The 72089-nt window shown below is 40.3% G+C and overlaps 1 protein-coding gene across 1 annotated transcript; it reads left to right on the top strand.

Moving 5' to 3' along the window:
- The first annotated feature begins 13239 nt into the window (after window positions 1-13239).
- Window positions 13240-69767, top strand: VAT1L (vesicle amine transport 1 like). The gene is made up of 9 exons (XM_032230278.1): window positions 13240-13493; window positions 22059-22188; window positions 29458-29673; window positions 38711-38853; window positions 45664-45767; window positions 49459-49514; window positions 51854-52048; window positions 68857-68940; window positions 69666-69767. Exons 1-9 carry the CDS (start codon window positions 13240-13242, stop codon window positions 69765-69767), a joined length of 1284 nt encoding a protein of 427 aa, XP_032086169.1.
- Window positions 69768-72089: the final 2322 nt, after the last annotated feature.

Below are 72089 nucleotides of genomic sequence, written 5' to 3'. Positions count from 1 at the left end.
CCAGGAATTGAATTATATGCTTTTGAACTTGGCTTGGTCTAGAAGCTCACAGTCTCTCAGTTAAACTTATTGTGAAGACTCTCCATGTATTATGCATTTAAGACTCCTTTCATCATATCTTCTGCTAATTGGTATTGGACATGTAGAAGACATTGACTAAATAAATAAATGCCCCTTGTACATATTTCTCTTCTAGAACTGAGCTATAGGTTTGTTCGTGGAATCCTGCTGTTCTTAAATACAGTGAAGGACTCTATTTCATCCCATTGATAAAATAAGAGTAAGTTACATGACATGATTGACCTATTGCTACATTGAACTAAGTGTAGCGCTGTCTTGAGTCCTTAGTAGAAAAAATGGCTATGCTTATATTGTGCCTTAAGCGATAATGTACGTTTCTTGGTCTTGGCATGTCAACCCAGGCCCTGTATTTTTAAAACCATGATTTAGGGCTTGATGTATAGGTGCAACTAGCTTTACCTTATACCCCGCTTACAATAAAAGTAAGAAGATATACTGATTTTGGGAATGTTCTCCCAACATGACATATATGTTTTAAGTTCTTCTTAGCTAAGCTTATAAGAAAACTGAAGTGGTGTAGGGTTTCTTGCCTAGTCCAAGTGGTTGGACTAGAAGACCTTCAAGGTTCCTTCCAACTCTATTCTATTCTATTCTATTCTATTCTATTCTATTCTAGTGAAGATAAGAGAAGGACCAGGTGAGACATGATAGCATGTTCTAGTATTTGAGGGGCTGTCACAGAGAGGAAGGGGTCAAGCTATTTTCCAAAGCATCTGAAGGCTAGACAAGGAATAATGGATGGAAACTGAACAAGGAGAGATTCAACCTAGAAATAAGGAGAAGTAAGGAGAACAACAACCAATCCATGGAACAGAAGTTGCCTTCAGAAGTTATGGGAGCTTCATTCCTGGAAGCTTTCAAGAAAAGACTGGACTGCCATCTATCAGAAATATTGTAGGGTCTCCTGCTTAGGTGGGGGTGGGGGTTGGACTAGATGACCTGCAAGCTCCCTTCCAACTCTGTTAATCTGTTAATCCTCTGTTAGATGTCTTAGAGAATATTGGTAATTAGACCTAAGTTTGAAAGGACACAACTCTTCACTAACTTTAGCCAGAAACAGAAGAACCCAAAGTGGTGAACTCAAATTATGAGTTTGAGGCAAGAGGTGACCTTAAAAAAATATGGTAGCCCTTCTTTCAATATTCATAAAATGCTATTTTGATTATTCACCCAGTAGTGAAAGTCTCTTGATATTCTAATTGGCCAAACAGCATGGACTGGTTTGACTTCTTTTCTTCAAATGCCTACCACAGCTCTTGGAAAATGCTCACCATTTCTGTCAGCCCTTTTTCATTCTCTGGCTTCCTCCTGCCCATCCAAATGAACATGGATTTGAATTTAGCTTTGTGACAATTGCACTGTTAAAAGATTAACACTGTGTTTCAGTGGTCCCCTTCAGAATTCAGCAGTAGGAATCCAGCCATCCGTGATTCAGTCTGAAGCTTGCTCAGTTTTCCCTAATCTGTTTTGATAGCTATGCCTGAAGACTCTTGGTGATGTTTAAAGGATTCTGTTGAAAACCAAACTACATGCAATTGGGAAGTCATCCAGCAATTTCATTGAACCCAGGAAGTGCAAACAATTCTAATTTCAAGCCATACATTGAAATAATTGGTGGATATTCAATAAATATTGAAGAAGCAAATTCATTCCAGCTTGTGCCTTTTCCCCCCCTCATGGAACATTGAAAACCTATTTGAAACACATTTATTTAGATCCCAGTGGACATAACCAGTTAGGAGATTATAATCTCCAAATGTAATTTTATTAAACTAAAGGTGCCCATTGAAGAATTATCTGAGCTTTTTAAAGTAATTTCATAGGTACTAAAATGCAGCAGTACATTGTAAGCAGGTTTGTTTGAGGCTGAAAAAAAGAAATTTGGCTTTTAATAATCAACTACAAGCTTAAATTCTTTCCAGTAAGTTTAGCACCTCTCAATTATCAACTCAGTCAATGTAGAAATGCAAAATTTGAACAGAATTTGCACATTCATTCCTTTTATATACTGTATATTATCCCATCTCATATGACTCTGAGTGGCTTATAAAGTTAAAAAGCCCCAAAACAATACAGAAATAAACCAAAAACATACATATGTAATATTAAAAACAATTACAACATAAAGATATAGTCAGCAGGAGAGTATATGGCAAATTATCTCTGAATTTTAAAACAGTAGGCAAAGTGTTTTATTTGAAACTGCCAAGTGGAATTGTCTGAATTAAATATCACATATCCTGGTGAATTTTTTATTCTTTCCCAACTGTTTTTTTTTTTTGCCTATTTAACTACTCTTGGTTAGAGTAATGAACTTTAAAGTTTTATCATCCATAGTCTTAGAAAGTAGCGTAATGTTCCATAGGACTGGAAGTCTGGACTTGTATATTTGGTAAAGTATAAATTGAGATGTAATACTACTTTATTGCATAGTTTTATTTTCCCAAGACATTTTTGCCACCTCTATTTCAGTGTTATGAGCTAGTAGAACTGACCCATTATCTCTCTTTTATTTTGGCAGTTACATGTTTCAAGGCGGTGAAGATACCCAACACACCTTCCTCTTCCTATCTTACCCCAACAACAGATCTGTTACGTGGGTTGAGAAGTAAGGGACTGGCCCCATGTTTATGCCTAAGGATGGACTAGAACTCACTGACTCCTGGTGTTTGAGCCAAATTCACCCAGCAGATTTTGATGCCTAAGGCGAGACTAGAACTCATAATGTCCTGTTGACTTGCCCAAAGTCACCTGGCTGGCTTTCATGGCTAAAGTGGGGCTAGATTTCACCGTCTCCTGCTTTCTAGACTGGTGCCTGCACCACTAAACTAATCTGATTCTTTTTTAAAAATTCTGGCCTATTTTAGTTTAGTTTTTAGTTTATCCTGGGCATAGAGATGTCTCAAGCAAACCACAATTTTGTCAGAGTGAGGAAATCTGCATTATGATACCATGATATAAAGTCTACTCACTACATATTTGTGTGCAACATTGTGATCCCTGGAAGAAATGTTCATTATTTGTCCCCTATAGATACAACATAGAAGCCCATGATTTCCCCAAAACTATAATAAAACGTGTATGTGGGTTTGTGTAAGTATATACACATTTGCACACATACCTATTTATTTGATATGCATATGTTTTCCATGCATAATATCCATAGTCACAGTCTTCCTGTAATTCCGCCTTCCTTCAGATCTGACATATTCCATTAAAACTCTGAAATGCCACCTAAGTGATAATGGCACAAAATCTCTTACATTAAACTCTACATGGTTTTCTTTTTTTTAACTGCAAAAAGAAGAAAATGTAATGACATTAGATGATTAAAGACAACCAAGGGAAGGAAACATGCTAATAAAGGACAAAGCAAATTCAAGTAATTGCTTTGAAGCCTGGCTGTTTCACTAATAGGCTGAATCTTTTACGAGCAAAATTCTATCCTGATCTAGAAAACGAAAAATAATATCTAGTCTCTGGAGTTTATATAAGCCATTCCAATCTGTTTTCTCATGCTGAGGAGCACATTCTTTTAATGGGCACTAGCAATTGAGTCCTGGATATTGAATTCCTACTCTTCTGTAGGATTAATGGGTTTTTACTTCACCAATAATATAGACAACATATATCCACAAACATATATACAGAGAGAGAGAGGGAGGGAGGGTGGGAGGCACCCCCTAAACACAAAGCTCTGTTTAAGTAATGCCAGCATGACTTTCAGAGATGGCATTGATTTGTAATGTCAAGTGAGAGTTTAAATTTCCCAGACACTAAATTTATATAGGCACAGAAGAAACAAATAATTTACCCCCAATAAACTTGCCATATTTTCTGCATGAGTGCTAAGGATCACAACAAGTGTCTTGGTATGTTTCAGGAATACTAAACAAGGCAAAAACACTTCAGAAGTGACAGAATACAAGGAATAAAACCATATATTTCTCAAGGGAAGTTGCACCAGGGACTCCGGTAGATAAAATTTTGGTTTAGAGTCAATTACTTCCCGCTGTTTAGTGAACAGAAATGTTTCTCTTATGTTTATTATCTTCATATCTTTTACAAGCAACCTTACAATCTCTCTAGAATCTTAAATATAATACCAAGGTGGGAAAAACTGGATAATTCCAAAATTAGAGTTAAGAATTCAATGAGTGAAATCTCCAAGAAGTATATCACTTTGTCCCTGTTATATTACACTCCCAGTAAGACAATGATATGATCCACATTTTTATTGTTGTTATTTATAAAAGAGATGTGGTGGCTCAGTGGGTAAGATGCTGAGCTTGTTGATCAGAAAGGTCGGCAGTTCAGTGGTTCGAATCCCTAGTGCCGCGTAACTGAGTGAGCTCCCGTTACTTGTCTCAGATTCTGCCAACCTAACAGTTCGAAAGCACGTAAAAATGCAAGTAGAAAAATAGGAACCACCTTTGGTGGGAAGGTAACAGCGTTCCCTGTGCCTTTAGCATTTAGTCATGCCGGCCAGATGACCATGGAGATGTCTTCGGACAACGCTGGCTCTTCGGTTTTGAAACGGAGATGAGCACCGCCCCCTAGAGTCAGGAACGATTAGCACATATATGTGAGGGGAACTTTTACCTTACTTTATGATTTATTGCTGACTGAGCATTGGTCTCTGCTTGGGGATTTCTTATCCACTAAGAATTTCTACTAGGAACAAAAGTACTTTTGTAATACAGGGAGCTTCTTGGCTGATATCAAAGACTCAAGCAGGTTGGACTTTGTTGATCATTACATGGAAGACGAAGAAGGTGACCCAAGAATTTAAGCAATACTACAGATTAAGATGGATGTTGAAATAAAGCTAAAGTCCTAGAATTAAACTATTTCTGTGCAATCACCAAAAAAGCTGGTATATGGTTGCATCTCTGTGTCCATTTCAACTCAGAGCTGATTTTATCTATACTATTATTAACACTGTCCTCTTGTATAGAGGCCTGTTTTGTTAGCTTTTATGATGACTGAGGCTTTTCCCCCCCAATATCAATTGGATGACACATAAATAATGTATAAACCTAATCTTCCTATGCACTCGGTGCACAATCTGCACCATCATGGTTAGACCTCAGGCAATTGCAGAAAAACAGCAACGCCTTTTAGTTTGATAAGATAATGTCTTCTGTGTTTTGAAATGTGGGATGCAAAATCATTTGAAATATTTTTTTAAATCCAATACCTGGCAACGATTCCTGAGTGGAATAATGATCTTTAAATCTACCTCACACAAGCAGAATTTATCTACTTTCTAAATACACTACACATTTATCCCTGAGGATTGTTTACTTAAGGGGGCGCATATTTGCTAAGCATTTTCATTACCTACAGGATTTCTCTTTCCATTATGAGGCTGCTGATATAATTGAGGGAGCCAGTTTAATGTAGTGATTAAGGTGCTGGATGAAAAGAAAGGAGATGCTATGTTTTAGTTCGGCCTTAGGCAGAAAAGCCAGTAGAAGTCTTTCTTTTCTTAGCCATAGGAAGAAGACTAATCATTTCTAAAATGGTGCCTAGAACCAGCAGTGACAACAACAACTTTTCATTTGCAAATAGTGGGACATCCATTGGTGTCCTCGTTCCTCCACCTTATATTTTTAAAAATCTGAAAGTTTAAAAGACTATTGCAATATCTACAGGGGTGAGCTTCAAAAATTATAGCTAGGGGTTCTCTGCCCGGTTGCTGGGTCGGCCTCCTCCACCATGGCAGGGGGGCATTTTTCCAATTCCCACATGCCCTACACTTACCTGCATCCAAAATGGGCTGTGTGGGCACTCCTGGGAGGGCGTGGTGGGGTGGGAGGGGCCAGCCAGGAGTGGAATTTGGGGATTCTCCAAATTGCACAGAATCTTATCTAGGGGTTCTCCCAAACCCCTGCGAACTCCCAGCAGCCCGTATGTATGTATGTATGTATGTATGTATGTATGTATGTATGTATGTATGTATGTTTTCATAGATTTTCACAGGTACAGGTATGCAGGTCTTGGCATATTCGGGTCTTTTCCCGTGTAAGATTGAGAGTATCTTGGCGACATTTCGACAAGGTGCCACTCGCCATCTTCAGGCTGGTGCCTTCAGCTTCGTGCTTGTAGAAGCACGAAGCAGCATATAAATAAACTTCTAAATCTAAATCTAAAATCTAGCTGCAGCGGCAGCCAAAAAAGCCAATGCAATCCTATGTTGCATTAACAAAGGGATGCAATCAAGATAAAGTACTAATACCACTCTATATAAAGCCCTAGTAAGACTGCATCTAGAGTACTGCATCCAGTTTTGGTCACCACATTATGTCGAGACTCTAGAAAGAGTGCAGAGAAGAGCAGCCAGGATGATTAGGGAACTGGAGACTAAAACATATGAAGAACGGTTACAGGAATGGGGCATGCCTAGTCTAGTGAAGAGAAGGGCCAGGGGAGACAGGATAGCAGTCTTCCAATATTTGAGGGGCTGTCACAAAGATGAGGGGGGGATCAAGCCATTTTCCAAAGCAACTGAAGGCCAGATAAGTAACAATGGGTGGAAACTGACCAAGGAGAGATTCAGCCTAAAAATAAGGAGGGACTTTCTGACAGTGAGAACAATCAACCAATGGAACAGAAGTTGCCTTCGGAAGTTGTTGGAGCTTCATCACTTGAGACTTTCAAGAAGAGATTGGACTGCCATTTGTCAGAAATGGTGTAGGGTCTCCTGCTTGAGTGGGGCGTTGGATCTATAAAATCCCTTCCAACTCTGTTAATCTGTTAAAATGATTTGGGAGATGGGTGGGAATCCTGTAAGAAGGCAAATCAGAAAAAAATAACCAGCTAAGGGATGGAGGGAAGATGGGTCGAATGTATCTCTTAAACATCATGTGGGAGACTGTACTGATGAAGATACTATTGTAGGAAGTTAGCACCCAACCCTCTCCTAGAAGAATGAAATATTTTAGGAAATATTAAAAGAGCAGAATATTTCCCCTAAAAGGGAGGCAGAAACTCATCCCCCCATTTTTTTTAATGGACCATTAAGGCCTGGCCCAGTCTATTCTATATAATAAAGATCTACCTCCTTCAGGCAGAGCCATTTAATTGCCCTCCATTGCATCACCCAGCAAGATTCAACCAAAGGTAACACAGAGACAACCTACAAAGTTACCTCTGCATGGCCCTATGGGTGTTTGACAACCAATCAGAATCTAAGATCAATTTTTTTGCCCAGGATTTCAAACCATGTAGTCCTTGTCCACCATTAAAACCATCTTTTCAAGCAGTCTCCGTGTTTCCATGTCTTTCTCCCCACTGGGAACTGAACCCATATGGATATTTCTTCCAACACTATCAAAGCACATTAGAAACCATCTTGCTATTATGGGAGTCTCTTGTCTGAGCTTTTAATCTTCCCTCCTCAACAGTTCTGGCAAAACCCCACCAAAATTACACTCAGGAACAAAATCAAGGATATATTTTGCCCTATCCAGATTGTGGCACTAAAGCTGAACACAGCTGGGCACAGTTGGTAGGCAGAGAAATTATATTATCCTGAGGGAAGGAGAGATTCTCTCAGTTTTTCTAGGATAAAACTCTCCCTTAAAAGTAACAGAAGCAGCACCATTCCTGGGAAGAATTCTCACCTGAAAATGGGAGAGAATGAAGATGTAAGAAGACCAGGATACTGCAGGCAGATGGAGAATCATGTCTGCTGAAAGACGAGATAACTCACTAAGCACAAAAATGGTATCTATTCTCCCACCCCCAAACCCACTTTAAAAGAATTTCTAAAGCAAATTCTCCTTCATCAAATGGAGTGAGAGCAAATAGAAAACAACCCAGAGAATGTAAGTAAATGCATTGTATATCTCTTCCACTGAAAGCAGAAGCCATTTTCACTTCCATGTACATTATTATGTTTTGTATGTGTGTGTGTGTGTGTGTGTGTGTGATGGAAAAAAAATACAACTCTCAGTAGAATCTCTAAACAGAAAATTGCTTCATTACAGCCATGATTCATACTGACTTCTGGAGAGAAGGGGGAAAAAAGCTTTGAGTGAAGTTGGCCAGGAAGAGGGAGGAAGGAAAACAATGATCTTAGATTGTGAATAAGCTTTTTGAAGGACAAGATTGCTTGGCACAGAAAATTGGCATAGAGAAGTTTTCATGCCTCTCCTCTACTGAATCGTTTTCAGTAATGAAGACAAGCCATTGGGAAGCAGTTCTCTTAAATGAACAAAAAGGGATTATAATTGCAATAGTAGAAATAAAAAAAAATTGTCAAGTGTGAAAAAGTCAACACTGGGACCACCATGTACCTCGCAAGGCAATGGGTTATCCTTGGTTAGATGGGCTCAAAGGGATGCTTGCTAGGTAGACATATTCCCTGGATTCTTTCAATTGGATTCCAGCAGTGACAACAGAATGACGGCTTAAATAATCCTTTTTCCAGCAATACAATTCCACAATTGTATAAACAGGCAAATTCTACAACAGAGAAAAATAGCACTGATGGTGCTCACAATGAAGCTTTGAGAGCATCAAGCACTCCACAGACAAAAATACTTCAGGTGTAAACCATTCCATACATTATATGCTTATTTTGCCTGGCATTATGCATATTTTTATGATATAAAAAGGAATTGCTGGACTATGTAATCAACACAATGTACAGAAAGAATCCAGACTTCTGTTTGTGGGATGCTTGGCGACCTCTGAGCTTGGTTGTTTTCTTGCAGATGTTTCATCACCCAACTAGGTAACATTATCAGTGCTGGAAAGCAGTGGAGTTTGCTCTCTGTTTACATAAAATGGTTTGCCCTGTCAATGTGGGTAGAAAACTGGTTCATTGATTCCTGAATAGAGAGCAGATCACATTCCTTTCCAGCACTGATGATGTTACCTGGTTGGGTAAAGAAGCGTCTGCCAGTTGGATAAGAAGCAAAACATCTTCAAAGAAAAAAAACAAGAAAGTCCAATTGCCTCCTGAGAAAGCACCTTTGGGACATACCACTAAGGACTTCACAGTTCAATCCTGAGCTACCAATATTCTCTTTTGTTAGATTCTTCTTTATTTCTAAGCCTTAAGCATACTTATTTCAAGACTGCATCGAAGCCAAATACATTCATATTGCTGTGTTTTTCCCATTTTCACAAAAAACCTTGAGTTGTTGATGTGTCCACTCTTCCCTGCATTTTCAATTCGCCCTTCCTCACCTGCCTTTGTGATGTCACAATGCAGCGAACTAATTAGCTTTCTAGCAGCATTGTGTCATCCCATCCATTGTTTGTGATTCGAAATTGGCTGCTATTACCCCTGAGATTAAAGCAAAACAGAATTCGAAGCAACAGTTGGAGAAGAAAACATCAGTCAAGTAGCACCAACCAATTTTGCCTTTTTTAACTTTTATTTTTAAGGTGGACTTTAGAAAACCTGCAGAATCAGATTTTCAGGGCAGTATTGTCAGGACAATTTTCTACACTATAATTTAGATTAAAAAACAGATGGAAAATAAGGTTTATTATTTAGGTGGGGAATGTTTGGGGAATGTCAGGTCCATTTGGCCCTTTTCTGCACTTACATTGTGAGACAAAATTGTTTATTTTTGTTAACTGAGTTGAGCCTACTTTAGGGCTTACACTGCAGTGACTGTGTCTTCTCGTTTTGAAATAAAAAGAAAGTAGCAGTGGGGGGGGAAGCAAACTCAACATTTTGGTTGGAGGAACAAAAAAGAGATGGAAAATCACATTTTATGTTACTGGTACTACTGGTTTAGACAACAAATAGTTCCATTAAAAACACTATGTACTGCTAAACATTCTAAATGTCTTTTCAACTGACATGTCTCACTGAAAATCAATTATCAGTGAACTAGCCTGATAGCTACTAACAGAAATAAATCAGAACTTAGTTCCATGCTGGGATTCATGGAAAAAAGGACTTCTTTTTCTTCTTTCATTGTGGACAATACACTGTAATGTGACTTATTGATTGGATTACCTTATGGTGTCAACCCAGAAAGATAGATAAATAGATGGCAGGTATGTATCTGCAGGCAGATACAGACAGAGATGATGGGATGGAATAGGGTAGGGTAGGGTAGGGTAGAGTAGAGTAGAATAGAATAAGTCTGGAAGGACCTTGGAGGTCTTCTAGCTCCCAGCTCAAGCAGGAGAACCTATACCATTTCAGAGAAATAGCTGTCTAGTTTCTTCTTAAAAACCTCCAGTGATGGAGCACACACAATTTCTGGAGGCAAGCTGTTCCACTGGTTAATTGTCCTCACTGTTAGGAAGCTTCTCCTTAATTCCAGATTTGATTAGATAGATAGATAGATAGATAGATAGATAGATAGATAGATAGATAGATAGATAGATAGATAGATATGAATGGATGATAGATAGAAGTTAGATTGATGATAGGAGAAAGAAAGAAAGAAAGAAAAAGAAAGAAAGAAAGATAGATAGATAGATAGATAGATAGATAGATAGATTGATTGATTTTAGGAATTTTTTTTACAACTTAGCATAGAGACCATGTTCCTTTTCCAAAGCTGATGACCAGCCACTTGAAGTCAGGTTCTCATCTTCTCAAAAGCCTTTTCCCACCTCTATATTTCTCAGTGTCTTCCATCTAAGTACTACAAGGCCCAACCTTGTTTAGAGGTAGAGATCAAATTAAGTCAAATGCTGCTTTTTTTAAAAAAATGGAGGGGATCCACTTTTGGAAGTATGCATTGAGTTTGTTTGTTCACAGGGGTGTTTTCTAGGATTAAGTTTCTCTCTCAGTTGTTTTCAGTTTTTATTTTTTTCTCAGAAATTTGAGTGTCTGCTGGCATATGATTTTCCTCTCCAGTACTTCCTATTTGCCACGCTAAGTACTGTTAATTAGGAGACATTGCTTCTGAAAAGGATTTGATGGGTTGTTATTATTTTGCCAGCAACACCATTTCTTTCTGCTAGCAAAGGAACCTATTAGGTGGAAGATGGATGGCGGGCTACTGGTGAAGACCTCATCAGATTAGTTTCCTATCAAAAATGCTCAGACACTTCTGATGCAACTGAATTTGCCAACCAGTTGGAAGCAAATTTCCTGAGACATATGTCAAAAAAAGCCAATCCACCAACTACAATGGTGGATTTGAAGCTGTGGGACACAGCACACACAAAACAGGGAGAGCTTTGATTGTACGGTTGTGACACCCATGTTGAGTTTTGACCATACAGAAAAGAGCAGGCAGAATAAATGCTATTTTTAGGACCATTCTCCTCTCAATCCCCACCCCCACCCCAAATTCACTTCTGAAACATAAACTCTGAAAAGATCCACAGGTGTAGCATTTCTGATGTTTTTAGCCAGGCAACTAGAGTTGAGGAAAAAAAGACAATTTAATAGTGGCGATACCTTTTGGTATCACTTCCTCTAGCAAGCTTAAATGTAATTTATTTGGGAACCTCCTTTTTAAAAATATAAAAAATCATGACAAATTAGAACAGGGTGATGAATCATAACTCAGTGCCTTTTCTGAGTCTCTGGAGGATGTTGGGATTGTATACGTGGCTATAGTCATACCTACATCTGAAATTTTTCATGGGGGGAAAAAAGAGCATCAGTGAGAAAAAAGGACAATTGCAGGAAAATTTCATGTGGAACAATGGAATTTAATTGGGGGCAGTAGGTTCAGAGGTATTCTGAAGACCACAATTCTTCTCCATATTATTAAGGATGATTTCATCTACTTAGGGTTTTTTTCCATAGTTCCCTGTTTATGCCATCAAGGTGATTGGAAGCCTACAGCCCATTGCAATGTCAGAAGCTCACCAAATGTGATTTATTCCACAGATTCTGGAGTTAAGCCCAGTCGTGGCTTAACGGGGTGAACCCAGTTCCAAATTTCAGTAATAGGACAGTTCCATAGTAATCTGTCCAGAATCCAGTAATCAATCCAGAATCAGACAACTACAGATAATCTTCTTCCAAAGTGCTTTGGAAGAGGCAGGAGTATTTTTTAAATCTTTAGTTCTTGTTAAAAGCAGCCTTAGGATGTCATGCAAAGCTAACTAAATGTGGCTTACTCCATAAACCATGACTTGTTCAACCAAATGGATCAAATTGCATGAGGGAGTTCTGGCTCAAGCAAACTGAGGGTTGTAAGCCCCCGTTTATGCCTTGTGCAAATCTAATCATTGTAGCTTGCACCGCAGACCATGGCTTCTGGGCGGGTCTGCCAACCGAAACTTGCTAAGATTATCTCAGGCCACCTGTGCATCAGTGAAGGCCCATCTGCCTGGGCACAGGGACAGCATGATCCCTCCTCCCAGGTATGCAACATCCAGGCAGCATCCTTTCTTCCCAAATAGCGGCATCCCTTCCACACCTGTTTCTCCCCCCCCCCCCTTCCTGCCTTTAAACTGCTCCTTTCAATCCCAAATGAGGATTATAAACACAAGGTTCATAGGAGCCACAGAACCCAAAACCACCCAATAGCATCTGCAGGCCAAACTCAATCACAGCAACCGTTTTCTTTCTTCTTTTCTTTTGCTTCCTTCCTTTTTCTTTCTCTCTTTCTCTTCCTCCTTTCTTCTTCTTTTTCTTCCTTCATTCGTCTTTTTCTCCTTCTTTCTTTCTCTTTCTTTTCTTTCTTCCTTTCTCTCTCTCTCCCTCCTTCCTTCCTTTTTCTTCTTCCTTCCTTCCTTCCTTCTTTCCTTTTCCTTTCTCTCTTCTTTCTTATTTATTTATTTGCCCCCGAAATCTCTTCTTTCGGGAACGACGCGTTCAAAAAGCCCGAGCGCTCGACCAAAGCCCTCAAAGTAGGCGACTGCTGCCGTCCGACCCCCTCACCCCCCCAAAAAAACCCGCCCCCGGGGAGTTTACAAACCCGAGCTCGAGAGAAAATAAAATAAAATAAAATCGTCTGCGCGTCTACGTCATGGGTTACGCACACGCCCCGAGCCCCTGCCAGCCCGGCACCTCCGCGGCGCGCGCCTCTCCATCGTATTGGGTGGCGGTGGGCGGGGGGAGACGGACCCAATTGGTCTGCGGGCGAAGCCGGCCGGCCAAAACCAGGCGCGCTCCCGTCCTCCGGCTCCCCCTCCCGGCGCGCGCGCGCGGCCCCGTCCCCTTAAACGCGGCTCTCCAGCCCCTGCGCCTTCTTCTGCCGCCGGAGCAGCGCCATGGCCAAGGAAGGAGCCGGGAAAGCTGAGGAGACGGAGCAGATGATCGAGAAGGAGGCGCCCGAAGGCGGCGGCAGCGGCAACGGAGAGAGCGGCGGCAACAACAGCGGCGGCGGCGTCCCGAAAGCCGGGGATGCCAAAGAGATGCGAGCCGTGGTGCTCTCCGCTTTCGGGGGCCTCAATAAGCTCCGGGTGTCTAAAAAAGTGATGCCGGAGCCTCAGGAAGGAGAGCTGAAGATCCGCGTGAAAGCCTGGTCCAGTATTCTGGTTTTCTTTAAAAAAAAAACATTATTGTTATTATTTTTAATTCTTCTAGTTAGCCGGCGGTCGTCTGGAAGCATCTCCCTGCCTTCTCCCTTCCTTTCATCCATCCATCCATCCTTCTATCCTTCCTTCCTTCCAACCATCCTTCCTTCTATCCTTCCTTCCATCCATCCATCCATCCTTCTTTCCTTCCTTCCCTCCTTCCTTCCTTCCTTCCTTCCTTCCTTCCTGCTTTCCTTCCTTCCTTCCATCCATCCATCCTTTCCACCTTTGGATTTGATGGCTTCTTTGGGGAAGGGAGGCTCTTTAGGGAAGGGAGGCTCGCCCATCTGAGGCAGAGGCACTGGAGACTCCTTAACTCCAATATAAGTAAATGAGTAAGCAATCAAGGGGGTGAACCCGTCCCCCCAAAAGAATCCTGCTCCCCCCTCTCTTCCTCCAGCTACTTTGTGCAAAGTTCCAGCTCAATCTCCAAAGGGGGGGAGGGTGAATTCAACAGGGAGCCCCCCTTCCACCCTCTCTTTGTCCTTGCAATTGGTGCCTTCCTTAGCCATCATGGAGAAAGAACCTTAAAAAAATAACAACACTCGGAACAAACAAACTGGGGCTTATTCCCAAGTTATGGAGTATTTTGGTTGGAGCTTTGGAAGAGCAGCCTTCGGGGCTTTGACTCAGCAACAAATGCAGCTCTGTCATCTTTGGTAGGAAAATGTGCACAAATATTGCAAGCAAAAATGAAGATCTTTTCTCTCTTTTTTTTTCATATCTCTTCCTCTTTTCATCTCTCTCCTCCCCCCCCCTTGCCCCCATCTCCAGGGGTGCTCAATAATAGGGTGGCTGTGAATCTGAAAAATGTGAATCATTTTTGTTTTTTTTTTCCCAAAAGACCACTGTATTAGAAGCCCTTTCCAAGTTTTTTCCCCCAAACATTTTTTTTTAAAAGGGACCAGAAAGCTTTCCCCAAATTGGCCTGTTTTGGTCCTTTTGGGGCACTTCCCATTTCTCTTACATCTGCAGTCTGTGTGGCTGTTGACACTGCTAGATAAGGGACCAATTGCCTCGCCTTCTGATAGCCTCAAGTTCTTTTCTTTGGTCAAGCTCATGAATAAATCCTCTTTTTCCCAACTGTTCCCCTGCTCCTATGCTTAATCCCCTTCTATTTTCTCCCTTCTGGCTAATTTTGTTTTCCCTGGAAATCCTCTGTTAGAAGGATGCTGGTGACAATTAGACCTACAGCTCCTACAAGCTGAAATTACTCAAGGCCAGCAAAACTTTGTTGAGCTATTGAGAGCTTAAACAAATTGTGCGTAAAAGGTTGGGTTGGGATTTCTAAAAGTGAGCAGTAGAAATCAGAAAGAAGGATGAAGCAGGATTAGGAAGGCTATGCTCCTTCTTCTGGAGCTTCTTAGCTTACCGGAAGGAAATGCACATATTTAAGCGAAGAGTAACTTACTCATTGTGAGGCTGAAGGTAAAGGTCCTTGAGTTGTGCTTGACTCCTGATGACTCCCTGGTCAGAATCTTGCCGTTTTTATGGTGCAATATGGGAGTAGTTTGCTGGTATCTTCTTCCTGATTATTTTAATCTGCTCAGTGGCCCTGAAATTCCTTAGGATACATAACTAACTAATCCTCCTGTCTAGGTAATAGTTACGTTCAGTGCTGCTTAGCTTCCTAGCCCAAACAAAGTTAAGTTGTTGCCATCTACTGAAAGTGCAATGTTTTCCGTAATCTGTTCATGTCCAACTCAACCCAACTCATGGGGACCAGCTACACATGCAGTTTTGGTAAGAGGCAACCGTCATTTACATTGAGTCCATTTACATTGGGACGCGGTGGCTCAGTGGCTAAGACGCTGAGCTTGTTGATCAGAAGGTCGGCAGTTCAGCGGTTCCTGTTATTTGTCCCGGCTTCTGCCAACCTAGAAGTTCGAAAGTACATAAAATGCAAGTATAAAAATAGGGACCATCTTTGGTGGGAAGGTAACAGCGTTCCGTGCAGCTTTGGCGTTTAGTCATGCCAGCCACATGACCACGGAGACGTCTTCAGAGAGTGCTGGCTTTTCGGCTTTCAAACAGAGATGAGCACCACCCAGTAGCATCATGAACAGCTAGCACACATGTGCAGGGGAAACTTTACCTTTAACTGTCATTTGCTACTGCCTCCTCCTAAATGAGTTTTCTCATTTAGCTGGTTTTTTGTGAAAGTCTGTCATCTAAGGACTAACCAGGCCCAATCCTGCTTACCTTCTGAGCGGACAGAAAGTAGGTCAAGGGTGGATTGTTGCTTAGTTTCTTCTGAAAGTTATGTGACTGTATGAACTTAAACGTACTTTAGCCAGAAGTCATGGGACTTACCCTGTTGGAACATTTTTGTTTCTTTCCCAGTTTAAAAAAAAATTTAAAAGAGATTAGAGCGGTACAGTATATGTTCTTTCATGGAATCTTTCTCCGGCTTTAAATTGTTGGTCTTAACTGTTTTAACATCTTGGGGTTTTTTTTTTGATGTTGTGTTTGTTGTTAAATCAGCAGGGTATATTTACTGCTGCTCCACAAGGCCATTCCAAACAATGAGGATAATTGGAAGGAAAGAGAACTAGGAAGTGGCACAATAAAAAAGTGGTTTAGAATTAACGATCAACCCATCTCTTCCATCTTCCTGTTCCAGATTAAAACTGTCTTTTCCTAATGAAGATGTAGAAGGATGGGAGTTTGCTCTATTGGTCAAATCTTTATTATCATTGACTAAGATGCTGAGCAGAAAGTTAGCAGTTCGGCAGTTCAAATCCCTAGCGCTGCATAACAGAGCTCCCGTTACTTGTCCCAGCTTCTGCCAACCTTCTGCTTTTGAACTAGCAGTTCAAAAACATGTAAAAATGCAAAAATGCAAGTAGAACAAATAGGGACCACCTTGGTGGGAAGGTAATAGTGTTCTATGTGCCATTTAATCAAGCTGGCCACATGACCACAGAGACGTCTTCGGACAGCGCTGACTCTTTGGCTTTGACTCCCCCTAGAGTCGGAATGACTAGCACATATGTGCAAGGGGAACCTTTAGCTTTACCTTAGACTAGCATGAGGAAAGTGGGATACAGAAATTATTTTTTAAAAAATTAAAAAAATAAAAATAAAAATTACATAGAATAAAAAAATTAAAAATATATTTTTTTAAAAAGTGTGTATGTGTATAGATACATACACACACATATACATACATACATACATACATACATACATACATACATACATACATACTCACACATGCACGCACATACAGCATGCACCCATATAGTACATACACACAAAAACCTACAAACTATAGGGAGGAGTAAAAACATTAGACAAATACATAAAAATTAATATATCACTAAATGTATAATAATTCAAAGTACTCTTGAGTAACAATTTAAATACTCGTTAAGGCTAGTTTGAAACCCAGGTCATTATTTGAGGGATTTTGAGCACTGTTGCCAACATTGTGTTGTAGCAGGTTTGGGGTTTGCAATTTGCAGAGAAATATAAAATTATCATGTCCGTCCTTGATATTTATGCAATGATGGTGAAATAAGGCTGCATGTTTTCATGTAGTATCTGATTAAGTGATTAGAAGTGCATGTTTCCCAAATGGCTGGAAATAAGTGTTGGCCATCACAATAAAACATACTGCAGAGAGTTTCAGTTCAAGAATCCAACTAATTTGGCCTATTTCAGACGTGTTCCATTTTTTCTTTCAACCTCCAGATTTTCAACAATTAATCAGCATGCTGTGAATGTGGAGTGTATCCATCTTTATGGATATTCTTTTGGGGGTTCCACATTGTTTTGGAACCTTGACCAAGAGTTTCACAGTGTCTTTTTGTGTTTCTCTTATGTTCTTGGATGTGCACACGTGCCACCTCCTATATGTTCTTCTCATGACGTATGTGTGACTATCCTAGAAATCCAAAACAGAGACATAGGAATTGTTTGGCCAATGAGCTATTAATAGGCTGTAATACCTCTTTGATCTGTAGCAAACATACAATATGTACACTATAGTTTCAGTTAGGTGCATGTTTCAAAGAACAATTCAAAAAGTTAATTCATTCTACCAGATTTTAGGGAAATGATCTCCAGAGGTAAGGCTGAGTCCTAGAAACCCTAATCAATTTGGGCCCTGGTTAAAAACATTTTGGTAAATCACAGGTTTATTAGGCTATAGTATAAGGACGTGGTGACTCAGTGGCTAAGATGCTGAGCTTGTCAATCAGAAAGGTCGACAGTTTGGCCGTTCAAATCCCTAGCACTGCTTAACAGAGAGAGCTCCCATTACTTGTCCCAGCTTCTGCCAACCTAGCAGTTCGAAAGCATGTAAAAATGCAAGTAGAAAAATAGGAACCACCTTTGGTGGGAAGATAGCAGGGTTCCATGTGCCTTTGGCATTTAGTCATGTCGGCCACATGACCACAGAGATATCTTTGGACAGCACTGGCTCTTTGAAATAGAGATGAGCACCGCCCCCTAGAGTCAGGAACGACTAGCACCTATGTGCAAGGGGAAGCTTTACCTATGTTTTAAAGCATATGTTAGTAGAGTGAGCAGGAGTTGGAGAAGACTCAGCTCTTATGAAGCCACAGATTTTTCAAAACAATATGCAGAGAAGTGATTCAAAATGTCCTCTCAAGGCAGAGCTTCAAAAGCTAAAAAAACAACAACAACCAAACACCTCTGTAGCTTAAACTGGGGAATCCACCAGAGATTTGAACATCTCTGACACTCAGTCCAAATACCCTTTTCAATCCAAGGGTAAGACAGTAGTGGGTATGGCTGAGAAAGACTAATCTATTATTTAAAACATTTCACATGTTTGAAAATGGAGTTTTCCATATAGCCCATCCATGCATGAAATGCCCACATGCATCAGATGTCCACAGACAGAATTTGGAGCTGCATCTCCTGACATCATTACTGTGTCCTGATAGCAAATATAACTTTGTACTGTCACCTTGCATTGGCATCCATGCTGAAACGAAATTCCAGCCGAGAAGCACTCATGGATGACTGAATATTGATGCTCTGGCAGTATAAAGGTAGAAAACGTTTCAGTGAAGATTTGGCATGAGGAAGGCATCACTTGCAAAGCATTTTCCAACCAAGTTCAAGAAATGGAAATAACTCCTGTGTGCCACTAGGTCAGAAAAATCACATTTCTGCTATCCAAGTCTGGCTCCTGTTATACAAAAGCCCTGGCATTTTTATCGGAAGAAAAAAAAAATCAAGGTGAAATGCTGCAGTGCTTATTTTAAAAGACTTTAACCTTGAAAGAAACATTAAGGCATCTGTTTAGTGGAAACAATTAGTTGTATTGTGAAGGACCAGGCATACATTGGATTTTGTGGCTTATTTGAAATCTGCCTGGTTTTACTGAATCCCCAGAATTCTAGAATTTTCACTCAAAGTGTGAATAATCAGCTCAAATCATGTATTTAATGTCAGGGTTCCAAATAGCATCCAAAATTAAACCAGAGTCTGAGGCAAAGTATTGCTCAAGGTTCCAATTTATTAAGAGAGCCATGATGGCACATCTGGAAAAACACAAATCTGAAAGCTTCCCAGTTTTTCCCACCTAGTTGAAAGTTCAAGATCTTGCCCCCAAGTCCATCACATGGTCCAACCTCCCACTGCCATGTTGGCAGTTCCACCCATCCAGTTCCGGTCAGGTCCAGAGGTGCAAAGACAAAGGATGACCTTGACTTTCTAGAAAGAATTTTGTTATGCCTACAACGCATCTCACTCCTACAATCCCCCCTCCAATTTTTCCACAATAGAAATTGCATAGTAGAATAATAAAAAGGGCAGGCCAGAGATCCAAAAGAAAAGATGGCTGCAGGCCTGACATTTAATACATTTTGCAAAGAGCCAAGCTCTCTTGAGAAGTCTACAATGTTGAGAAAAGTGGAAAGAATAATAATGAGAGGGCAGCCAACAGCAAGATCAATGTACTTGATTCTAGTAGTTTGGCAGTAAGTGTGTCATTGAAAGAGTTGAAGGAGCAGGCTGAGGCAAGATCCTCTTGGAGAAAGTCAACCTATGTACAATCACAAGAACGGATGCTAACCTGGTGGCGTATAATCAATCCAGGATCGTGGATTATGGGCATTGTAGTCCAAAACACTTAGAATGTATAGTTTGTCTACCCTTGGGGACGGAGGTGAATGCAATCTGATCTTGGATGGTATTACATTTCATTCCGCATTAGAAATGGTAGCTGTCTGTCATTGTCTAGCATCTATATTATGGCAGCCTTCCTTTCCATTGCTGCAGAGTGGAGTTGCTTTGCTTTACGCAGTCCTTCATATTCTACTGATCTTCCTTATAAAATAAATTCTGCAACACTAAGCATCGTATTACTGTTTACCAAAGGCTTATGTTTGGTGGGGGGAAGCAATGAGCATGGGTTAGAGAAGAGTATGATTCTTCTCCTTTTTACTCTAATGCACGTCTAATTCAATAATCTGTCAAGAGTTCTCTATTTCATCATCTCAGGGTTTTTATATATTGGAGTTAGCCATTAAGAGTATTTTCTTTCTTTCTGCTAAAAATGTTAACTCAGAAGGAGTAGGAGCACAGAGAAAGAGTCAAAGAGAGAAGGAGTCTAACTGGAATGTAGGAAATCTTTAAAAAGCACATCAACAAAAAAGAACGAGGCAGTGTTCACCAGTTTGAAGCCCTTTTCAGCAAATGAGGCTTAAGTACCCAAAGAATAACATTTTTGTCTTTCAATAAAGCAAAACACGAACAGCTTAGCTTCAGAAATTTTTTTTTCCCAGCGCTGGGGATAACCATTGTCTTATTTCCACTAACATGTTTAGGGTTAATAGGACGCAGTGGTTCAGTGGCTAAGACACTGAGCTTGTCGATCAGAAAGGTCGGCAGTTCGGTGGTTCGAATCCTTAGTGCCACATAACGAAGTGAGCTCCCGTTACTTATCCCAGCTTCTGCCAACCTAGCAGTTCGAAAGCATGTAAAAATGCAAGTAGAAAAATAGGGACCACTTTATTGATGGGAAGGTAACAACATTCCATGCTCCTTTGGTATTTAGTCATGCCTGCCACATGACCACAGAGACTTCTTCAGACAGCGCTGGCTCTTTGGCTTTGAATCTGAGATGAGCACTGCCCCCTAGAGTCGGGAACGACTATCACATATGTGTGAAAGGAACATTAACCTATTTAGTGGGAATTGAAAAACTCATGGACTGAACTGGGTTATTCAGATATCTTTGTCCAAAATTCCACACAGGTTTTGAAGGTTGCCATCATTGTTATAGACTGTATATTACAGAAATCCAGGGAAACTGATGTGACAAGGAAGTTTGGTAGTCCTCAGTTTATGACCACAAAACTCAATTGCTAAGAAAGACAGTTCAGTGAGTTACGTCCCATTTTTGGCAGAGTTACTAAGGCAAATGGTTGCAGTTGTTAAGTGGCTCATATAGTCGTTAAGCAAATCTTGATTCCCCCGCATGGACTTTGCTTGTTGGAAGCCATCTGGAAAGTGTGCAAGTAGGGATCATATGATCCCAGGATCCTGAACCTTCATAAATACATGCCAGTTGCCATGTGCCCTAAAATTTGATCATGTGACTGTAGGGATCTGCCATAGTCATTGAAAACTTGTCATAAGTCATTGTTTTCCAGTATCATTGTTAACGTTGAATGGTTACTAAATGAATGCTTATAAGTTGAGAACTACTCGTAATACGTTCATGATAACCAATTTGATTAATAGTCTGGAGCTCATGGATGAGCTGACACCACCTTTTTGAAAGATATTGGACCATGGGGAGCAATCAAAAGTTACCAGTATTTGTGGGAAATGAATGTTATGTTTCATTTTTTAAAATTGCATGCTACATTAATATGGAATTGCATAATAGCTTCCTTAAAAATCAAACCATTTGCAATCTCCTCACCCTGCATTGTCAGTTTCTACTCAGTTGTAAACTGAATGGGTTCATTTTTGCAAAGTCCTAATATTTGAATATTATTTTCCAAAGCAGCATATACAAAGCTGTAGAAGATTTTGAAGATATAGAAAATTAATACCTATCCTCTCTTCACGTTGTGGACTCTTTCCTTTGGAAAAACTGCTAGAAAGTCATTGAATGAGACACCACTCAATCTATTGTTGCTGTTGCTTTGAGATTAAGTTCTTGAAACTTCAAAAATAACACACTGGGGTTTTTTGGGGAGGGGTGGGGGAAAGTTAATCAGCAAAAGGACAATGTGTAAAGAAGTGCCTATTTTGAACCATCTTGCCTTACAAAGAGAATTGAGAGAAGACAGAGAGAAGACAAAGAGAAGGAAGCTATGTAACTTGAGTTTTTAGGAATATCCCAAAAGATGAACAGTGAATTCAGCTTGGGTGAGAGTGGGAAAGAAAAGAAATCTCTTATAAAGAGCATTTGGGGTTTTGGTCACTAAAATATGGTTGTGAATGGCGTGATAGATTGTGTTTATCAGCTACCTTGGAATGCAGGCCTTCATATCTTCCTTTCTCATTTTTTTCCCTTACAGTGGCTTAAATTTTATTGATCTGATGGTTCGCCAGGGGAACATTGATAATCCACCTAAAACACCACTTATACCTGGATTTGAATGCTCTGGAATTGTAGAAGCTCTGGGTGAAAATGTGAAAGGCTATGAGGTAATATGATAGTGCTTGAGAACAAAACAAGATACCCTTAAGCCATGATAAAGCAGTGGTTCTCAACCTGTGGTCCACGGACCCCATGGGGGGGGCACAATGTCATCAAAGGGGGGGATCCATAAAGGCTTGAAGAAATGTCATGATTTGAATCTTGAGTTAGGTCTTGTGGATCTTTGACCATGGTTCATGGCCACAAAAAGTATTTAAAGAAGGGTTTATGGTGAAAAAAGTTTTAAGAACCACTGTTATAAACAATAACATGGTCTGTTTGGGTTTTATTATGTAATGTGTGTACTTAACTATTGCTGATTTGTGTTATGTGCAGACTATCATTTAAATATCCTGGCATGCTACAGTGTCTTTCCAATGTTGAATTCTAACGTATTGTGAATTTCAAATGGTGGTAGAGCACTTGATGATTAAATGGACTTGTTCATAGCTCAGGTTGTACCATAAAATGGTTTGTTTGCTTTGGGATTAGAATAGGTTGGACTAGAAGACCTCAAAGGTCCCTTCCAACTCTGTGATTGTATTGTATTGAATTACATATCCCCATTCTAATTTGTGTTCTATATCTACCAGGAAACTGGTTTTAAAATGGCTGGCGTAGAAATACGTCTAAATATAGCAGCTATATAAATATATATAAATACAAAAATAGCAAATGCGCAGCAGCAGTGGTATAAAAGCAGTTTTAAAAGGCTGGCATCATAACATAATTCTCTCTTGAAAAAAAAACAAAATTCACATTAGGAACACTATTGGTGATGTAGCCAAAACAACATTTCCTGCATAGGAGAAGATGTGCAGTACTGCAAAACAAACAAATCATCACCATTATCATCATCATCATCATCCCTTAATGACAATAGTTATGCTTGGTCCTAATAGAATATACACTCCTCGAGGGCAAACTGAGTAAGATGAAAAGCAAAATCAAATAGGGTGAAGTTCTCCGTGTGAAACATGAAGACTTAAGTGTTCTGATTCAGGCTTCCTTAGAAAGCAAGAAGTAAAGTCTTGCTCCTGACAAAACCCATTTTATTTACATGACTGTGAATTCCTTTCATTCACAGCAGTAGTGGGTTTCAGAAATTTTTGGAACCTACTCTATGGGTGTGGCCTCCTTTGTGGGAGTGGCTTGCCGGCCATGTGTTCTCTCCCTCTCCCTCCCTCTCTCTCTCTCTCCCTCTCTCTCTCTCTCTTCTTCCCTTTGTCTCTCTGTCCCTTTTTTCTTTTTTCTTTCATCTCTCTCTCACTCTTTTTCTTTCTTTCTTTTTTCTTTCTTTCTTTCTTTCTTCCTTTCTTTCTCTTTCTCTCTTTCTCTGTGTCAATCTGTCTCTCTCTGTGTGTGTGTGTCTGTGTGTGTGTGGCAGTGGTGGGTTTCAAAATTTTTTTGAACCTCTTCTGCAGGTGTGGCCTGCTTTCCGGGTCCACTGGTGGAACCTCTTCTAACCAGTTCGGTAGATTTGACGAACCGGTTCTACCAAATAGGTGCGAACTGGTAGAAACCCACTCTGATTCACAGCCAGCAAGGCTTTAGCAAAGAGTCTTTCAGAGGAATGTTTATCCACATGCACCTTATCATGTTTGGAGCGCTGCCAGATAACTAGTGTCTGAACACAGGACAAAGCAAAACTTGGCACAGAATCACAAACAGAACTTTCCGGACCAAATGAACAAATTGTTTCCTGCAAACCCCACTCCCCATTCACTCCTCTTTTGTTTCCTATGGGAGGGGCCAATCACCTCCAAGGTGTGGCTTTACTTCTAAGTTGACCCTGCTTTCTTAGAAGTTCTTATCTTCTAGCAGCTCTGCACATGCACACACTGGGAACAGGCTCCAGCTGTTCTTCTGCCTTGCTGCTGTCTAGCTCCCTCTCTGCCTCCGACACAGAGCCCTCGTCTGAGTTTTCCTCAGTCCCCAGGATTGGCCCCTGTTCCTCCCGAACCTCCTCACTGTCCGACTCTGCTGCCAGCTCTGCTGGCTGGCGGCAGGCCACAACACTAAGATACTGCAAAGGTGGTTCTCAAATTTATAACCTACCAAGTCATTTTTTGTAAAAAAAAAAAAAAAAGATACTTAAAGGAAGTAGTGCAATATACAGGTGTCATCTGACAAGAACTTACCACTCCCATCTTACTTCAGAAGATGTGGGATGGTAACAAGGGAGGCAAGAGCAAACTAGATGGACAAATGTGGGGAGGAAGAAGAGAAGGAGGGAGTTGACTTGCCTGTGACCCAGAAGAGTAAAACTCCACCTCCATTGTTGTAAACCCTGCAGAAGATCAGCTGACTTAACCTGGACAGTGTTGAAGTTTGTCAGCAGTGTTGGCCGGATCCTCCTTGGCGCTGAAGGGAGATGACTGGAAATGATTTCCAGGACAGTGGACAATGGCATTCACTGGGTTCATGCAAGATATTCTAGGTGACTGGCCAAGTTAGCCTTGCTCCCTCTTCTTCCAAGGGCACCTTAAGTAGATGCCTGCTTAGAGAGGTGATGACAGGATCCATGGACCCTATGCAGGCTGATGCCCAATGGAATTAGAAGGAAATGCCACATCTGGAATTTGAGGGATTCACATTAAGCAAGAGTCCTTGCTTGCTTCCACATAGTCATCAGCTTCAATGGTTCCAGCTGCTCTCCACACAAAAAACATCCACAGCCATCCCTGCTTCTAAGAGCCTTATATAAAACCCCAAATGTAGTTATGTATCATCGTAAAGTTCATCTATTTAATATTTGTGTACTTATTGCCCTTATTTTCTTCATCCTTGACTCATTAGAGATTTCATTGTTAAGGCCTTTGGTCTTTTGAGCTAGTCTCAAGTAACATTCATGGCAATCTGAGTTTGAGATTCCAGCTGAAAAGGAAAAGCAATAATTTCTTTTGGGCTCTAAATCTGTTTTTCTTTGAAAATGCAATGAGAAATAACCCAGGGCTATTCAGACAATCGGAAGATAACTGCATTTACCTCTGTGCAGACTGCAGTCAAGACAGTAACTTATGAATTGTTAAACTGTCTAGTATATCACCCTTAGTATTTGGCACCAATAAATTTTACTTGTCTTGCTGAGCAAGAGGCTGCAGACTTCCTCCTAAAAAAATTAAAAGCAAGCAACCCTTTAAAATATTGCCAACATTTCAGCAATAGTTATGGATTGTAGAATTTGAATGCTGCCCTCTTTATTATTTATTGTTTTAAGGTTGGCTTACCATATATAGTCTTACATTTACAATATATTTGTGTTTTATTGGTCTGGGACTATAGTCAGTAAACATAACCAGCCAATCTGTGAATGGAATAGTCTTCCACCTCAGCTGTCATTCAATGCCTGTGTCCATCCCATGCTCTCAAAAATTCCCATGCAAAGATTGGTTTTGTAGAAAAAGCTCAATGAAATTTGCTTGTTTGTGGCTTAGCTGTTTTGTTCCAAAGTTGCTTTTCCAAGATGCTTTATCTTGTTGGGTTTTTTGTCTTTAAAAACATTTTGCTTTTCATCCAAGAAGGTTCTTCAGTTCAATCCAGAACTGAAGAAGTTTCTTGGGTGAGAAATGAAACATTTTCAAGCAAGATACACCAAGAAAGTCAAGTTGCCTTTTGGACACTCATGATCTGGATGATTGAGAATTTCCATAGACACTTAGCAAGTTTTCTAAACTCAGTCAACTGTAGTTAAACCCAAACAGCTGAAGTTCATTCTTCTTAAGCCAAATAGACTTTAACATACTGGGTAAACAACTAGTACAGTATAGCCATTCAACTGAAGGCACAAATGAATTTCCACCAGTTATGGTTGCAAGAAACTTCACTCCAAATCTGCAATTCATCAGCCAGTTGAATGAGTTTGTTCCCACTTCTTTGGAATGGGGCTGTAATTGCGATATTCAACTTAGCTTTCACCTATTGTATGCAAATACTGTATCATTTTTTATTTGGTAAACCATTTTATTTCACATAAAAAATCTACTTTTTGCTGATGGGGGTAGAAGAAGAGGTAGACAAATAGGCATGTCATCCTGCTTCAGTTGCATTTTAAAGCTATCAGCAAATTTTACAAGTTTGTAATCTTTTCTGTATCCTAAGGCAGTTGAAATGTGGCACCACTCAAGATGCTATAAATGTTTCCATGCTACAAACCTCGTAATCCACATCCCCACAGCCTTTGAGTGAAGACAAGTTGGGCTCTAAAAGAGGGCAGTAGAATTTGATCAAGATCAAAAAGCACAATTTCAAAATAAATGAATATGTGGGAGATAAAAGGGGAGAGATGCTTGCTGTTTCATTTTCTCATTTCGAAAGGTCGTCACCTGAAAGACATGCAGAGCTAATAGAATTTGAGATGATCTATGATGGAAGATATAATCAGTGATTGAGCATTTAACAGCCTTTAACATTCAATAGGTCTCTTCGTTAAAAACAGAAGATAGGATTTGCATACGGTGGGGACTATTTTAGTTCCCAGTATTGCTAGTTTATGAAAATAATACTTTATATTATAAAAAAATGTACAGATAGATTTGAGTCAGCCTAGCTTGTGGTCTGCCTTTTTTTTAAAAAAAATCACATTATGATGGTTATCTTAATTCATCCTACAACACTCAGCTGTTTTATTTGCCCATTTTAATCATGCTATGGTGCTTCATTATTTAGTCAACATTTATAATAGCAATGAAGATCCCCAGCTTATCCTGATGTTGTTGGATTACAACTCCATCTCTTTAAATGAATATAGAGATGTTGGAAGTTAAAGTTCAAGGTCCAAACTTTATCAAGTGCATTTTTCTTGAACAAAGCTCTTGAACTTGATCAAGTTCAAGTTAATTGACAGTGTCAATGGTCACTGTTGCTGTTTTTGTATTTCGCACCTGGCCATCTCCAGATAGCTATCTCCCAAGGTTAATTGAGACCAAAACTCTCCACTTCCTAAGCAAATCCCAAATTGCAACGTGATTCAGTAAGACCGAAATCCTGAGTAACCTGTAAAGAAATAAGCACTCTTAAATATTGGTTTTTATTTATTAAAGTTGTATGCTGCCCATCTTCTCTACCAAGCAATTCTGGGCAGTTTAGAAATGTCATAAATAACAAAATAAAACAATTTACACATCGCCATGAAAGCAAATAATCTATTCTATCCAGTAGAGAGTTGGTCTCTGACAGAAAACCACTTGAAGAAACTAGAAGCATTTGAAATGTGGATTTATAGATGGCTGTTACATAAAAGCTGAGTTAACAAAATAATAAATGAGGAGGTGATAAGTTGCCTGGGAAAGCCAAGGGAAATCATCAAAGCCATTAAAAAGAGAAAGTTAGAATATTTTGGACATGTGATGTGACACCTGGAAAAATATCTTCACTTAATCCTCCAGGGAATGATTGAAAAACCTAAGGGACTGGTTTGGACAAAATTCACCAGCACTTTTTCATGTTGACAAAAGAGGATTGCCAACATGATCACCAATGTTCGTTGACGGATATGGCACAAGAAGAAGAATGAAAACAAAAATATTAAAATTAATATTAAAATGGATAAAGAACCAAAAATAGATAGGGTGGAAATGTGATCTTGTACTAGCCACCTTCAAAATGGGATGGTCGAAGCCAGTTATGAATATAACTATTAATACAAATTAATTATATTAATATAATAATAGCTTAATGTAAATATGTAAGTTTACTTCTAAAGGCAAATGGGTAAGAACTATACTACTCGACAGCCAGAAAATCTTTGAAGCATGGAATTGAAGCTCACATTAATGGCACCCAACTGTGCCATAACACTGTATTCCTGCTGGCTCACTAGCAATTATTTCATTTGTCATAACAATACACGTCTCGGGAGAAAAAAGTACAATGGACCAAGCTAATTAAGTAACCAAAATAATTTTATTTCAGATGAGCTCATGCGAAGAATCAGACAACTGTAGCAAAAGCCTTGAATTTTTATCAATAGGCGAGTCAGCTTTGCAGTTTAATTTCACTTTCCTCCCCTTCTAAAGCTGTAATTCTGTGTTGACATCTGAATAAAATTGCACTGAGTACTTGAACATGCTATGGAGAATGATAACATCCAGTTTTTAAAAAATGATTTTTGCTACTTTATATGTGAAAACAGTCTTCCTTTCCCTCTCCCCATATTTTATTGTATAAATAATTATATATGAGCAAGGTAAGGAATGGCTTCCTTCTTTAAAAACTATCAAAAGCAACTGATAAAGTTGAATGTACCATAGGCAGAAGAATGCAGAGATACACATGTTGCAATCTGAATCAAGCAGTGTTCTCTGAAACACAATTCAGCCTAGTTGAAACAGTTTATACATGAATTTAAATCCACAGCTACTAAGAATGCAAAGAGGGGGTGGATTTGCAATGACAGTTAAATACTTTTTAGCATATTTAAAATCTGGAGCATATAGCACTGATTTTGTTCGGGTTGGAATAAGCCAGCTCTATGAACTGGTTTAAGCAATACACCAATGATTATTTTTAACTTACCTTCCCAAAATATTATGGGAAGCATTAGGTGGGTTTTATGATAAGCCAGGAATCTCCAAATTTGGCAACATGGCTGGCTGAGGAATTCTGGAAATTGAAGTGCACAATTGCCGAATTTGGAGACCCAGGACAGACTATTTTCTATACAATTCTTCTAGTTTCAAGAGGAAGAGGTCTCAGTCTCATTTAAGAAACTGGGGAGATCTATCACTTTATTTCAGGAAAAATACAGATCTGCCCAGAGGGAAAAATGGGGTAGAAATATGGTATAATAACAGCTGACATATTTCTACACATTTTGCATCATTCTTATTCCCACAGTGACTCTCATCTACCAACACTGTACGTGGTTGTACCCCTGATTGCTGGATGTTACAGTCACGAAAGGATAACTGCCACTGATCTGAAACCAGCCTGTATTTTGGGGGTGCCTCCATGTGGATTATCCAGAAGGTATCTCAGGGGTTGCCACAAAGAGGGAATCAAACTATTCTCCAAAGCACATGAGGGTAGGACAAGAAGCAATGGGAGAAATTTCTTGACAGTTAGAACAATTAATCAGTGGAACAACTTGCCTCCAGAAGTTGTGAATGCTCCAACACTGGAAGTTTTTAAGACGATGTTGAATAACCATTCGTCTTAAGTGGTGTAGTTTCCTGCCTAAGCAGGGGGTTGGACCAGAAGACTTCCAAGGTCCCTTTCAACTCTGTTAGTCTATTCTAAAGTTGTAATCCGATTGTGTTTCTTTCCAATGATTTCAGATTGGAGACAGAGTCATGGCCTTTACTAACTACAATGCCTGGGCTGAGGTTGTGTGCACCCCGGTTGACTTTGTGTACCAAATTCCTGATGACATGAGCTTCTCTGAAGCAGCTGCTTTTCCTATGAACTTTGTAACAGCATATATGATGCTCTTCGAAGTTGCCAACTTGAGAGAAGGCATGTCCGTGCTGGTTCATTCTGCTGGGGGCGGAGTGGTAAGTTGATTCCGTTTCATGGCTGTCCTATAAAGAATTACAACTTTGATTGTCAGTACTGTATCAATAATTGCAATTGTTGTAGATTGTGCAGCTCTACCCTCAAAACGACGCATACCAGAACAATAGACACAAGGACAGTTTTTTCCCAAATGCCACCACTCTGCTAAACAAATAATCCCCACAACACTGTCAAATTATCTACTAAGACTGTATTACTATTATTCTTCTCTTCCTATCTCTTTCCTAGTACCTATCTCTTCTTACTTATGACTATAACCAAGTTGCTTGTGTCTTTAACATTTATATTGTTTGTTTTCTAGTATGATTTGATAGCTTATTAGTAACCTATGACTATCACTAAGTGTTGTATCTTATGATTCTTGATGAATGTATCTTGTCTTTTTATGTACCCTGAGAGTATCTGTACCAAAGACAAATTCCTTGTGCATCTAATCACACTTGGCTAATAAAGAATTCTATTCTATTCTATTTAAATTGAGAGGGCTAGATGTCAGAAAAACCCCACCAACCACATAAAAGTCTCTCCTACCCAGAAGAAAGTGTCTTCAGGTGTGTGTGTGTGTTACCAGAGGTGTGTTGCTGCTGGTTCAGCTCGGATTGGGTTAACCAGTAGTAGCAGTGACAGGAGGCTCCGCCCACCCACCCGAATGCTTCTGCGCATGCATAGAAGTGTCATGTGTGCAAGCAAACCAGTAGTAAAAATAATAGAAACCCACCACTGGGGTTTACGTCATTAAATAGAGGGAAAAGATACAAGTATTTAAATTTAAATTTCACTATTAATAGCATTGGATTTAAAACAAGCAGAATTGCCAGAATTCAGTCTGCTTAGCAGATTTTGTGTACTTTAATGCCATATGTGCTGTTTCAAGCCCAGCTTGTTGAAAGAAAACTGGCACCTTGACCAAGAAAGTCTGTAATGACTTCCTTTCAGAATAAAATAGAAGAATAATTCTTGGCTTGTGAAGTCTGCCTTTGAATAGGTGGCTATTGCTGAAAATTGGGATGAATGTTGAGAGCTGGGTAAGTTAAAATGGAGAAAGAGCCACAGGAGCTTCCAAAAGTGAACACACATGGACTTCCCATGTAGAAGTAGAGATACTCTGTTGAGTAGGTTTTGGAATAATGTAAAAGGGTTCTTTTTTTCAAAAAGGATGTGGTGGTTCAGTAGCTAAGACGCTGAGTTTGTCGATCAGAATGGTCGGCACTTTGTCAGTTCGAATCCCTAGCGCCACATAATGGAGTGGACTCCCATTACTTGTCCCAGCTTCTGCCAACCTAGCAGTCTGAAAGCATGTGAAAATGCAAGTAGAAAAATAGGAACTACCTTTGGTGGGAAGGTAACAGTGTTCCGTCCGTCTTCAACATTCAGTCATGCCTGCCACATGACCACAGAGAAGTCTGTGGACAGCACTGGCTCTTGAAATGGAGATGAGCACCGCCCCCTAGAATCGGGAATGACTAGCACATATGTGCAAAGGGACCTTTACCTTCACCTTTATTCAATGACATGTCACAAAATGCTTGAGAAAACAAAGATATAAGCTTTACCTAGGCCAAAATCTTGATCATATAAGTTACAAACTGCCTAACAAAGAGAGTAAAATAACTGCAATAGCCCACTTTACCTCTATATCCTTTTTCATGTTGAGTGATTACTCCTGAGTCATTGCAATAACTGTCTGGAATTATAATCTCATGATACTGTAATTTAGTATAGACAAAGAACTTTATTTTTCTCAAATATTTTCTTCCTCCTCCTTCTCTTACTCCCCCCTCCCCCCCCAAACCGCCACCCAAATGCAGACCATTCAAACAGTGGTGAAATTCAATTTTTTTTTACTACTGGTTCTGTGGGTATGGTTTGGTAGGCGGACAAGAGAAGGATACTGCAAAATCTCCATTCCCACCCCACACCAGAGAAAGGATACTGCAAAATCCCCATTCCCACCCCACTCTTGGGCCAGGCAGAGATGGTATTTGCCGGTTCTCCGAACTACTCAAAATTTCTGCTACCAGTTCTCCAGAACCTGTCAGAACCTGTTGAATTTCACTCCGGGATTCAAATCATTTGAAGCCAGGAAAAAAAAATTGGGTTCAAGAGAACTTTGGAAGGAGTTAGTGAACTCCACAGGAGCATTTATCTAGTTTGCAAATAACACCATACAATCATGTAGTTAATAACGAACAGTTGGGGGGAAAAAAAGGAGACTCCCACACTAGCTTAATGTAGGAAAAATATCTGCAGCGGTACAATCCAAAACAATTATTGCCTATAAAGCTGGTTTATAAAAAATGCAAGGGAGTAGGCATTGGACATAGGCTCAAGAGAGTGATTTGTAGGCTGGTGTGGATAACATATTCCAGGGCTTTAATGTCTACCAGGAGGGAGGACAGCCAAACTACCGCATTTATTCCCAAATGTCATGAGCATTCTTGAGCCAGCCAGTAAAACAATGGAGGTCCTGTAGCACAAGAATCTTGGACTTCGTTTTGCATTAATGAAAAGTTCCATGTCATTGTTTTAAGTGCTCCAAACATTCCAGGAGCGCATGATATCTTGCAATATCAAATGGGTGGGAAGTCTTTTGTAGTCTTGGACGAATTGATTTATGAAAAGTTCTCCATTGGTTGCTAACTTGCCTTGCAAGACAAGCTGTCCAGGAGATGGGTGATTGGTAGGGCCTTTCCTTTCGAGAGGAATGCAGCTTCTTAGCAGGGGGATTTTTTTTAAATTGTTCACTGGACATGAAAGCATTGGAGGAATAGCCTAGATTTCAAAGAAGCAGTTATCAGGGTGTTTTTTAAAAAAAAAATTAAAGAGGAAAAAAGCCTTTAAAAAATCTTAGTGTACCTTGCCCATTTCAACTCATTCTGAGCTTTAACTTTTCTGGTGCTATTGTTCTGACCTAGGCTGCCTGAGACAGTAAAAATCACACGCTTAGTCCCCAAAATCCTTTTTTAATTTAACCGGCTGTGAATTAGGTTCATTCACAGCCTGTAATGATTCACAACCAGTCTGTGAAGAGTCTGACAGAAGTTTGCCACAGTCTTTCAGGGTAAGGCTGATAAGCACCCACCTTTATCTCCCTTGAAATGCTGCCAGAGACCTAATTTGCCAATTAGTTTTGCAAGGCCAAACGGAGCACAGAGTCAAACGGAGCTTCGGAATTTAAACCGACCAGAATGAACAAAGTTGCTTCCTGCAAAGGCTCAAGTCCGTTTGCTCCTCTTTTATGTCTTATAGGAGGGGCCAATCATCTCCAAGCCTCACTTCCAAGTTGCCCCTTTTGCCCTTGCTGTTCTTGCCTTCTGGTAGCTCTGTGCATGTGTGCACTGGGAACACCCCCCCGCCCGTTCCTCTGCCTCGCTTATGTCAGACTCCAGAGGCTCCAGAGGCAGCACATAACTACCAGATGGCCCTGGCCCCGTCTCTGCCTTTGATGCAGAGACCTCGCCTGAGCCTTCCTCAGACTTCAGAACTGGCCCATGTTCCTTCTCAACCTCCTCACTTTCTGACTCTGCTGCCAGCTCCGAGGCCGCCAGTGGACCGCAACAGCTATTTCTGTAATTCCAAGACATCTTTGCAATATCTTCTGTGCGTGCCCATGTTTGTTCTCAGATCTTCAGGGGCAGAAACCTGGCAAGAGTGATTTTTTTTTCTTTGAAGACATTTTCGCTTCTCATCCAAGATGCTTCTTCAGCTCTGACTGGATGGTGGGGAATGGGAGGATTTATATTCCTTGAAGGAAGCTGATCATTTGCAATCTTTTAGAGGGTCGTTGAGGCCACTTGGAGGTTTATCTGTGTCCTCAGGGTAACCTGATGTGGAGTCCTGCTGAAAGGACTGTGTTGTAGTCAGGAGATAGATGATGACATATTTTCCCCACCCCATTGGGAGAGGGCTGTTCGGTTTTAACATATAAGTCCTCTCTGACCCTTCTTTGAAACCAGCAGACTTCTCTGTCTAAAATGTGGATGTTGCTGTCTTCAAAAGAATTGCCTTTGTCTTTTAAATGCAGATGGACTGCTGAATCTTGTCCTGATAGGTTTGTTATCCTATGTTGTGCCATTCATGAAGTAATTGTTTTGTTCAGAAAGTCCAGTTGCCTCCTGAAAAAAAAAGCACCTTTGGGACAACCATGACCTGGATGACTGAGAATCTCAATAGACATTCTGTGAATTCTTGTGTTCATTTCCCTTGTCAGAATTGATTGCAATTCTTATTCTAGTATCTTCTTTATTAGGAACCTCTGTAAACCACTTTCCCCATTACCTTGTTTTGCCATGGAACTTTATTTATTGTTCTAAGTTTATTAACATTGACCTTTTTGTAATCCAAGATACACATTCAACTCCACTGAAGTTTTCTCCTTAATAACAAGTACTCTAATATTACACAATCAGTTTCCCCATTTCTCTTCCTTTCATTTCATCCACTATGTCTTCTCTATTAGAAACTATTTAGGGAAAAAGTAAAGGATACATGTACTTTGCTTCACCCTCTGAAAAGAGAACTCTCCAAAATCATTGTCTTGAATGAAGTAGTTGGGGTCCAACTACTTGTCTTGAAGATCTTAGTTGGGATCCAGCTCAATGAATGAACTAAGACATCAATTCAATTACAGAAAACAAATAATATATTGAACATGTGTTTTCTTTTTTAAAAAAATCTACAACAAAAGACTTTAAGGCAGCTATTGACATTTTAAAGCAATAAACCTCTAACATGTTTTCAAAAGGAAAGCGAGATTTAAAGCCATCCAAATCAATACTAGAAAAAATTCAAGCCAACGCCACCAAGAAACTGAAGGTTTCATGAAATGTTAGAACAGGGGTGTCAACTCAATTTTATTGAGGACTGCATTAGGGTTGTGTTTGACCTTGGAGGGCCAGGTGTGTGTGTGTGTGTGTGTGTGTCCGGGGGGTGGGCATGGCCATGGCACTCCTCATGCCCCATTTTCTGTTGTGACAGCCTTCTGCAGCCCTCTGCCAGTGAAAATGGATGCCCCCACTGAGCTCTATTTTCACTGGCAGAGGCTCCAGGGGCAGGTCCTTTGCTGTTTCCAGGCTGGCATCGTGGGCTAGATCTTGCATCCCATGGGCCGGATCTGGCCCACGGATCCCTGGATTAGAAGATCTCTTCCCTCGATCTCAGTGCTGTTAGTGCAATTGAGATTTTTTTTTATAAGGATGGGGTGGGGAACGTATTACCCTTTTATATTTCCAGAAAACTGTGAAGACTTGGCTCTTCTTCCAAGCATTGGGGCAGAGTCAAGAGGTCCACAGTATGGGTGACCTGGCATCTGATGGGAAGGATCAGGTTTATTTGTTCCAAAATGTTGTTTTTATGGGTTATTATAATCCACCTAAGATCATTGTGGGAAGTAGGTACCCCATCAGTTCTTTAAATACTGTATTTTTTTTTGGACTATAAAATACACCAAGATTTCGAAGACGTAAGTAAGAAAAAAAGGTTTTTGTCCTCTCCGGCCCCCAGGCTGGGGTAAGGCAAAAAGCCCCCATTTTTCACCAAGAGACGTCTTCAGACAGTGCTGGCTCTTCGGGTTTGAAACAGAGATGAGCACCGCCACCTAGATTCAGGAATGACTAGCACATATGTGTGAGGGGAACCTTTATCTTTACCTTTATAGTATAAAGGGGAAAATCAGTTCATCTGATTTTTATTTATTTCCTTTCCACACAGTAATTCAGTTTCTCCCTTCTTATGAGATGTAAAGCTTTCCTTCTGGAATGTTATTTGGATCTAAGTACTAACTGTGTCTCACCCTGTGAGCAAAACTGGGAAATCCATCCACAGGGAAGGTATTTGAGTGTACGCCTCATACAAGGATACTGCCTAAATCAAAGCATGTTCATTTTTCATTACCAAGAAGCCTATTCTGTCAGATTTCCACATCACTCTGCAAATGATGTCTTTAAAATATATATTAAAGTATAAGATGTAATGCAAAACTCTGCTTGCCATAAATATTTTAATCATGGAAGCCCTTTGCTCTGTGGGAAACCCTCCTCTGAGTTCCTATTTTTACATGTGGTTATTGAGCCAAATGCTGCATTGCCAGTTCTCCAGGGAGTTACTAAGGGGAAGGTTAGTAGTTCTGCTTTGTCCATACATCTAGGAAATATCTGAATCAGGGCACTTTGCTTTAAAACAGCAAACCGGATGAAATTTTCCTACAGCTCTCTTTTTTCCACCAAGAACGAATCTGACAGTTCCCCTTGCAAATGCTCCCATCCACTTCAAGTGCGGTTTGTTTAATTTAAATAGTAGACTGTCCACTTAATAATTATCTTTCCCAATTTCACTGTTTGAAAGTCCTAAGAGATAAAACAACCCTCTATTCCAGTTGAAGAGCAACTTCCCGGGTCCTTTTACACAAGCGAGAAACATTTGAAATGCAGCCAAGGTAGCATAAAATAAAACAGCCCGTTTACCAAAAAGACAGCGATTCCTCCTCCTACAAACCCAAAGTGTGTGTACACAAAGGAAAGTGCAGCAGGTGTTACAAGGGGGCTGCTCAGCTAAAGTATGGAAACTTAACAAGCTTCTGAATACATAAGAAGATGGGCTAGGACAGTGTTGGTGAACCTTTTCAGCACCAAGTGCCGAAACAGGAGTGCGCGCATGGGCATGCATACCGGAAACTGGATGAGCACCTGCCCAGCGTACATGCCAGGCAGCTGCTCTTCCGGTTTCTGGCATGTGCATGCACACTGGTGAGCTCGTCTTTGCGCACGCATGTATGCTAGAAACCAGAAGAACAGGTGGCTAGGGCACCTGCGCCTGCCTGAAACCAGAAGAGCATCCACCAAGCGCTCATATGTGCACCAGGTAGCTGCTCTTCCGGCTTCCATTGCTCCCTCATGGGTGAAGACCAGCTGGATGGTGTGCTGGACCTGGAAGAGCAACAAGCAATGGTTCGGGTGCCTGGAGCGATGGCTTTGTGTGCCACTTCTGGCACACATATCATACATTTGCCATCACGGGGCTAGGAGACAAATTCCTTACAAAGGTTCTTATTTTTTAAAAAATGTTCAAGTATGTCAGGTATTCCTGGTCTAAAGGGAGAAACATGCTCATTATACAGTTACCTCATTGATTTTTCTGTATCCGAGCAGGGGAGCTTTAAAGAAGTATTCTCCAATATTTTTGCAGAGCAAAGATATTAAAATAATAGGCTGGTCGGATGTAGAGAAGGTGTGATGGCTTAAAAATGTTCTCCCTGTAGTTCTCCCTCTGTGGTGCATTGCACAAAAAGTTCTCCATCTCACAGGGCATAGATGACTAAGGCACTTGTGAGAGGCAGGGACTGTGTTTTTCTATGAACCATCCTTTTCCTTGTTGATTGGAAATCATCAGCAAACAGAAGGAACTAGACCTGAATGGTTAACATTGTAATTTCAGCTCGTAATTGAGTTTGGAAAGACATGCTCTTCTCTCAATCCCCAGGAATCCCATTTGCAGCTGAAATACAACATTTGGCACATACTTTATGCCTGCAGTGGAGCTTTTGAAAGTTTGGATTGTTCATGCTTTTACAAATTAAATTGGGCTTGGAATCTAAGTTCAGTTGAGGTCCACAATCAGAGTTTGAGCCAACATTGTGACCACAGAAAACTAAGTGCTTCTTGGCTAAGATTTGAAGGCCTAAAAAATGAGGAAGCTATCCAATTGATTCTCTTCATTTAAAAGATAAATTCCTATCTACAATGAGTTCACATTATGGGAAATCTTTGTACTCTGGTAAATATATATCTTGACTTGGCCATCACTTGGAATTGAGGTACACTTTTCTTCGTGATGATTTTTTTTCTATTTCCCAGTATAGATCATAGCCCCTAGAACAGTGATGGCTTTTTGTCATTGCGTGACAAAAGTGTCTGCACCCATAATGCTATGTATGCACGACCCCCCCCCCCCGTATTCCCCCTGCACATGCATGCATGAACCCGTACACAACCTCCGCTGCCCCACACATGCACATGTGACTCCCTCCCATAGCCCATTTTAGGCCTAGTAAGCCTCTCTGCAGCCTCCTGGGACCAAAAATGGGCTGCCCCACATTCTCCCTGCGCTTGTGCACGGGACACCCCTCCCCATTCCCTGTGCATGAACGGCAGAGATCCGAAAATCATCTGGCCAGCAGGAGAAGCATGCACATGCGCAGTGGAGCTGAGCTGGGGTGACAGCTCATGTGCCTGTAGAGAGAGCTCTGTATGCCACCTGTGTCACTCATGCCATAGGTTTTCCATCACGGCCCTAGAATGTCTTGGAAGTTCCCCATGGAGCTCTTAGTCTGATCTGACTGCTTAGCTTTCATAAGATCATCTAAAGTCAAGTAACTGTTGTCCCCTTTGGCAAATCATACAACCACAAACATAACATCTTAACCAGTGGCTACATGTGGCCAAGTGGCAATATGAGGTTCTTTGATCCAACTATATCTCAGAAACAATTCTGTTCTCCTAAGTCTGGCCCTAGCCTAATTTTAATCCTACATATATATTACAATAATAGGCTACTTTTCAAATTTCTCTTATTTAAGCACAAGTTACAAATGGCAAATGGTGCTAATATAATATTGCCCAATGGTGACATAACATTGCATAACATAACATTGATTTTGAGCAGTAAGGTAAATAGCACTTAGCACATAGACTTATATACCGCTTCACAGTGCTTTTACAGCCCTCTCTTAAGAGGTTTACAGAATCAGCCTATTGCCCCCAACAAACTAGGTCCTCGTTTTACCCACCTTGTAAGGAGGGAAGGATGAGTCAACCTTGAGCCTGGTGAGATTCGAACTGCCAAATTGCAGGCAGCCGGCAGTCAGTAGAAGTAGCCTCCAGTACTGCACTCCAACCACTGTGCGGTTCAAAAAATAAAGAATGTATTTTCAGATCATTTTTGGGCAGAGAGCCAATTACAGTAATGAATGGTAAACACGTTTGATATATCCATGCAACTAATTTACAAATGCATTTGTAGGGACAAGCTATTGCTCAGCTCTGCTCAACGGTTCCTAATGTTACCGTCTTTGGAACGGCTTCTTCTTTCAAGCATGAAGCCATCAAAGAGTCTGTGACTTACCTGTTTGACCGAAATATGGATTATGTCCAAGAAGTTAAAAAGTGAGTGAGTTTGTATTTTACTTGATACTGGAAATGGTCAATGAGAACTATAAGAAGCTATTGGAGGCGACAAGTAAGTAAATTTTGAAAAAAACATTTTTATTGTCCTATTATAAACAGCCTGTAAAAGATGAAAAAATATCACAATGTGTGTGGTTTTTGGTTTGTTTTTTTTTATCAACTCCTAGATTGTATTTCTGGATAACAGTGATGTGACCAGTTATCAATGGGAAATAAAATGTTATGAGGTCTCCAATAGGTTTATCACATTTACAATATATCCGCTTTATTGAATCTTTCTTTTACGTATGTAGATAGTAGTCAGGGAATCCAGAGGTGTAAAAAAAACCCTCTTCCTTAATCCGTTTTTATGCTCCCTTAATCTATAATCTATATTTGTCTGACAAGACAAGTCAATGGGGAAATCTGAGTGCCTTCACATAACCATTGTGTTAATAACTTAACAAATGTCGTGATTCACTTAACAACTTTTGCAAGAAAGGTTGTAAAATAGGGCAAATTCACTTAACAAATGCTCCACTTAGCAACATAAATTTTGGGCTTGATTATGGTCACTTGAGGACTACCTGTATAAAAAAAGGCTGTGTTTGCATTGTACTGCTCATTTTGTTATTCTTCTCCCCATCCCCAAACGTTGTTGCTTACATCTTAGCCCAGGGGTGTCAAACTCGATTTCATTGAGGGCCGCATCAGGATTATGTTTGATCTTAGGGGGAGAATGGATGGGCGTGGCCAGCTCAACATCATTCGTGTGAACTTGACATCACTCATTTTCAGCCGTGACGGCCTCCTGCTCGGAGACCTGCTCATGGCTCCCATGGGCCCTTTTTTCAGACACAACAGCCGCCTGCAGCCTTTAATGACCTACCAGTGGCCGGCGGAGCTGGCAGGAGAGTTGGACAATGAGGAGGTTGGGGAGGAACATGCGCCAGTCCTGGAGGCTGGGGAAAGTTCGGATGATGGCTCTGCGTCAGAGGCAGAGATGGAGCTGAAGCCATCTGGCAGTGATCAGGTGCAAGACAGCAGTGAGACAGATGAACAGCTAGAGCCCGTTCCCAGTATGTGCATGCACAGAGCTGCCAGTATAAAAGAACAACTCAGAAATCAGGGTAGACTTGGGAGTAAAGCCACAGGTGGAAAGTGATTGGCCCCTCCCATAAGAAATAAAAGAGCAGCAAAAGGGGAGTGGGCTTTTGCAGGAAACAATTCGTTCGGTCATTAGATTCATTTCAGGAGTGCAAAGATCTGTCCGTGAATTTCAGAGACTCTGTGCCCAGTCTTTCCTGGCACAGCACCTCATTTGGAAAATATTGACATGGCAGCTTTCCAAGATAGATAAGGTCTGTAGTCATAAATATTCCTTTGAAAGACTGTTTACCAGGCCTTTGCTGAATGTGAATGAAAGGAATTCACATTCGTTTAATAAAAGGGGTTTTGCGGGATCAGGACTTTGCCTCATGCTTTTTGGGGAAGCCTAAGTCAGAACATAGCCCTCTGCCAGTGAAAACGGAATCTGGGCGTGTGAGCTCCATTTTCAGTGGCAGAGGGTGTCATGGTTAAAAACAGATCTGGGAGGGTCACACGTGGCTCTCCTGAGCTGCCCTTTTTTTCTGGCAGAATCACTGTGGGTCGGTCCTTCACTGTTTCCAGGATGGGCCCATAGGCCAGCACCCCTAAGAAATCCCTGTCTTAGCCCCACTGTGTGTACTTAATCAGAGTTATAGCTTGTTTGACAAAAGCTGTGGAAAATCATAACAATAGAATCAGCACAACCCAACAATATGGACATTTTCCTGCCTTTGTTCCTTATTATTCTGCCTTGCAGAGTAAGTGGGTAGAAAATGAAATCCGAGAGCAGATTTTAAGTAGCACTTACTTTCTTTTTAGTGCATCATTTGTTCTCTTGAAGAGCAGTATTATGTACTCCATAAGTTATATATTCAAAGGAAAAGTTTTTGCCTTCCCCTCTCCTCTTTCTGTTTTCATCTTTCTTTCTTTCTTTTTCTTTTTTAAGAGAGGTTAGTCAGCAGGCTTTTGTAAAAAAAATGTGATCAAAAGAAATGCTGTTAGGTCGCACTCCTCAACAATTGTACAGGGCACAGGCAAATAATTATGACAATGAAAGTCCTGGCTCATGAACACACCAGATATAAGAAGAAGGAAGTGTGGATAATTGATGTGGTGATAGCAGGAGATAGTTGAAAATAAAGACTTGGAGAAGATCACAAAGTATTGTTCTAACCGAGGCTTCCCAAGAGCATGAAGAAAACTTCTTGTCCTGACAAAAACCCCTTTTATTAATTGACTGTGAGTTCTGCTCATTCACATCCAGCAAAGTCTTTCAAGGGAGGATTTACAGTCACAGACCTTATCTGGCTTGGAGAGCTGTCAGGCCGATATCTGCAAAACTTGGCAAGGAGTCTCAGAGAGTCAAGAACCAATTAAGCGAACTAATTTTCTCCTGCAAACTCCACTCCCCTTTTGCTCTCTACTTTTATTTCTTTATTTCTACTTTTATCTCAAGTCGATCCCTGTTCTTTAGCTGTTCCCTTCATCTATGAATGCACACACTGGGAACAGACTCCAGCTGTTTGTCTGTCTCCCTGATGTTTGACTCTGAAGGCAGATGATAATTGGCATACGGCTCTGGCCCCATCTCTGCCTCCGACACAGAGCCCTCATCAGAGCCTTCCCCAGACTCCAGGACTGGCCCATGTTCCTCCCCAACCTCCTCACTGTCTGAAACTTCTGCCAGCAGTGCTGGTTACTGGTGTGCCACAACAAGTATCTAGAACTGAAAACTGAAATTGAAGAACTATAAACTGAAGATTTTAGCAAAAATTGGCTCAATGGTCCCGGTTATTAGCACACAGGGTGGCATACTTACAGAATCTGCGCATTGACATTCTGGTTTTCTTTAACAAGTAGACCGTGCTTTGCAAGAAGCTCCGTTTTCAGTGAGCTATTTTAGGGTTTCCCTGCCTTTAGCAGTCTCTCCACTATCCTTCTGGAAGATGGATTTCCCTCTTCTCCAAGCTTGCAGGTACTTCTGCTTTTTGTGGCTGTTACCGTTTTGGATGTAAAGCGTGAAATTGGAAATAGTAGGATTTGTGAGATGTTTGATGCCATAGCAAAGGGATCACAATAACGTGAGCTAATCTGCGAATTGCTCTCATGAGAGAGGCCCCAATGGACAGATCACAGAGTTGCAAAATAATTCCTTCTCTTTTAGAAGTATCCTGATGATAATGTTTAAAATCCTATCTTCCTCTATGAAGAATGGCTGAAGATTTTGGGTCTGGCTAGTCTAAAGAAAAGAAGCATTAGGGGTGGCATGATAGCAGTATTCCAGTATTTGAGGGGCTGCCACAAAGAAGAGGTGGTCAAATTATTCTACAAAGCACCAGGGGGGCAGAACAAGAAATAATGGTTGGAAACTGATCAAAGAGAGAAGCAACCTGGAATTAAGGAGAAACTTCCTAACAGTAAGGACAATTAACCATTGGAACAGCATAAATTATGGGTGCTCCATCACTGGAGGTTTTTAAGAAGAGACTGGACAGTCATTCATTTGTCTGAAATTGTATAGGTTCTCCAGCTTGAGCAGGAAGCTGGATTAGAAGACCTCCAAGGTCCCTTCCAGCTCTATTCTGTTCTGGGTTTTTTTTTACTCAGTATGGAAAACAAAACAAATTGCTTAGGTCTTCTGTCTGTTTCACCTGTACCATTTGATCCATAACTTTCTTCCTTAAAGAATACTTCCACAATTTTGTTCCATTGATGTGGCTGAATCCTGCAGTTCCACCGTTCTTTTAAAAATACATGTTGACTGATTACTTTTTGGGGGGAAAGTGCAGAATTAAAATGAACTTTATAAACTATTTCCTATAGCTTAGTATGCCCAGATAACATCCTAATCCTAGCGAACTATTTACATGTAATATAATTCCATCACTTTCTCTGTCATCAGATGCCCACTGCTCTTCCTGTTTCTAGAAAAGAAAAGAAAAGATTCATAAACTAGATCAGTTAGTTTAACCTATATCTTCATAACAGCTATTAACCAATTTCAGACAATAATTGTCATGAGATAAAAGCTGGTCTTGGGAGTTAGACGTTATTTGGTGCAACTTATGCCCTTCAGACTCCATAGAGTACAATTATCCGTAATGAGTGCACCAGTGATTTTCATAATTATTTAATTGAAGTGAGCCATTGAAACAATCTTTTAACAACTGCTATAGAGGTTGATGCATATAATCTATGCAGAGAATGGTTGAAGCCAGTTTTCACAGATTTGGTTAATTTAAGGCAGAAACCTGGCAACCTGGTGCCATCCAGATTCTTTGGATTTCATCATCCATCAATGGCATCCATTGGTCTTAATACTAAGAGATTTTAGTCCAGAGTTCTGGCAGGCTGAAAGATGTAGACTTAAATTTACAACATGGAATTTGCTTTTTGAGAATGTACACTGACGTTGGTTTCTCACTGCACAATTGCCTTTGATCTTTCTGTACATAAGTGGCTCTAAGGAAGCTCACAATGAAACTAGTGAAATAATGAAAAGCCAAGGTGGCACAGTTGTTAGAGTGCAGCACTGCTAGTTGCAGTTTGGCAATTCAAATCTCATCGGCTCAAGGTTGATTCCATCCTTCCGAGGTGGGTAAAATGAGGATCCAGATTGTTGGGGGGCAATAAACTGACTCTGTAAATTGCTAAGAGAGGGCTGTAAAAGCACTATGAAGCAGTATATAAGTCTAAGTGCTATTGATATAATAATTTGAATTTACTACCTTACGGATAGGGTTCTACCTGGCATTCTCTTCTATGCAACCTAACCCTAAGCCTCCAAAACATCTGTTGGCTAAAGCCTATTTTTCAGGAGGTCCTTGGCTTAATTTTTAAGAATGTCTACAAAGATGTTTCAACTTCTTATAGAAACTGTTCCTTCTTTAGCTTAGGGCAGGGAAGATAAAAAGCAGGGGAAAAGAAAGTAAGTTCAGAATGAGTAAAAGGAGAGTTTCAAAAATAGAGAGTGAGTTTTGTTTCTTCTTCCCCTTTACATATAGAGGAATATGTTCTCCATTTTCTAAATACTGTAGATGGTCTGTATTTTCATTTTAATTGATTGCAAGATAAAAAAAATTGAACAATTCTGACTTGTGGGTTTTTAACAATCAAATGCCCTATAAAAGTATAGAAAAGAATTCTTGATTGTGGGGCAATTAAAACATCCCTATGCACAAGGGGGCAGTAGCAGCAATACTAAAGACAACTTCATAAGAAAGGCTGAGCACCAAAGAATTGAGGCCATTGAACTATGGTGCTGGAAAAGACTCCTGCGAATTCCTTGGACTGCAAGGTGATCAAACTGGTCAGTCCTAAATAGGATCTGCTCTTTAGAAGGCCAGATCCTGAAGATGAAACTCAAATACTTTGACCACCTAATGCGAAGGAAGGACTCACTGGAGAAGAGCCTAATGCTGGGAACGATGGAGGGAAAAAATAGAAAGGGACGACAGCTGGATGGAGTCACCGAAGCAGTCGGCATGAGTTTAAATTGACTCCAGAGGATGGTAGAGGACAGGAGGGCCTGGAGGAATGTTGTTCTTGGGGTTGCAATGGGTCAGACACAACTTCACAACTAACAACAAAAACTAAGATAACTTCACCTTTGAATTTAAGACAGCTCTTGGTGACTTTATAGATAAATAAGCCTCTATAGTTTTCTTGGCAACAGTAAAGAATCAGGCTGTCTTTGTTTTCTTCTAACCCTTAAAAAACAGTCTAGCTGCAACTCTTTGATTTGAACATTCCCTATTCAGCACTAATACATTTGACATTGCATTGTCTTTGAATATCAGCAAGGTTGGCCAAATCATTCCACCTGCTGGACTGCTATTCTTATCTTTGCAGAGAGCCATGGATTACTCCAAACTAAATATTTTAATAGTTGACTTCTATGCATTGCCTTTCTCATCTCCTACTAATACCTTGTAGAGGGCATCAGGGAATGGCCTTAAAAGACAGGAAAAAGAGCCACTATCAAGGCGATGGACAGATAAACAGGACTTGACTCCATTTTAAGAAAGTAATTTGGGAAAAATGTCTCAGATAAGCTTCTTAGAGTCTGGGGGCAGAGTTAAGAGAGAGATCAATCTAGAATCCCTATGTAGCCACAAGTAGATTAAGTCCCATTTACCTTGTGTTCCATGACTGTCATTTGAGAAGATTCCTGTGCACAAGCTGTTTAGCAATCAATCACTTTAATTGGAGCTTCATGTGTAGCTCTGGCCCTTCCCTAGTTGACATAAAGATGGGGAAGGGCACATCCAGGCTCTGAAGATTCTGTTATTATGGCTGTTTCAATGTAAGAAGTCCTGACTTCCATGAGAACGGTTTCTTAGCCTGCTGGGTTGATAGTCTTCTACACATTTTAATTAAAGAATGGAGGAGTAACATAGATCACTTCTACCCACTTTTAAAAAACAGAATGAATTTGAGTGATGGGTAGACCAATACACGAAGATAAAGGATCAGTTCAAACATTCGCTAAAGTGGACTGTCGAGGGAGGGAAATGCTTGAATGACATAATGGGCATTCTAAAGAGATCTTGTAGATTCAGTATTTGTGGATTTGGGTCTTCACCTCCCCAGGACCAGCCTAGCACCTGATACACAGGTAGTCCACAAGTAACAACTGTCTTGTTTACTGATTATTTGAAGTTATGATGACATTGAGTAGCAAGGTAGCAAGTATCATCTCAGTGTTTCTGTGCTTTCTAGAATCTCTGCAGATGGTGTAGACATTGTCCTGGATTGTCTTTGCGGTGAAAATACTGGTAAAGGCCTCAGTCTACTCAAACCACTTGGGACTTACATTTTATACGGTGAGTAAAATTCAAAGGCTAAATAAATCCTGAACCTCTCAAGAATCACCATTCCGTTGTAACGGTTCTAGTTGATTTCTAATGAGTGGTTGCATGAAAAATTCAGTTACTATTTCAGATATCAACCAAGAAGCACCATAACTTCAAAGTTAACTTCAAACGGTGGGAGGAGAAATGAAAAGATGGCTGTTCTGACCGAAGCTTCCCAAGAGCATGAAACTCCTTGTCCTGGCAAAAAACTCTTTTTATTAATTTACTGTGAATTCTGCTCATTCATAGCCTGCAAAATCTTTCACAGGAGGATTTAGAGTCACACAACTTACCTGGCTTGGAGAGCTGCCAAGCCGATATCTGCAAAACCTGGCAAGAGTCTCAAAGAGTCACTAACCAATTAGTGAACTAATTGTCTCCTGCAAACTCCACTCCCCTTTTGCTCCTCTTTTATTTTCTCTGAGACGGGCCATTCATTGTCTGGCCTTACTCCCAAGTCAACTCCTGTTCTTTAGCTTTTCCCTTCGTCTGGCAACTCTGTGCATGCGCACAGTGGGAACAGGCTCCAGCTATTCATCTGCCTCACTGATGTCTAACTCTGAAGGCAGCTGATAACTGGCATACGGCTGTGGCCCCCTCTCTGCCTCTGACACAGAGCCCTCATCAGAGCCTTCCCCAGACTCCAGGATTGGCCCAGGTTCCTCCCCAACCTCCTCATGTCCGAATTTGCTGCCAGCTCTGCTGGCCACTGGTGGGCCACAACAATGGCAGAAGTAGAAGAGAAGATATATGAAAGATAGATATGATCAATTAATCTATGTTGGCCATCCAGGCTGTCTGTTTTCATATGACCATACCTGAAGTCCTTCTTGACCACTTTGCTCTTGGGGAAGCATATATTATGATTTAAATTGAAAAGAAATGTTAACTATTAAACATGTTGATTGATAGCATAGAACTCATAGAAACTTGGATGATATTCTACTAAGGCCATCAAAAATGCAGTTTTAAAAACAATTTTCCCACTTTCTCTCCAATGATCTCCTTTTATTATCTGATAAGCAATCCTATCTGCAGGGATACGAAAGAAAGTTTTCCATACAACAGGGTAATTATTAAGTCCAGAACTCAAGATTTCCCACATTTAATGAGGTCTACATCATCATTAAATATAAGGGGATGCGGTGGCTCAGTGGCTAAAATGCTGAGCTTGTCGATCAGAAAGGTCAGCAGTTTGAATCCCTAGTGCTCTGTAACAGAGTGAGCTGCCGTTACTTGTCCCAGCTTCTGCCAACCTAGCAGTTCAAAAGCATGTAAAAATGCAAGTAGAAAAATAGGAATCACTTTTGATGGGAAGGTAACAGCATTCTGTGTGCCTTCAGCGTTTAGTCATGCCGGCCACATGACCACGGAATTGTCATTGAACAGCACTGGCTCTTCGGCTTAGAAACAGAGCTGAGCACCCCACCCTAGAGTTGGGAACAACTAGCATTTATGTGTGAGGGGAACCTTTACTTTTACCTATGTCATTGGCAGCAAAGGAAAAACTTTCATCCTGAACCTTATCATTTAAAAGTCCTTCTGGAAGAAGCTTGACATGGCAGAGATCTACTCCTATATAATCCTTTCTGTCTTCTGTATAATTTCAATAAAGAATTATTACTACCATTCATTACTCTGTCATTTCACAGATTCTGGAGACTGGTGGACTGAGTGTTATTGACCTTTAGATGTCAAAATGCTCAATAACATTTTAATTCCCCCTTTTTGCATTAATGAAATTTGGGCTCTCACAGCCATATTGTTATTTTTTTTAAAAGCATTAAAGGCAACTTATGAAAACAACCTTAATAGTGGCATAATTAAGTATGGGACCTTTCAGGGTTCTTGTTGTAATTAGGTTGTGGAAGAAACAGCGAAAAAATAATTATTTAACAGATACTATCAAGCCCCATATAACTGGGCAAGATCAAGGAAAAAAACTGCAAAGATTTCAATAAGGCCTCTTTAATTCAAGCCTGGGGTAAATAATCCAAGAATTTTACAAACTGCAAAAAAAAAAAAACATTCCACCTTCACTTAAATTGTGGACTCTTTGAGCCGAGGTGGTGCAGTGGTTAGAGTGCAGTACTGCAGGCTACTTCAGCGGACTGCTAGCTGCAGTTCAGCAGTTCAAATCTCACCGGCTCAAGGTTGACTCAGCCTTCCATCCTTCTGAGTTGGGTAAAATGGGAACCCAGATTGTTGGGGGCAATGGGCTGACTCTGTAAACCGCTTAGAGAGTGCTGTAAAAGCACTATATAAGTCTAAGTACTGAGATGGCTGAGATGCCATTTATATAATCAGCTAACAATGGATTCACTTTCTATTTCTTGACAGTTAATCTATTTTTCCCACCATTATTTTCCCAGCCATTCCACAGCCTTTCAAATATTGTGTGTATCAACATACTGTATATAATGCAGGTATTACATCAACAGTCTAATTGGTGATGTTCACTCATTTTTAAATGTTTCCTTTTCTCCCTTGCTCTCAATTTGTTTCCTCTTGAATAAATGCAAACTCCCAGACACATTTTTCACAAGCTTATGTCAAGTTAACTTTCTGTGGCAATGCATATGTAGATGATAAATCTTCTACCACCTTCCCCATATATTATCTTCACATATCAAGATATTCCTAAACAAGCAGTCTTATATGATAAGATACTTTAAGGCTAAAATTTTGGAATTCAAAAGATATGTATGTTCTCCAATATGTTCTACCTTAGAAAAACTTACTCCTGATTCTTTTTAAAAACAAAACATTACAAATGTACAACCTCATAATCACTATGAAAAGGTCTTCTTTTCTCATCAGATGCTTCTTTCTAAGCGGTCTCTGAAACTTATGTGCGACAGAGCAGATATCATAAAATCTGTTTGAGGCTATCATTTTCCTTCATTGTGTTATACCTAGAATACTGCAGAAGGACACCCCAAGGACAGGGAGTCTAGAGAAACAGAATTTTCCAGGGCTCCTGTGTCCTTGAGATGTCACCTTGCCAGAAGCATGACTCACCCTCCAAAAAAGGATGAAAACAATGCACAGTGTTTGACAAAAGACTTACATCATCCATGCTGAAAGCTCCAACATTGCCACTAGGTAAGGGGCACATGGATGAAGTGTTCGTTCTATGGCAACTGAGAATAGCAGAAAGTTATGATCCATGGTGGTGCAGTGGTTAGTGTGCAGTACTGCAGGCTACTTCTGCTGACTGCTGGTGGACTTCAATTTGGCAGTTCAAACCTCACCAGGCTCAACGTTGACTCAGCCTTCTATCCTTCCAAGGTGGGTAAAATGAGGACCCAGATTGTTGGGAGCAAGAGGCTGACTCTGTAAACTGCTTAGAGAGAGCTGCAAAGCACTGTAAAGTGGTATACAAGTTGTAAGTGCTATTGCTATTTGGTGAAAGATAACTGGAGTTTTCTTCTTCTGATGGCATCATTAAGAGCCCAACAAGAGAGTAGAATTAAACCCCAACAATAGACAAGATGTCCTTTTTTCCCCAATAAGACATTTATGGAGAATGGAGATGTTGTTTTATGATTTTGACACAGAATATTGATATTCTTCTGTTTCATCCTTGTGGCATATAAATAATCTACTTCGGTGCTCATGTTTTCTTCTGTTACTTCCCTCCCTCTTCACTGCTTTCTAGGCTCATCAAACATGGTTACTGGGGAAACCAAAAGTTTCTTCAGCTTTGCAAAATCGGTAAGTATGAGGCCCTTCCGGCTTGGTTAGAGCTTATTTGTGTGTGCTGTGCTCCAAGTCTCTCTTTGTTTCCCTCCCATTTTCTCCCCTCTCTCCCTTCAACAGCATGACTCATCTTTTTCAGATTCAGATCCAAGCTAGGCATTATCCACAGCAGAGGTATGAATGTTTCATTAAGTTTATTGATTTCTTCTTTGCCTATAGAGACAATGGAAGGAGGTGCTGCTTAAATACATTTCCAGCTAGATATGAATAAAAAAGCCACTGGATGATTGTTGAAATCCTCTGTTATAGAACCAGGGGTGGGTTGCTGCAGGTTCACACTGCCAAGGATCTCTGGACTTTGGTGAACCCGCAAATCCCACCCCTGGCTGTCCCTCCCCTCCCACCCCTCCCAGAAGTCTCCATGTGGCCCATTTTGGATGCTGGTACAGGGCTCGTGTAGAGGCTCAGGGAAGGAAAAAACCAGTTCTCCTGGAAGTTTCTGGAAGGCTGGAAACGGGCTCATTTCTGGCCTCTAGAGGCCCTCTGGAGTCCAGGCAGGCCATTTTTGCCATCCCGGAGGCTCAAGGAAAGCTTCCCAAGCCTGGGGAGGGTGAAAAATAGGACTCCCAGAAGTTAGGGAAGGCCAGAAATGGGCTCATTTCCAGGCCTCCAGAGCCCCGGGATGCTATTTTTACCCTCCCAAACGCTCAAGGAAAGCCTCTGGAGCCCAGGGAGGGTGAAAACACTCCCCTCCCCATGGTGCAGGATGACTAGGCTACGCCCACCCAGCAAGCAGGCCGAGAACCCATTGCTAAAACATTTGAAGCCCACCCCTGCATAGAACCCAGGTTAGAAACAGGTGGGATTTTGAGACCAACTAATTTAGAACAGTCCAAGGCTTGGATCACGAGCCTATGGCCACCAATGCACAGAATTGGCTCACAGATCTGAGTAGGTGTTCAGGTCCCAAGTCCAAAATAAATACCGCAAATTCTCACTTGGTTTGTGCATCACGACGAACCCGTGTGTATTTTAATGTTGATTTGTTGAATAACCCTATCTGCTTCATTCACAAATCTCAGTGAGCCACAACCTGTTTTTAGGGGCTGGGCATAATTGGCTGAATTCAAATATGGTATTAATGCAGAGGGTGTACAGTTGCTGCCTCTTTTACCTTTTGTGGCACAGCTGCCTTTCAAAAGTGAATCTGCAGGGGCAATTGAGGTGTGAAAGAAAGGGTGCCTTAAATCTCAACAGTTTGCTTTTAAGCTCACACAAATTCCAAAAATGTAAAAAGAAAATTTGACCATCCATTCTGGGAGCTTTGAAAAGGTTGGTGGGCTAAAGTAGAACCAAAAATGTTTATCCTATTATGGCTTTGATTTCATTGGGTAAAAAAAATCAAAAAGTGAATTAAAGTACATTGTCATTGAATGAATGAATGAATGAATGAATGAATGAATGAATGAATGAATGAATGAATGATCTCTGCACATCCTTACTAGGTTCACACTGACTAAACCATTCCAGTTTTTAGCTCTAGCTTAGTGTGTCATTGCAGATTCAGCCATTGTGGTTTATAAACTGTTATGTATGGTCTAGGGTGATATATAAACTAAGCCATGGTGTCTTGTTCATTTTATTTAAATTCTGGCTTATGGCAAAGTGGAAACCCATCCAGTTTTCTCCTAACCTAGATTTGAGAAGGGAGAGCTGCCCTTTTCATGTGAAAATTGGGAGAGTGAGCTAGTACATCTTGAGAGCAAAAGGTTCATCTGGATCTACCTGTCAACTCATACAGCATTGCTGGCCTGCTTTCGAGTTGCCATTGGCAGGAGTGGGGAGAACTGATGGAGCAGCTCAGCAGCCATGATTGGAAGCAGATTGCACGCATACCTTTCTCGAGGCTGTACCTCAGGTTACCAAGCCAGCCAGGGAGAGGCATGTTTTCTACGGACCGTGAAAGTGCTCCATTGCAGAATGTGATTTATGACACCTTGGGAGGAGGAGGGGGAAACAGGGTCATAGTTGAGCCATAAATTACGTGGGGCAGAGTTGACTTCATTTGGTACGTACTGACTTGTTGCTCCTAATAAATAACTGGATTTCTTTTGAAACTTGGCTTGAGGCTCATGAGTTAATTAGGGCATCTGTAGGAACTCTGACAGCTCCTTTGTTTCATGTCTTTGTTTTTGAGATCCTTCAAAGTCTATACTCCAGCTCCTGGCCTCCCATCTTCTGTAGAGTGAGTGAGTGATTATGAAGTACATCATGCATTTCCAGTGTAATACACACATGGAATATACACATGGAATATCTTGGTTCTAATCTTGTTGCAATTTGTGTTCCCTTAGTGGTGGCAAGTGGAGAAAGTAAATCCTATCAAACTTTATGAAGAAAACAAAGTCATGGCTGGATTTTCTCTGCTGAACCTGCTTTTCAAACAGGGCCGAAGTAGCCTTGTCACTAAAGTAATGGACAATCTCATAAAACTTTACAACGAGAAGAAGATCAAACCAGTGGTTGATTCACTGTGGGCACTGGAAGAGGTAAGCACTTTATCTTGTTCCTTCTCTGATATGTTAGTTTTGGTTTTATTTTTTAAACAATGTATTATTAAAATAGGTCATGGACATTCCATCTGCATTCTTCAAACAGCAGCATGGGAGTACTGGGGTTTTGTAAGTTTGTATTTTTAAAATGTAACTCTGCATAGAGATGAGAAAAGGAAGGATCCCCATTTCCTGGTTTTATGCTCTAGTGTGTTAATTATTAGCATACACAGTGTAGCTTATTTAAACATTGGCAGTGTTCCTTCCTGTTTAAAAAACACAACAACTTGAATGCTTTCCAGCCATGTGTACTTTGATGTCTGTTGTATCTTACAGTGGATTTTTTAGCTTATTGTTTCAAAAAGCTTCTAGGCAGTGCTTGCAGACATGGCAGCCTTCCCACACAGCATTAGACAACAAATACTAAATGTTTCAGCCAGCCATGCTGGTTAAAGGTGGGATGCTTTGTCTGGCATAGAATTTTCCAACCTGAACAACATCCATATGTGTGTCGACTTCAATTCCCAGATCACTCAGCAATGGCCACGATGGTTAGCGAACTCTTGGAGTTAGTTCATTTGCCCAGGTTAGGAAACCTAGCACACCTGAAGAGCATCAGACACACATGAGGAAAAACAGGTAGGAAGAAAGCTACAATACTTCAGAGAGATAAGGACTCAGGCTGAACAGGAGTCAAAAAGAAAAACAAAAAACGTGTACTGAAGGAAGAACTGAAGACTTAGCTAGAAAAAGGTTAGTATCTTGAGGGGAGTTAAAGACTTGAGAAAGGACCTCTAAGCATGCCATGCTTGTTGTGTGCCATAATGAAAATATTTATTTATTTGTTTATTTACTTACTTACTACCTGATAACCTGGTGTTGTCTGGGTATTTATTTATAGGGGGAAAATGTCCTGACCAAATGTAATTTCTAATGTTGGATTTTCCTCCTTACCAGAAGGAGCCCCCTTGTAGAGTACTGTAAAGCCATTACCATGGCAACTCCACTGCACTGTACAATAGAAGCCATTTTACGGCAGTACAGTAGAAACCATTTTACAGCAGTACAGTAGAAGCCATTTCAAGGCACAACAGGCTGTATCTTAACAGAACACAAACCCTAAGGTGTGTTAGGGATGTCTTATCCACACTGTATTTTTTTCCACAGAGAAATCATCTGTGTACCAAGTGTGGTTGAAATTGCTCGAGGCGTTCCAGAGTTGTGCTGGAACACACACACACACACACACACACACACACACACACACACCAATCAAATTTACATCCTTGACTATCCCACAGAAAGTGATTCAGGGCTGCACACAGTAAAATCAGGAAATGAATAAGACAATAATTAGTTACAACCATTACCTACTTATTTAAAAAATGAGAAATTATAAAAGCAGACACAAAAAAAGAGAACAATAGAGAGACAGACATATTAATAATAAGGGAGCCACCTCACGAATTCACCCATCCCTGGGGCTCCCAGGCCTGCTGCCCTAATACGAAAGATATATTACACTAGGATTTATTGGAATAAGCCTTCAAGAAAATATGTATGAGTTTTAGTGCAGGTTTTTTTAAAAATGTAAGAAAAGTAGGCATGGCACAAAAGAAGGTTGAGAAATGAGAAATGGAACAAAACCTAAAGATCCATAGATGTTCTTACACATATTTGTAAATGGTGTCATGCTATTTTACAAAATAACATTCTTCCATTTGTTTGGTAACACTTCATACCATTTGGCAACTATCTCTCCTATCACTCTGACATTAGCTTGAGAAGTGCATAAATACAGTCTGTTCATCAAGCCTACCCACTGTCATCTGGTGGGGGAATTAAAAAAAACCACATTAAACCTTATAATTACCCTTGTCCTTTCCTCCCTGAGGTACACATTTATTTTTCAATTATCAGTCTGAGGTTTTTTCCCGAGTTGCCATATTAAGGGTGCCATTGTCATTTCATCATTGGAATCTAAAAGTCTCAGAGGTTACATAGCAAATAAATAAAATAATAAAGTAAGATTAAAATAAAACCGTCAAGGCACATCAGCTGTATGGATGGGATCTATCCAACTCCATGTTTTCCAAAAGTACAAACAAACAAACAAACACAGATGCTCAGGAAGGCAGAAACTTCCATTTCCTCCCTGACTAACTGACATAGAATAATTTTGCCTGCTATTATAAAAGACAGAATTCCTGTTGTATCTGTTCTGTCCCAGACAACCAGAAAAAATATACAAAGGGGTGGCTTTGTTCTCTTTATTAAGTGAGGCTTGCCAAAACATCACTTGCAATACAGAGATAAGTTCAGTGGTGGGATGCTACCAGTTTAACAACTGGTTTGGTGAGCGCACGCTTTGTGTGCACAAATGCACCTAAAGCACTTGCGTGTAGCACTGAAAATGTAGCATTTAGAAGCTCAGCTGCTTATCTTCCACATCAGCAACAGTAAGTAGAACAGCAAGGGGGCAGAAATCAGCTGTGCTGTGCAATTGAGATAAACTAGAAAGCAGGAAATAAAGGACAGGATGGGGCGGGGAAAGGTGGGTGGGGCCAACTGATTGTCAAAACTACCGGTTCTCCTGAACCGGTCTGAACCAGCTGAATACCACCTCTGCATAAGTTCAGCAAGTTTGGCTTACAAGGTTTCCAAATCACAGAGGCAAGCGGGAGAGAGTGTAGATCAGTGGTTCTCAACCTGTGGGTCGGGACCCCTTTGGGGGTCGAACAACTCTTTCACAGGAGTCATCTAAGGGCATCAGAAAACACATATTTTCGATGCTCTTAGGAACCGAGACACCAATTTTATGGTTGGGGGTCACCACAACATGTGGAACTGTATGAAAGGGTCGCGGCATTGTGAAGGTTGAGAACCACTGGTATAGATAGATAGATAGATAGATAGATAGATAGATAGATAGATAGATAGATAGATAGATTCCAGTTTTCAATCCAAATCCCCAAATGCCAATGCAGAGAAGTCACACAAAATATTCTCTGTAGAAGCTTCAAGTAATTAAGAAAAAGCATTGAAAGAGAATGAGCTTTCAGGACCCTGGACAGATCACTAGGAGCTGAACACTTGGGTCCAGCCAGTTGTTGCTCCAACTGAGGTCATATGGATGTTTGAAATCTTCTTGCTACTCCTCCAAGGCCCAATCAACCATCTCCAATTGAAGATACACTCAAGTGTTTTGTCTTAGAGTCCCAGATGGTACTACTAAGCCTAGAACTTTCTGATGAGAGAGATTCTAGTTTATCTCAAAGCCAGTCTTGTAAGCGAAGGCTCCGCAGACTTCACTTGGGGACTTTGAGTCTACAACTTTCATTACTGATTGTTCTCTCTGCCTTGTGTATTTCTTAGTTCTGGCCTAGTGCAATATCCTGACTGTTCTTGTATGAGGTGTTTTTACTAACGATTGACTGTGTGAACAAATATCACAGGTATCCATGGGAAATAAAAACCTAATGACTATATCCATCTATATCAGTTATGCATGGGTGGATATTAAATCAATACATTGGTTCCTTTGTTATGGTAAAGTTCACATTGTCAAATTAAATATTAGCAATAGAACACTGATTTTGTTAATTGAGACATTTCCTCCCCCAAGGTTTGCTACTAAACTAATGAAACATACTGTATGTTCATACTTGATATTTCCATGGCAACATTTCCTTTATCATGCAGATCAATCTATCAGTGGGGAAAAGAGACCAAGGAGAGTGATGTGCTGGCATTCCATTTTGTCATTTGCTTTGCAATGTGAAACCATCTTCCTGTTCTGGTTTTGGTATTAAATAAACATTGGAGGTTCAAAGTCTAGTAATAAATTTAGAAGAGTTCCTGTAATCAAGTGAACTGGATTTAGAAGGAATCAGTGTTAATAGTAAACTGATATTTGAATGGGCCTATCAATTTAGAGAGGACACAGTGGCTTAGTGGATAAGATGCTGAGCTTGTTGATCAAAAAGGTCACCAGTTCAGCGGTTTGAATCCCTAGCGCTGCATAACGGAGTGAGCACCCGTTACTTCTCCAAGCTTCTGCCAACCTAGCAATTCGAAAGCATGTAAAAATGCAAGTAGAAAAATAGGAACCACCTTTGGTGGGAAGATAACAGTGTCCCGTGTGCCTTCGGTGTTTAGTCATGCTGGCCACATGACCACGGAGACATCTTTGGACAATGTTGTCTCTTCGGCTTTGAAATGGAGATGAGGACCATCCTCTCGAGTTGGGAATGACTAGCACATATGTGTGAGGTGAACCTTTACCTTTTAAACCAGTTGCATTTACAATTCTGATATAATTTACTATTATTATTTTTGGCAAATTCTGGCTAGAACTAGATTTGTAAGCTTAGACCCAACCAATAAGAACTCATGTTTGAACAGCCTATCAATTAGATGCTAAACATGACAGAGGTTACCTCAATTTGTTCAACTTGAAATGAACTATAATGAGCTTTGATCCTAAACAAATGAACAATAGAGATGGGATCATCTGCACCATCTGGCAGAAATCATATTTCTAAATATTCACAGCTGAAGACGAATTCTAAATGGTTTCTAATTAAATTTAAGAACAAACACTTTGAGTAGAGACAGATTTAAACCAAGATCCCAGTGCTGAATTTGTTGATTCCAAAATCAAAAATTGGGTAGAACAAATGAATTTCTCTTCCCATAGAGACAATCCTAGTTTGAAACTATGAAGAATTTACAGTTTGTTCTTATCTTAGCTATTGTTACTGCTTTCTGATAGATAGATAGATGATAGATGGATGGATGGATGGATGGATGGATGGTCCTTGTCTTGGCCATTGTTATTGCTTTCTCATATATATATATATACATATAAGATAGCTAGATGGATGGATGGATGGATGGATAGCTAATCTTCATTAGTTTCTAGAGTTGCTTATGTTCTCGAATCTAAAGAAATCGAATCTTGTGAGAAGGTTTAGCGAGGTTTAGATTTAGACAAAGGGTTTTAATTTCTTGTCACTGTAATGCCACTACTGTACATACACAGTGTATGTACAGTCTAATCTCCATAATCTCTAGAATATAACACATTATGATCAGTTTTTTCTTTTCTTTTTGCCAGTGGAATTGTGTATCCAAGGTGAAATTTAATTCCATTGCTTCATATTAACACAGAAAATAGCATTCCATATTTGAATGCTAAACTGATTCCCTGGTGATTTTAATCTATCAGCATTTTAAATTGGGGGTCCAATTTAAAATGTTACTGGTTGTTTTTGAATATCAGGGAAGCTAATATCATCCTACCTACTGACTCATTCAAGGAAGAAAGCTTTTTGGACAAGCGTCCAAACCATCCTTTGTAGTTATTAAATTTGCCAGTCAATTTGATAATAATTATGCTCGAAGTAATAATTATGTTCCCTTTAATCTACATAGTTAAAGCTGAATTTCAGAGTTTTATGCTCTGTGATGCTCAGTTGTGTGTTATGCAGAATTTCCAAGTTTAGAAATAATCTAATCATAATTCTTGAAAATCTTACTAGGAGTTCCTTAATCAACTTCCAATGTCCTGACATGTTTAGAATTAGGCTGCATTTCCCTTAGGCACCGATTAAACCTCTGATATCTTAGATTCTGGCTGAATGCAAGTCTACTAGGAAAATTCCTTAGTTCATCTCATTTTGCTAGTTACACTTTTTTCCTCCTTAAAGCAAATGAATGATGATGTGGCATATTGCAGCCTTACCTTGTCTATACTAAATGATTTGCGATTTGATAAAACTCTGACTGAACCCAAAGCAGAGAATTTGGCATTTAGATATCCTAAATGACAGAACCAAAGTTTCCCATCCCTTTTATAATACAATCATTCCAGAAGTGGGTTGCTCCCGGTTTTATTCTGGTTTACTTTGCACGTGCATGCGCAGTTCAATGTAAATTGTACTTTGCACATGCACAGAACAATTTACAATGAACTGCACGCACACACACACACACACACACTACTAAACAACATGCTAGCAACAGCAGCATTGACCGGGGAACCGGTTTGGGGGCGTGGCTAGCCTGGATCGCTGCCTGCTCTGCGACCCAAGCCAAAATACCACTACCGGTTTGGCTGAACTGGCCCAAGCTGAGAGTAACCCACCTCTGAATCATTCTCCCTTCCTAGATATTTCTATAATGTCTTTCAAGATCCACATGAGAAGCTGTTTACTTGATTAGAATTAGGGTGCTACGTATACAGGGAACGTATAAGCTTCTCAAAGCCAAAGTTATTTCTGTCCCATAGTGTACTATTAAAATGTCCATTGTGCATCCAATGATGATTACTTGTCCATATGAGAGAGGCTTGGCCAGCCAGAAACACAGGAAGCTTAAAGCAAACCATAGTTTGTTGTTTTTTGACTATACTACCTAGAGTCATGATGGCCAACCTATGGTACACGGGCCAAAGGTGGCACCCAGCACCTTCTCTGATGGCATGCAAGCTATCACTCCAGTTCAGCTTTGCCATGCACGCATGTGTGCCTCCCATCGCCCAACTGGTCTTCGGGTCTCTGCCGCGCATACACATGGGGCAAGGCACATGCAGAGAGCACATACGCATGATTGGAGGGGCGGGGTGCATGCGCAGTGGTGCAAGCTCATTGCATTTTGGGGATTTGAGTGCACGCATGCACATTTGCAGGTGTACATGCATGCTTTGAGCATGGTCTGGAAAAGGTTAGCCATCACTGACCTAGAGGGAAATGTCAGGAGCTGGATTTCCCAGCCTGCTATCCCAGTAGTGTCCCAGTACTGATAATGATACCTAGTTTGGTAATGAAATGCCTGCAAGAAAACAACCAAGCTCAGAGAACACCAAGGACCCCACAATTCAACTCTGAGCTCTAAATATTCTCTTCTATCTGTTGGGTAGCATTTTCTTCAAATGTGCCCTACGCAGACTCAGAATTATTATTTTTTTACAGTTGGACCATGTGTTTAATTATTTGGATTCCAAAATTTATCTTCTCAATGATTCTGTCGAAACACTAAGAACATTTTCCTATTTCATGGCTCCTACCAAACATTTTGCTTTGTGCTGGCTTTTAAATGGCTATTATCACTGACTTTTGTGCCAGGCAGCTGGTGCTGCAGACTGACTGGTTTCATTACTTTGTAGTTTAAAAAAAAAATAAGAATAAACTCCAGCAGTTCTCTGCCAAAAGCCTAACTCTGCATGGAAAAAACCCAAACAAGAGTGTTAATATTTTAGAAAGATGAGCGAAACATTTTGGAATTCAAATATTTATTGGCTACACTATGGAATTCTACACACAATTTCCCATAACCCCATTTTCTCAGCCACTCTAAATCTAATATATTATATTCCCCCTGAGCCTTGTGATATGGAAGATCAAATATAAATCTTTGTGGATATTTGAGATATTATCCCTGGTGTAAAATGTCATTGCTGAGATATTAATAGTGACAGTTACAAAGGAACATGGATTCCGGGTCACGAAAGATCAAGTGTGGTTTTTAAATTCACTGGGCTGTAGTTGAGCTAGAAGTTTCATTTGCAGATATATGAAGAATGGTCTCATTGTGCTCCAGCTTTCCCATGATCTTAGATACAACAGGGAAGTGGAAGACCAATCTGAGAGTCCCACTATTGAGAATTACAAGTGATGGGATCGTTATAGTATTGTAGTAGTATTGTATTTTTCGGAATATAAACACACCCTTCCCCCCCCCCAAAAAAAGAGCATGGAAATGTTGGTGCGCCTAATACATCGAATACAGCCATTTTTAGCCTATGTTTTGGTGAAAAATGGGCCATTTTTCACTAAAACGGGGGTGCTTTTGCCTTCCTTCACCCCCCCCCCCAGAAGCACTTTGCAGGCTTCAGCAGGGCTGGGGGAACAGAAAAATGCCCCCATTTTGTGAAAAATGGGGGGAGTTTTTGCCTTGTTCCAGCCCTGCTGAAGCCTGCAGAGAGTGCTCTTGGGGGCCGAGGGGGACAAACACTTTTTTTCTTTCTTACCTCTTTGAAATCTTGGTGCATCTTATACACTGGTGCATCTTATAGTCTGAAAAATACGGAGGGAGGAGAGAAAATGGGAGAGCTATCTGAGAAATGCAGTTTTATTGAACAATATTTGTTGCCTTCCTCTTGTAGCAGCTGGGCAAAAATTCACTATTTTATGACTAAAACTTATTTTTATGGTCTATTAAAAGATGGGAGACTTATCATTTATTGTCACTGCCTGGGAATTCCTTTACGAGTGGGTGGATTAATACCTCATTCAGACCCAAATAAAAATTTCAATACAACTTCCTCTGTGAAAGTCACTGGAGCAAAGTCATTTGTGGGAGAGATTTCCCCTCACCCCTTTTATTGGTATTTATTGTTGATAACTGCTGAAGGGAATGTGTTGAATCTAATCAGAGCAAATGTGTTTAAGGAGCATAAGGAAGTGGAAGAAGTACAGCACAATCCAACTTTAAAAGTTCTCTTAATATAGACAATCTCAATCAAAGTAGTTTTAGCCGAGTTTTAGCCAAGTAGTTTTAATCAAGAAGAAAAGCAACCTGACAGAACAATTAATAGATGGAACAACTCACCTTCAGAGGTTGTGAATGCTCCAACACTGGAAGTTTTTAAGAAGATGTTGGATATCCATTTGTCTGAAGTGGTGTAGGGTTTCCTGCCTAAGCAGGGAGGTTGGACTAGAAGACCTCCAAGTTCTCTTTCACCTCTGTTACTCTATTCTAGCCTTCTGGTGGCGTTGATTTCCTGCCATGGTCTTCCTGATAGCCTTGAGAACTTCACTTCTACATCCTCAGTTATATAAGTTAACATGAGCTCAGGTCACAACACAAGAATTGATGTGAGGATTGCCTAGGAATGTTATGGAATACTTCCATCAGGTAAAATGATTTATGGCCAGGAAGGAACAGAGAAGTTGAAAACTTTGATTGACTGTTTGGGCCAGATCAAACTTTCGGACTGTTTTTCAATGTTTTGCCTTTTTCTTCATTTCCCTTCCACCTGGTGTGCTGAATTGGTTTGGGTAACTTCAAAGTTTCCATACACTCTTCCCACTCCCCAATTCATGTTGACTGTAATGATGATAAGAACTGGAATTATTGGGTGTTGCTTTATTTATAGTTCTTTACATCCTACCATTCAGGATAGTAATCTCCCCAAACCATTTAAAAATAAAACAAGCTATTATGTAGGCATACATGCCTGCATGTAAGCAAACGGTAGGTGGTGATAATAACCCTTGGGATCATGGGAAGAGAAGCAATACAGTTGAACAGCCTTCATCCACCCTTCCTTCCTCTCTTTTCAAAAATCTTACCGCTTTTGGTTGTTTGTATAAAAGGATTGGGGAATTGTGTGCACACACACACACACACACACACACACACAGAGGAAATTTGTGTTTCAATTAATATCACATACACTGGAAGGAGACTAATGAGTTCTTAGGGTCTGTGTTCACACAACCCACTTATTGATTTTATTACTGATTTTAATCCACTCCGATGGATTCAGATTGCACAATCAAAAAAGTTTGACTTGCATAATCTACGAAGCCATAATGAACTAAGATTAAAACTAGCCAATCAAAATCTCTTGAGGGCATGCTGCTCCTAAACCTTTCATTAGCCTACCCAAGTATGTTGTGAGAACACAGTCGGTGGCTGTGATTCTGCTCTTTTTCACATACCCACTGAACAGTGGCGACTTTTAGGAGTTCTTGTGACTGCATAAATGCTTGCTGTCTGTGGGTTAATGCCAGCAGCTGGATGAGCATCAAAACAGAAAATCAGACAGATGCTTTTATCAGTTTGGGCAAGATCTACTTGCGCCATTGGCGTTGCCAAAGTAACTCTGACGCTAAAAGCTTGTAATTTTAGGCCACATGACCTGTAACCATGGAGACCTGATCCTCATAATTTGCAGTGGCATTTTTTAGTAGCTTGTTCCTTAGCAGCACTGGGGTAAAGCAGACAGGGAGAAGAATGACAGACCAAAAGTGTATCCTTTAACTCTTCCCTCACTGGTGTGGATGAGAAAGCTTTAAATATGTCCTTCAGAAAAGTCCCAATAATGTTGTATTAAAGGCTACCTGCAGCACATCCAAACCGGGGGGATATTTTCCATATCGACAAAGTCAACATTTGAGATTAAGGAGCATTGCCTACTAATATTTAAGGGACGTGGTGGCTCAGTGGCTAAGACGCTGAGCTTGTTGATCAGAAAGGTCGGCAGTTTGGCGGTTCAAATCCCTAGTGCTGCATAACAGAGAGAGATCCCGTTACTGGTCCCAGCTTCTGCCAACCTAGCAGTTTGAAAGCATGTAAAAATGCAAGTAGAAAAATAGGATACACCTTTGGTGGGAAGGGAATAGCGTTCCATGCACCTTTGGCGATTAGTTATGTTGGCCACATGACCACATAAATGTCTTTGGACAGCACTGGCTCTTTGGCTTTGAAAAGGAGACGAGCACCATCCTTAGAGCTGAAATCGACTAGCACATATGTGTGAGGGGAACCTTTACCTACTAATATCTAACTACTGTCTCTATAATAAACTCAGACAAGCATTTCACCCTGGAATGTGTGAAATTCTTATAAGAAACTTGGCTAATCTTATACGAACCTCCAATTCCAAGCATTCATATATCATTTTTATTAAGAATTTTTTAGCTGTAGTAAAATATAATATAAACTAAATTTAAGGAAAGAAAAATGAAATAGTTGTAAAATGTAAAAGGAAGAAAAAGATAAAAATATATATTACAGAAAGAAGGAAAAAATTACATAAAGACTTCCAAACTTTATCACAAGCATAAACAAATTTAGTAGCTCTTCGCCCTCACTAAAGTTGCAAAGAAGAAATTTCTGCTTTTCTGCTTTAGAGAATAATAAAAACATGCTTTATTATGCCAGGTGTTAAGAAGTTGGAATTATTTATGTTTGGCTCAGCATGTTATGTGATCCTTGGATTGTGGATTATGTCCAGCTGTGTGGAAGGAGCCCAAGTATTGTCTTTCAATTTTATCTAGTGATGGTCTTGCTCTTCTGTTTATTTCAGCCTTTGAAAACTTTTCAAAAGAATTATAAAAATAAAGTCATGCTCCACTCCTGGTAACCACTTGGCCGTTGCTATTTTTGGAAACTGTATAATTTGTTGTTTACTTAATCCAGGTTAATATTTTGTCTTTTGAGTCTAGCATTCACTCCTGAGATTTCCAACTGGCTCTCTTCCTTAGCTTTTCCAGAGTTCATAAAAGTGACCTCGCTTTGGCGGTTACATTTTGTTGCTGTTTGTTAGTATTACTAGTAATGCAAATGCATTCCTTTATGCGAATGTTCTAATCTCCTGTGAGAAGTGGGGCAGTTTGCAGCCAAAGGTCAGCATTAAACTCTTGTACAAAATGAGTTAATAGTCTTTTGAGCATTCCTTGTGAGGAAAAATGAGGAGTAAAGAAAACATATTTTTTTTCTGAGAGAAAAGGATTCACACACACAGACACACACACTGTTAGTCGCAAAGTCATGTCCGACCCATCGTGACCCCATGGACAACATTCCTCCAGGCCTTCCTGTCCTCTACCATCCTCTGGAATCCATTTAAGCTCACACCTACTGCTTCAGTGACTCCATCCAGCCACCTCATTCTCTGTCGTCCCTTTCGTCTTTTGCCCTCAATCATTCCCAGCATTAGGCTCTTCTCCAGTGAGTCCTTCCTTCTCATTAGATGGCCAAAGGATTTGAGTTTCATCTTCAGGATCTGGCCTTCTAAAGAGCAGTCAGGATTGATCTCCTCTAGGTTGACCGGTTTGATCACCTTGCAGTCCAAGGGACTCGCAGGAAGGGATAAAACAGTCCAATCTATCAAAAACAGCACCACAAAAATCAGTTTAGGAACACAAGTTGAAATAGTGAAGAAAATGGTAAGTGAGTACCTGTCTACCCTAGACGAGTTCAAATCACCAGGATCGGATGGATTACACCCCAGGGTTCTGAAGGAACTGGCAGATGAGATATCAGAACCACTGAACTATATCTTTCAGAGATCCTGGAGCACCAGGGAACTACCAGAGGACTGGAAAAGAGCTGATGTGGTTTCCATCTTCAAAAAAGGGGAAAGAACAGATCCAGGAAACTACAGACCTATCAGCCTGACCTCAATACCAGGAAAGATTCTGGAAAAGATAATCAAGCAACGAATTAGCGAACACCTAGAAGCAAACAAAGTAATAGCCAAAAACCAACATGGGTTTGTCAAAAACAGATCATGCCAGACTAATCTTATTGCATTCTTTGATAATATGACAAAATTAGTGGACCAGAGGAATGCCGTTGATATAGTTTATTTGGACTTCAGTAAGGCATTTGATAAGGTAGACCATAACCTACTACTAGATAAAGTAGTAGAATGTGGTTTTGACAGCATCACCACCAGATGGATTTGTAACTGGCTGACCAACTGCACTCAATGTGTAGTCCTCAATGGAACTGCATCTTCATGGAGGGAAGTATGCAGTGGAGTACCCCAAGGCTCTGTTTTGGGCCCAATGCTCTTCAACATCTTCATCAATGATTTGGATGAGGGAATAAATGGGGAACTCAACAAATTTGCAGATGACACCAACCTGGCAGGAATAGCCAACACTCCAGAAGATAGGCTAAAGATATAGAAGGATCTTGACAAACTTGAACATTGGGCACTATCTAATAAAATGAAATTCAATGGTGAAAAGAATAAGGCTCTACATTTAGGCAACAAAAACGAAATGCACAGGTACAGTATAGGTGGTACCTTGCTCAACAGTAGTAACTGTGAGTGGGATCTTGGAGTCCTAGTGGATAACCTTTTAAATATGAGCCAGCAGTGTGCAGCAGCTGCCAAAAAAGCCAACACAGTTCTAGGCTACATAAACATAAATCAAGGTCACGTGAAGTGTCAATACCACTTTATAATGCCTTGGAAAGGCCACACTTGGAATTCTGCATTCAGTTTTGGTCACCACGATGTAGAAAAGATGTGGAGAGTCTAGAAAGATTGCAGAGAAGAGCAACAAAGATGATTAGGGGACTGGAGACTAAAACATATGAAGAACGGTTGCAGGAACTGGGTATGTCTAGTTTAATAGAAAGAAGGACTAGTGGAGACATGATAGCAGTGTTCCAATATCTTAGGGGCTGCCACAAAGAAGAGGGAGTCAAAATATTTTCCAAGGCACCTGAGGGTAGAACAAGAAGCAATGGGTGGAAACTAATCAAGGAAGCAACTTAGAACTGAGGAGAAATTTCCTGACAGTTAGAACAATTAATCAGTGGAACAGCTTGGCTCCAGAAGTTGTGAATGCCCCAACATTGGAAGTCTTTAAGAAGATGTTGGATAGCCATTTGTCTGAAACGTATAGGGTTTCCTGGCTAGGCAGGGGGTTGGACTAGAAGACTCCAAGGTCCCTTCCAACTCTGCTATTGCATTGTATTATTGTATTATAATCTTCTCCAGCACCATAGTTCAAAGGCCTCCATTCTTTGGCCCTCAGACTTCCTTATGGTCCAACCTTCACAGCCATCCATTGCAACTGGGAAAATCATAGCCTTGACTATATGCATCTTTGTTGGCAGGGTGATGTCTCTGTTTTTTAGTATGCTGTCTAGATTTGCCACATCTTTCCTCCCCAGGAACAAGCGTGGGACACACATTACCCATTTTTATATTAAACTCTGATCATCCAAGTAGAAAGATTATTCCGCCCATTCAAATAATTGGCTATCAGGAATGATGGAATGTTTTGTGTAATGGAAGGTCCTGGAATTGGTAAAAATAAGTTCAACCCACCACTGATCATATTGGTATAGGCAACGTTGTATCATTCAATGAATTGTGTTTATTCAATAACTCTTGATTAATCACTTCATTGTATTGTGAAAAGACCTATAAAGTGTATAGAAGCCTTAATAACCTCTTTCCCCTTTTCTCTCATCCATATTAAATGCATATATTGTCACAGAAAGCACAAGTAATTTCTTTTTTTCTATAATATGGCATTTGAGCAGCTCCTGAGGCACGGCTATATTTTCAAAGAACAAATGATACATAGACAGCACGGTTATTTTTTTCCCCTTGATAGTGTAGAAGCAATCAAAACATTTGTTCTCTGCAGACTTAAGGGCTTGTAAAATTGCAGTTGGCTGCTAATCATTCTATACCTTTAGCGAAATTCCAAATTAAAGCAAGGATTGGGAACCATTGAAGGTCAAAAAGGTTCTTTAATTCAGCTGAACAATAAAGTGCCTGCGTTCTTTAGGGGAGGAAATGGGTTATCCATCAGAACTGGCTGGCCTGTGAATGGTGCTGTGAACCATTCAGCAACATCGGGAGCCCCACATGTTAAATAGATTGCTATCATAATGAAGTAAGTCATTCCCTAATTGTTATTGAACAAACCATATTCAGAATTGATAAACTAGATGGTTTGGAGACCCCTTGTTAACATTGGGCTTGCATAAATTAGATTCAGGTTGAAATCCCAACTTGATCTCCAGATGAGGGTTGTTACAGTGGGATTCAGCTGGTTCAGGCAAACCGGTTGTTAAATTGCTGGTTGGCCTTGCGCCTTCCAGGAGTCCGCACACACCCCGTTTTGCTTGCAGGAGACTGCAGGGAGGCCTACTAGGCCCAAAACAGGGCACGGGGGTGGGTGGGTGCAGCGCTTCCCCCATGGCCCATTTTTGCTTGCAGGAGGCTGCAGGGAAGCCTACTAGGCCCAAAATGGGGCACCCCCTGTGGTCCATGTTTGCTCCCGGGGGGTGCAGGAGGCCGAGTGCTGCCTGTCACAGCCCCTGGCCATGGCCACCATGGCCACGCCCACCCAGCCGGTCATTAGGGCAGAGAACCAGTTGTTAAATTATTTGAATCCCTGGTGATGAACCCTCAGCCCAACACTCTTCCTTGGGAATTGTGGGAATGCAATGAGAGAAACTTTCCCCTTCTCTGAGTTACCAGTAGGAGATAGAAATATAATGATAGATCCATGAATAGTTACTAAACATGCAATATTATAATTTAAGACGTGTGTGTATCCAGCCCTACTAAGGTGCAGAGCTGAAGCTAAGCTTTTCCAGATGCAGCCCACATACAGTGTGGAAATTGCTAATGGTGACAAAATAATCGATCATTCCGTCTTGCCTCTTTACAATCTGGTCACTCCAGGATGTGCTCATGTAGTTTTCTTAACCATAACAGCTTCACAATTGCTGCTTTATGGGGTATTTTGGAGAGATTTCAGCTCAGGTACTTCAGGTAGATGCCCTAAAAGGGACCACAGAGCTCAAAGACTGGATAAAAGATGCCCATAGCAACTGCCATAGGGGTACGATTATGCACCAGTTGGAATAACGTAGATGATGTTCTTGTTGTGACCTCCACCAAAATGATATTTCTATATTTTTATAACCACGTCATGTGTTATAATCTGGTTTTATTACATTAATGTAATGCTTTCTGGTTTTGCCATTGTATTGTTTACTGCATGTTATTATATATGCCGTATGCTGCCTAAACTCTCTTTGAATTGAGCTCATGTATAAATGTAATATTTAACTCTGTGATTGCAGGAATTTGTTCATGTATCATAAAATGAAGCTGCAGTCCATCAAAGGACCCCATCAATCATTTAAAAAAAATCATAGCAGAGAATAGAAATCCAGAGTTCTTATCTTCCAAAGTGATATTCAGTTCAATATCCTCCCAAGAAGATAGAAATGGGATTGCATATGGCACTTCAATTGTATCCATCAGGGCTGCTCTCCAGATGCTTTTATTACATTATTATTCTCTAAAGTCACATGGTGTGGGAGAGATAACCTTGGAAAAAGCATCATTAGAAGAGCAGGGACAGAAGAAGCATGTTGTAAGCCCAGGGATGTAGGACAGCATTAGAAGAAGACTTAGGTTGGATTCTTTTCGATCCCCAGGTATAAAAGACAGGCGGAAGCGAAAACACAAGCAGACCTGCAAGATTGTGTTATTGTAGCCTATCACCAAAATATTTCAGTCCAATCTTTCTGTAGAGTGAATTTCCTGATCTGATGTACCTTGTAGGGCTGACACCCGGAGGACAATCCTGAAGAATTCTAAGAACTTTAGTCTAAGTCTTCTGAAGGCCTTGTGTTCCAACTTCTGCCAGACACATTTACCCAAAAGAAATCTCCAAACATACTCGTAGGAAACAGATACAGATTGACAGAGTTGGAAGGGAACTCGTTAGTCATCTAGTCCAACCCCCCACCTAAGCAGACCCTACACCCTTTCTGATAGATGACAGTCCAATTATGAAGTTCCCAGAACTTCTGAAGGCAACTTCTGTTCCATTGGTTGATTGCTCTCACTGTCAGAAAATTTCTCCTCATTTCTAGGTTGAATCTCTCCTTGTTCAGTTTCCATCCATTATTCCTTGTCTGGCCTTCAGATGTTTTGGAAAATAGCTTGACCCCTTCCTCCTAGAACATCCTAAAACAAGTTTTAGACAGCAGCTTTCCTAGTTCTGTATTATTCTGGTAATACAATATTTTCTTTTCTTGTGATGTATAATTAATTCCATGTCTTTCTTGGGCTTACACTAAAAGTCAACACAGGCACATATTTTTTTACATATATAAATATACAAGGAAACATACTTGTGCCCAAAAACCAATTGTAGGGGGGTATTTTTTGTTTTTAATTTGATTTGCTTTTGCATCACAAAGAGGATTAAAATTTAAGATCTATTTGATTATAGGTGAAGGAAGCAATGCAAAGAATCCATGACAGAGGTAATATAGGAAAATTAATTCTGGATGTGGAGAAGACACCTACTCCTTTGGTAAGTTACAAGAAGTAGAAGATTTCAACTCCAACATTGATCAATATGTGAATATTGAAGAAACCTTTGCACCCTTTATTAGCCCCCTGGGTGACCTGTTGGGTTCTTGTTTTAGAGGTATTTTTATTACCAAATTCCTCAATACCTTCAACAATGGCAGAACTTCTAATGTTTTATCTTCACTGGAAAAGTTCTTAAATTTCAGGGAGATATGCAGAGATGTGAATATTTGAAAATAGCCCATGTTGAATTGTCAAACATCAGGAGTTGGCCATAGAAGAGGTTTTATGACATTTGTATTATAATGTTTATGTCATGAAATGTTCTATAAATTTTGCAAAATTTCAATTCTGTGAAAGTCAATTCCATGAAAGTTTGGAATGCATTTGGAGATCTGCCAGTTGGTGATCATGCCTTTGCAAATCATTGCTTGGATCCATCATTTCTCCTTTTACTCAAAACACCTTGAAAAAGACACAATGTATGCAAACCTGGATGGGTTGGGCATCTATGCATGTGTAAGAGATGATGGTGATGAACTTAAAGGTCACTCCCAAAATTATGGCACTCCTCCCCTTTCATCTTGTTCTTGCAATTCTTGACAAAGTTTTGGAATGGTGATACCTCTGCCTTTAGGGTCTTCTCCATTAGGCTGATTGCTTTGCACACCAGCCAGAGAATTATATTGACTGATGTGCATCCTTTCGGTTCCGTCTCATCCCCAGATGGCCAACGACAGCACAGAGACCAGCGAAGCTGCCGAAGAGGAAGAAGACCACGAGGGGGACAGTGAGAACAAAGAGTGTATACCATTCATTCAACAGTAGTTGGAAAAGGTGGGAAATGAGTTGATGAAGCAGAAGAAGGGAAGACAACTGGGGAAACCCATTTTGTGCACCAGTGAACAAATGCTCTAGTACAGTGTGTGCTGTTTTGTTTTTCCTTTTGTCTGCAGTCAGCTGAGCTATCAGGTGTTGGTCATTGATGTTTTGAACTGAAGTGCCATTCTGACTTTCCCAGTATTAAGACATTCCATCCTGTGGTCTCCAGTTTGCCTGTAAGAGTCTTGTTGAATACCTATCAAAAGCCTTATTGTCATCTACAGCGATAGGAGACACAAACATCTTTCCATGTTGGTTCCAGAAATAAATTTTCAATCCACTTTGATAGGGTTGACATGGGTTAGTTTTGGAGAGAAGCAGGGGATGTTAGGTTCTGTGGACAGGTAGTCCATATGTACAATAATTGCAGATATGCATAGCCCGGACTGTTCTTGGCATTTTGGCCACATAAAACATGAGTATGCCCAGACTAACACCCCCCCACCTATTACCAATTTTATTTAGGTAATTTAAAATTAAAATTGAGAGCCAGTTTAATGTGATAGTTAAAGCATCAGGCTAGAAAGCAGGAAAGTGTAAATTGTAATTCCACTTTGGGAACCAAGCCAGTTGAATAATCTTGGGCCAGTCATTTTCTGTGAGCTCTAAGAACCAGGCAATGGCAAACCACTTTTGAAAAACCTTGCCAAAACAGGGATGGTGGTGGAAATCCTTTAGGCAATCCAATCTGAGAATTGGACACCATTGAACCAAAGAGAAACGAGTTAAAATTAGTGATTTGATAATGTGGGGCTGGGTGTGGGGATGTGGATGAAAGGAACTCAAGCTATTAAAATGTAGTTACAGTGAAGGAAACAAGAAAAAATATTTCATGCTTGCTTTCTCTTTGGTGACACCTAATTTTTCTTTTTCCCCAGCCCTATGACCTGTTCAGACTGATCCACAGGCAAACTTTCTACTCATGTTTTATAATAAGTGGGAAAGTTAGTACAAATAGACCCTCCCTCTATTGATAAACTGATACAAAGCCTTAAACCATTGCATAGGCCAATGTTCTCCTTCATGACAAAATTCTAATCATTAACTGGGCAATGATATGAATGAACCCTGATAAATCCATGTGCACACGAAGCCCTCTCCGACTATACATTTGGAGAAGTGTTCATGATGTATAAATTAATGTGCATCTTCTCCTTTATGGGCCTAAAGAAGGAAAATCCTTTTTTTGAATCACAAACTAAGCCTGCTATGGTAGGCAATTGCCAATTTTTCCTGCTCTGTAAAATCACTCCATCTTTGTTAGACGAGCAACTCCTTCTCATTTCTCAAGAAAATACCTCATGTGTACAATATTGTTTGGTATACAAAGAAAACAATCCTCAAGAGATGTTAAGACGCGCTGATTTGTGTAACTCTCAGTGTATAATAGTTGTTGCGGGAATAGTAGTGCTCAGATTCCACCAATGAATTAAAATGGGTTTGTTGAAAATATTGCCAACAAATGTTTACAGTTGGTTTGCCTAAATTATATTATTGTACAAAGAAAATTCTTCAGAATGACTTTATACTTTCCTATCCTAAATGTTGATTTAGCATCTTTTGTTTAGCATTGTTAAGCAAAACAGCACTCTTAATAATATTTAAAGTAGCTCAAGAGTAAATAGCTCCACTCAACACATTTAAAGAAATATTAGCCTCATAATGCTTTATCCAAATGCTGACACTTCTTGTCTCACTTCTTGTCTTATTACTATTTTTCTTATAGGCAAAGAACTGGGATGCCATATCTTGTACTCACAGAGAACATAGATTTCCTATGCAGTTTTAGTGTGATCCGCTTTATTAATCAAAGAAAATATTTGTCCAAATGTCTTGGAGAGCCACTAAACTATTACTAGCATCTTTCCTCAAAAGAAAGATGCATTTGGATTTAAGTATTATTTGAAACATTCCAATTTTATTTTTCTAATTTTCTGCTATGTGCTTTTTGTCTGTTGAACCATTGGGTTCTGTTAGGATCCTAAAACATTGACTTTGACAATAAGCCATTTTACAAAGATGATTCTGTTCTGTTCCGTTCCTTGAAGTTGTTGATCAAACCACTTCAAACTTCGAACCACAGGTGAAAACAAATCAAGTTAAGGATGATTTAAAAAAAACCCAAAGAAAGGGAGGGAGTTGAGATATCAAGATGTTAGAGTGATTGATCATTATTTGTACAAATCATTTAGTATAAGTATATCTCTTTTCAGAGTGGTAGAAAATAAAACAGCCCATCTAAGTGGCGGTATGCAGTTCAATCAGACT

Source organism: Thamnophis elegans, chromosome 14, assembly GCF_009769535.1.
Source record: "Thamnophis elegans isolate rThaEle1 chromosome 14, rThaEle1.pri, whole genome shotgun sequence".
Taxonomy (NCBI): domain Eukaryota; kingdom Metazoa; phylum Chordata; class Lepidosauria; order Squamata; family Colubridae; genus Thamnophis; species Thamnophis elegans.
This window is presented reverse-complemented; position numbering and strand designations above follow the sequence as displayed.

What these genes read in the sequence shown, in the direction of transcription:
- VAT1L (XM_032230278.1), top strand. Translation starts at nt 13,240, where the DNA reads ATGGCCAAGGAAGGAGCCGGGAAAGCTGAGGAGACGGAGCAGATGATC. An exon ending in AAAATGTGAAAGGCTATGAG is followed by an intron (nt 22,189 to 29,457) that starts GTAATATGATAG and finishes CAATGATTTCAG; the next exon opens with ATTGGAGACAGAGTCATGGC. An exon ending in TGGGACTTACATTTTATACG is followed by an intron (nt 45,768 to 49,458) that starts GTGAGTAAAATT and finishes ACTGCTTTCTAG; the next exon opens with GCTCATCAAACATGGTTACT.